Source organism: Agelaius tricolor, unplaced genomic scaffold (genome assembly GCF_023055355.1).
Source record: "Agelaius tricolor isolate 1412-34295 unplaced genomic scaffold, bAgeTri1.0.p SCAF_12, whole genome shotgun sequence".
NCBI classification, from domain to species: Eukaryota; Metazoa; Chordata; class Aves; order Passeriformes; family Icteridae; genus Agelaius; species Agelaius tricolor.
This window is the reverse complement of record NW_027269272.1, coordinates 23,859,584-23,931,672: the sequence shown is the minus strand read 5'-3', so window position 1 is coordinate 23,931,672 and position 72,089 is coordinate 23,859,584. Positions and strand designations below refer to the sequence as shown.

Here is a 72,089-nt window from a genome sequence, read left to right as displayed (position 1 = left end):
TTGTCATTTTTCCTGCATCTTTCCTGATTGCTCCTTGCCCACTGGAGAGCTGGGATGTTCTGCAAACCCAGTGGGAGTCAGGAGTCGTGGCTGAGGGTGGCTGGAAGCCAGGCCAGACCTCTCAGCATTTTTTTTTATTTTGGAATGGGGGAAGGACAAATCAATGGATCACGTGAGTTTCCTGAGCTGTGTAATGTGCAAACAGGAGCTGAGTCCTTCATGGTCCTGGCACAGAAACAGCTTTTCCCTGCTGAAGAGACTTAGAGGACAACATTCTCATTACAATTTTTGTCGTGAGGACAGATTGCTGTCTCGTTTTGCATTCTCATTAAAGCCTCTGTCAAAAAGCAGCCATTTGGAATTCTAATGCTGAATATTTCTTGTAATCCGCGACGTTTGGGCTGTAAGAACCTGACCTTTCCACTGCTCTGTGGTTTGACTGACTGATTGCTTCTCCCTCAAGTTGCCACCCATTTTTTGCCCATTTTTTTACCAAGAGAGGTAATTAAGGGAGATTTGCATGTGTGCTCATCATCCCTTTCAGTGGGGCAGGTCAGACGTGTCCTATTGTTGTGCTGAAGTTGGGGCATTCATCACCTCGGCTGAACTTACAAAGCTTCCCTTCCTTTTTGGGCTCTTCATTGTTCTCAGGTGTGCTAAATGAGGAGAAAATATGCAAGACTACTATTCAGGCATGAAAATTAATGCTGGAGACAGGAATTTTCTGTAGCAGAGGCTTTGCATGGAGCCCGAGTGTTGGCTGGGATTTCAACAGAGCCGTTTCCAACAACACCAACAGCAGATTCCCTCACTCTGCTGAGTAACTCACAGAGAAATTTAATGCATTTTATGAACATCTTCTAACAGAGTTTTCAATTGATTAAAGCTGCTTTCGGTGATTCTCAGCTGTGGGTGGTTCCACAGGCATTGTGGTGGCATTAAGGAAATATCTCCACTGACATATTGTCCTAACCTTTGAATATTGCTCAGGTGAAATCCGCTCCCTCCCTGACATTTAAATTAAACCATTTGCAGCATGCATTCCTGAGGAACAGCCCTGGCTAAAATCCATTCCTGTTTGGCTACACAGCTTTGGAAACCACTGCTAATAAAAACAGAACTCCAGAGAGGAGATTAAAGTTTACAGGCACCTATTTTTGAGCTTGGATCTGAGTGCTCTGAGTTAATGTGAAACACTGCAAACACCGTGTGGACAGAGATTTTATTCATGCAGGGAAAAATCTGTTGTGAAGCTCAGTTCATCTTGCATTTGTCTGATGCATCCTCTGTTCAGTGCTTTTTGTTTGGTAGGAAAACCCTCTCATATTAAAGGGGTTCTGCCTTGTTTGAACAACCTGATTTCCTCTTTCTGGCCAAAAGCATCTTAGCTGTTTCATTTAGGTTGATGAAGTTTTAGCTTTATTTTTGTATTTTATATTTTTTATATTCAATATATATTTTATTTTTAAATTGTATTATATATGTATTTATATATATTAATTTTTTTTATTTTATATATATATATTTATTTTTTTATTTTATATTTTTATTTTTATATCTTAGCTTTATGAAATAATTGTTTTGGTAACATTTTGGTGCTAACATCTGTATGGGAATAGCAGAAATTAATGTTACCAGAACAGGAGCACCTCTCTCTGGAGGAAGGAGAGAGCCCAGCCCAGCCCCAAGGCTGAGTGTGAGACCAGCCTTTCCTGGCAGTTTTTTTTGGGAAATTTTGGGGTGGTGGATTGATAAAATTAAATGTTTGAAGCCATCTCTGGGTGGCTTCACAAACTCACCCGGTCTGGAGCACCATCAAACTCTGCCTCACTGGGATTTTTGGTGGAAATTGTTCATCCAAGCTTCAACCTCTTCCAGCCTCATACCCCTCATCTGCCAGGATCCCTTCACAGAGCTGCTCTTGCTCTTCTTACCAGTTTAAAGCCTTGGCACAGAGGTGTAGATGAAGTTTTATTTTAGGCTGATTGGATCCTGTCGTGCTCTGCCTGCAGTACTTGGAAAGTGAATTTATTCACGTTTAGGGAACCAGTGTTCTCCATCACTCCTGCTCCATCTCCTCCCAGATGTCTCCCGGGGGTTCCTTGAGGTGCTGCTGTCCAGGGTCCTGACTGTGGGTGAATAACCTGGTAATTGCTCTGTGCCTTCCCCCAGTGCAGAGACCTCCTGTGCATGGGCACCACTGCTGGTCCTGACATTTTACTGGCTGTAAAATTCTAGAAAAGCAAATTTTTCATACACAGAGACAGGAAAACCTTGGGTGTTGCCATGCTGGGGGTTTGCACAGCTCTGTTAGTGACAAGGCTCCACTCCAGAGCAGTGATGATGGGACATTCCTCTTCCCATGACAAAGATTTACTGGAGCTGGTGCCAGGCACAGACTTGACCAGAGAAATTAACTGGATAATAGGTGATGTCCATGGAGTGAATTCCTGAATGTGTCTGTGCTCAGGGGGACCCAGGCAGAAGCAGTTCCTAACTCCTGCCATCTCACCTTCCCTCCCCAGAGAGGTGGGGACTCACCCTCACCAACGCAGAACCACACTCCCAGTCACCTGTTTGCCCTGTTGGGCCAAAAAATCTCAGTTTAACTCTTCTTGGGGATAAAAGGGAGGGGCAGAGTTGCTCAGGCATTTAATACTCAGGCATTTAATGCTTTGGAAATTCAAATAGGTTCTTTTTAATGTCACTTGGGCCTTGCTGTGCTCTGCAAAATACAAGTCCTGGCACTTCAGCTCCTGTACAATGGTTTAAAGTTACAGAAACAGCTGAAGTTTTGTAATTTGGTCTTGAATCTGAACATTTCTAATTTAAACCACTTCATCTTTTGCATTTATTTGCCCTATAACTTCTCTTCAAAATTCAGTGATGAAGCTCTGAGACAGATAACAAAAATAATCAATCAGCTTGTCAGGCTGGGAATGAAAATGCTGATTAGGAGGTGAAATGTTGAGGAGAACAAATAAGAAATTATTCAACAAACTCATGGACTTTTGTTACCGAAATCAAACAGTTCTGAGGGACCTTCTTTGGTTGTGAAAGTTTCTTGGAATCCCTCTCTGGCCTGAAAAAATGGGAAAAAACAGAATTAAAAGACTTTTCTGGATAAGACATTCACTCAGGTCAGAGATTTATGTTCCCACCTCCTAAAAGTGAAAATGTGGAAGTACCTCAGAAAGTGCTTCCAATGCAAGTTCTGTTTGTTTAATTCACCTTCTTTGGTTGTTGCAGTGGTGATGGAAACTTCTCTGTGGTGTCCCAGCAAGGATGAAATTCTTCTGGGAAGAGCTGTTTAGATCACTGTGTGATCTAAAAACCCACAAATAACTCAGGCAGGTGAGATCTGTTCTGCTTTTGCTCAGGAAATTCCCACTGAAGTCTGGGCTGGGGCAGCTTCGCCACCTGCCCTTGCACTGAGCCTTCCTGGTGGCTCGAGGAGCAGCAAGAGAGGCTTGGCCCCAGGTCAGGAATTGCCACTTCCATTGAACTCTCCTGGGCACCTGAGGAGCCTCAGATGGAGCTGCAGAGAGAAAACTCTGCTGCAGGCAAGGGGAGAGCACAAAATGACACCTGGGAAAGGTGAATCTCTGGGCACGTGGAGTTTCAGGCACTCACACAGTGGCACTGAGATTAAACTTGTTTGTAAAATCAGGCACAATGTGTGTTATTTAATCCCTGCTGGGGTGCAGCAGCAGCTTCCTGAAAAACAGGGTGAAATTTAGTGTTTCATTGGCTCACTTACAAATTTAAAGCAATTTATTGTTTAAATGGCTGCAGCAAACATCACTTGTCCCCTGGCTGATGTAATTTCCTCAAATTGCTGGCTGTTTGTGGGAGCCTCTGTCTTTACATTTTGCTTCCCAGCTGATATTTCAAACAGCAGATAACCCATTTTTTTCCCCCTGCAACTTGCAAATTTGCTGTGTCTGGATTCCTGGGAGCCCAGCAAAGGCTGTTTCCCATTTGAAATGAATGAGAAAAGTCATTGTGGGAGATTTATTCCTGCTGCCCCATTTTTGCTTATTTATTCTTAACGTTCTGCCCATTTGCCATGAGCTTCTTCACATTTCAGGAGCAGGCAGTGCCCTGTGAGAACAAATTGTGTTTCCTCCTGTCCTCAGAGGAGAGGGGTGGTTTAGTGGGTGGAATGTCCAGGATGAGGAGGAGAACTGGTGCTGAGCATTCCCAGCTGAAGAAATCCATCTCAGGGAAATGGCCCTCAGCTGAAATCAGGGGATGCCATGGAAGTAAGGACTGATTTTTATTCTGTTCTTTGTGTTTCTGTAGAGTCAGAGCCTGCGGGGAGAAGAAGCACGGCCTGGGCATTGCTATGCAAATGCTTTGCTGCTTTTGGGGGGAAAAAGTGGCAAATAGATCTTTATTACATTTTTCAAATGTGATATTTATGCATATTTTCCCTTTTTCTTTAAGAGGAGATGCTGCTGGTTGGAACCAAGAGGGAAACAACCAATTTAAAAGGGAAAAAAAACACAACAGAGTTGTTTGAATTTGCAAATAAATCTGTGCTGTCAAAAACTCCCTGGTTTGGTCCCAAGTTCCAGTCCCCACACTTCTCTGATAATATTTGTGATGTTGCAAGGCTTGGTTTGTTTCAAAGTAAATAAAATCCAGGATTTTTTTATTCCTGTCTATTATTTTATTGGCTGGTATTGCACAGCACTCCGGGGCTGTGTTGACATTCCATGAGGATGCTCAGTCTGTATGGAATGTGGGGTTGGTTGTGTCACAATCCTAAATGTGTCACTGAGGTTGTTTCACTGCTCTTACTTTAAATGAAAAGAATTGTGGAGGAAAAGACCTCCAGGATTATCCAATCCAACTTCCAGCTGAACCCCACCCTGCTCACTGATGCCTCAGGTTTGGCTTTTCTGTGTTTCCCATTCTGTGCTGCTTTAGTGTGCAGTTCTGAGCTTCACATGAGGGGATGCTGAGCTCTGTGCACAGAGCAGGGAGACAAAACAATTCCTGCTCCAGCTGGGCACCAAGGACAAATGATCCAAATCTCAGCCCAGGAGCACAAACCCCGTGGGCTGGAGAGAGAAAAACAAGCAGGGTGGGACTGCAGGGGCTAAAGCTGGGATGGGACAATGAACTGCAAGATGCAAATGGAGCAGAACTGATCCAAGGCAGAGAGCCCGGGAGCGCTGGTGCATTTTGGGGCCATTTTGGTTCATCTTGGGTGCAGCCCTGGCTGGGCTCTGGTGCTGCCCAAGGTGGATCCATGGAGGAGATGCTTGGAATGAATCCCTGCTCTATTCTGGAGCTCTGTTTTAGGGCAGCCTGCACAGGGCATCGCCAGTGAAGCAAACCCCAAAGTGCCCCCTTGGGTGTTTTTTGGGCAGCCCCAGGGTGGCGGCTCCACCCCTGCCCTGGGCAGCCTTTCCCAGTGCTTGGGCACTCACACACACACATTTCTTCTTTGAGGGAAGAAATCTCCCCTGATACCCACCCTGAGCCTCTCCTGGCACAGCTGGAGGACAATAAAGGAATTTCCCCATGGATAATAAAGGAATGACATGGCAGGAATCCTGCAGGTGTGGGAATCCCTCAGCCCAGGGAATATAAATATGAACAAACTGGGGGCACGTGTGGAATCCCAGAAATTCCAGTGCTATAAAAATCTCCTCAGGGTGCTCCAGGCCTTTGAAATTCAGCTTTTATTGCTTTTAACATGATCAGGAGTGTCTCCCAAACGCTCTTTCCCTCTGTTTCTTTGCACATGGCATAATTCCATGGGACACTGGTGACAGTCCCTGGCATGAAATGGATCCTGATGAGAAATTTCCCAATCCCTTTTTTCTTTCTTTTAATTGTGGGAATATGTTGTGTGTGACTGTGCCTATAAAGACATTTCCTTCAGACAATTTCTGTCTTTCTTTCTCCTCTTGCTTTTTAAGGGGTGTTGGTTTTCGTAGCTTCTATAGAGAGGAGATAACTGAGGAGTAATAAAATAATTTTTTAACATATTTTAAAAGATTTTATTTTATTATTAATCTTAATAAATAATAAAACACAAAAAATACAAAACTCAGCGCCATTCTATCAAAAATAATTTCTTAATTACAATACTTTATTTTTCAACTTACTGATTTTTATTTCACAATATTACTATTACTTCTAACACTAATCACTTCTATTCTCTCCAAATCTTACTACAATACATCTTTCACAATTCTAATTCTCTACAACACGTGATCTTTTTATAAACCATATTTTAAAACTTACTAAAACTTATTTCTAATTCAATCTCTCTCAGCAATATCATCTCTATTTTATAACTTTCTTAAATCAACACACCTTATCTCAATATTTATATACAAATATACAAAGCTATATAAACTTTCTATTAAATTTTAAAAATTCTTTACAAATCCATTTCCCAGAGGAGGAATAACCTGTGTGCTAAATACAATTCTGTGCTTTCTCCATAAGCCTAATGTGGATGGCCTGGATTTGAGGGCAGCCCAAGAAAATTCATTTCCTAAATCCAAATAGGCTTCTGGACGAGTTGTGGTATCACCCTGCATCTCTGAGAGAAGTTTAAAATTTGAAGGGCTGAGTTTTTGGTGTAAAAGAAATTCAACTGGCTTTGCTGGTGGGTATTGAAGAAGGGAAAATTCCTTGTATTTCTGCAGGAGTGAGATTTACTGCCTTGGAAAATGATTTCTGTGCAATCCATGGGCCAGATTTTCAATACCAGCCTTGAAGAAAGCTATAGAAAACATAAAAAGCACAAATTCAAATTAATTCTTGAGATTTCCAGAACTGCCTAAGTTGGAAGAGTTCACTACATCAGTTGCTCCACTTTTCCCTCAACATTTAAAAAAGGTTGAAAAGTAGCAAACCCAGATTTTTAAATTAAAGCTGTGAACTGTAATTATTTTGGTTCTCAGAGCATTTGGGAGAGAGCTGAAGTGTGATATTTTTGTGTACACACATGTGTGCACACTGCACTCTGGACAATCCAGCCTCTTTAATTCTTTATTTTGTGGCTTTCAGCTCTGTCATCTGCATAAAATAGTCCCACAGCAATTTACAGAATTATCTTTGTGAGATCCTCAAGGAAATCTGTCCCAGGGAGTTGAGATGCTGAGTCAGAACAGCATCAAAACGCAGAGATCCTGGTTTGGAATGGGGATTGGGAATTCTTGAAGGATTTGTGCTGGTTGGTGCTCTCTGGAAACTCATCCTAAAGGAGAAGCCTCCTGCTGGCCTCTTTTATCTTCTCAATGGAAGTACACTTGAGAAATTCAGTTTTATTTCCTTTCTCCTGGGTTTGGAGCTGCTTCTCCCAGTGAGCTTTAAGGAGCTCTCCATACCTGAAGTGTAGTTTGAATCTTTGTCCTGCTGTAAAAACCCAGCTCCTTATTTCAGGAACAATTCCCATATTAGGCTGACTCCCACAGACTTGGAGTCTGTTCCTTCCCTTTTCTGCTGGAGTGCAGTCTGTAAGCTGGATTTTTATTTCATTTTAGCTTTTCCAAGCAATCCACCCTGGGGTTTGCTCCATCCCTCTGATCAGCTTTGTGCCTCCTCTGGATTTGCTCCAGGTCCTTCCCATGCTGGACCCCTGGGGCAGAATTCCCAAATATTCCCGGTTTTGTGGTGTGTGGGTAAAATCAGGATTGCTGGGGTTTGTGCCTCCAAGGAAGCTGCTGAGGAATGATATTTTGGTGAGTTTTTCTGGCTGTGATCAAGCTGCCTTTGCTGGAGCCAGCCAGGCAGGCATCTCCTGCCCAACAAACAGCAAACCCCTGAGCAAATGGGTCAGGGAAGCTGAAAAGGAAAAAGATCTGGAAAGGAAAGGGAACATAAAGAAAAAACACATTCAGCTTCCAAACTGTGCCATGTCCACCCCTGTGGCCCAGGCAGAGAAGTGAGTGGGAACTTCAAAAATGCAGATTTATTCTCCTCACTTCAGTGGTGTCCTGTAAGGATGTTGGTGTGAAGGGTCTGTAGTTATACACAAATAAACATGCAAAGCAAATTTGTATTACAATGTTTAGCATGAGTATATAAACTAAAAGGTGCATAACAAATATTTAACATATATATATATATATATATATAATTTTAATATCCATGCCTAATGAAGTGTGTCTGTAGTTATACACAAATAAACATGCATAGCAAATTTGTATTACAATGTTTAACATGAGTATATAAACTAAAAGGTGCATAATAAATATTTAACTTATATATACATATAATTTTAATATTCATGCCTAAGACCAGAATCTGAAGTATCAGCATAGACCAGCAGGTGTTTGCATGGATTCCTGTTATTTGATATGAACTCCATAAAAACTAAGAAAATTAAACCAAAACTTCATTAAAATGTAATTTGAGGACAGAGGTCGCACACATTACAATTTATGACCATTTGAGTGTATTTTACTAATTTTACATTATTATCAAGTGATGTGCAGTATGTTCTCAAATTTAATAATTTCAGTTGACTTGGGAAGTTCTGAAATCAATCCCAAAATGCTGCTTGCTTTGCCAGGTGAGCCCAAAATGCCTGAGACAGCTCCTGCCTTGTTCTCTGTCAGTCTAAACTATTTTCATTAGCTCCTGTAACAAAACAAAAATCTTCAAAATGTCTTCATGTTTTACTCTTTAAGAAAGGAGTACTTTGAAATGAAACAAGGGAAGTAAAAAATAGCAACAATTTTGCTTTGAAATGTTGAAACAAGAAAAAAAAAAAAGCCTTTTGATGTTTGCTGAAAACTTCTTTCCCCTCAGATGAGGCAATCTTGTGAATTAGATATAAATAGTTCTGGTGACCTGGATCTGCATTTTTGTACAAATGTGTTCTTACACCTGCATTTTGTCTGTGCTCAGCAGGGTTAAAAATCCCTTCCCACCCAGAGGGAATGGCACAGGAGTTCATGAGATTACAAATGTTGCTGTTAATGAACCAGGTCTTTAAATCCTTGTTTGTATTATCTAAATATATTTAAACACTGAATCTTCCTGCTCACTGCTCATGAATTGGGTTTCCTACTGGGTTTAAATTTGTTTAAGCTTTAAATTTGAAGTTTTTTTGGGTAAGATCTCTGAAAATTCTTGAACATTCCAAAAAATGCTCTTTATTCCCATCACCAGTATGGGAGGTAATTTTGTTTTCACAACACTTTTTACTAATGAAAAAACCCTGCTGGGATTCCAAAAATTTCTAATAATTTTCCAGGATATATTGCACCCAAATTTTTCCTTTGCTGGGGATTTCCTTCCTGAAAGGTTTCAGTTCTGAACTCAATTCCTGTGTCAGTTCCTCTGTCTGTCTGTCTGTCCTTCCTTTTTCCCCCTTTCCCTTCTGCCATTCCTGTGGAGATCAGTCCAGGATATTCAATTTGTGCCTGAGTTTTCCCAGGACAAAAGAACCAACCAGTTCCATGGATAACGAGGGTAGGGATGTACCAGGGGGTAGAAATCTTCCAGGATGGTAAAAATAATTCCCCTTTGATGCTGCACTAAAGTGAAACAGAATTGTTTTTAGTAGAATAATTAAATTTACAAGAAAAACAAAATGCAGAATTGTTTTTAGTAGAATGAATAAATTTACAAGAAAAACAAAATGCAGAATTGTTTTTAGTAGAATAATTAAATTTGTAGGAAGAAACAAAATGCAGAATTGTTTATTTAGTAGAATAAATAAATTTACAAGAAAAACAAAATGCAGAATTGTTTTTAGTAGAATGAATAAATTTACAAGAAAAACAAAATGCAGAATTTTTTTTAGTAGAATAATTAAATTTGTAGGAAGAACAAAATGCAGAATTGTTTATTTAGTAGAATAAATAAATTTACAAGAAAAACAAAATGCAGAATTGTTTTTAGTAGAATGAATAAATTTACAAGAAAAACAAAATGCAGAATTTTTTTTAGTAGAATAATTAAATTTGTAGGAAGAACAAAATGCAGAATTGTTTTTAGTAGAATAAATAAATTTATAGGAAAAAAAAAATCACCACACAGAGAAGATATTTTGATCTCTCCATTAAATACTCAGTGCAGGAGTGGTTGATTTTTCATTTTTTCAATTTGTTTTGAAGAAGAACAAGTATAAATAAGGAACAGATATTTGTTCTGCAGCAGGAATTGCTGCACCCAGGGGTTTTGTGCACCCATTCAGATGTGCTTTGTGATCTGTATTGACACCTCCTCTGTAGTGCCTGGAAATTCCTGTACCTCCAGCTCTAATTAAGGCTACACATGCCAGGATAAAAGACTCATTTGTATTTATGTATATGAAAGCAAACCTCTCCTCTCAAAGCAAGAGATTTGCTGGCTTTCTCTTTTTTGGTTTATTTATTTTTCTCCTATTTTTAAGGCTCTTTTTGGCTTTATGTAACGTATGTATCTGACAAGAATCCCTGGCTGAGGCTAATTTAGTGGGAAAGGCAGACATCTTTATTTTTAGAGACCTGATCTGAGTAAATGTTGAAAAATGTCTGCTGAGCCAAAGTTTCCTCTCGCAGCATTTCTATTCTCGTGCTCCTCCAGAAGGCTTTGCCTTCCCTTGCTCCTTGTGAAGCCAACACACCTTGACACGCTGACAGCTGGCAGGGTTTATTGTTCAGGGGGACCCCAAATGGCAGAAATGCCCTCTTGGATGTATCCCCCAGTCACTCCTGGTCAACCTCACAGAGAGGATTTTTAATCTGTCCTCGACTGCGTTGCGGTTTTGATCCGCTGGAATCAAAATTCCGTAAATTCCTTTGCACATATGCAAAATCCTGTCAGGAGCAGATTCATCGGGACGGCCCCAGCCGTGCAGAAGCACACGTGGAAATGTAGATTTGAAGTGACAAAAGGCAAGGGATGGCAGCTCAGGCAGCTCCAGATTTGCACATTTTGTAGCACATCTGTTTGTGCAGCATCACACCTGTCCTGAGCTGGAGCAGGATAAGGTGGAGTGCCAGGGCTGGGATGATGCCAAGGAGCAGAGTTTTAGGATTTGAGACCTTGCAATTTTGAGGAGCCACCTTTTATGGAATTGAGCTGTATCCAAATGGTAGTTATTTTGAAATAATACTGAAAAATATTTTAAACTAGAGTTGTTCAAAAAATATTTCCCTTAAAATATTTTCCTTTACATCTTTGTTTGTGTTTTCAGGGTCCTCAGCAAAACCTGTCCCATATTTTCTGGATGTAGAAATGGAGAGGACAGAGAGGGAGCACATTGTTCATAATATTTATTCTTTGCTATGTGCAAAAAATTTATTTCAATGTAAATTGTAAGGAGGGGACAAACATTTTGCTGCTTTATCCACTTTGTTTGGTGGTTTTGGCAGTCATAGCCAAAATCACCAAACAAAGTGTATAAAGCAGCAAAATGTCTTCTAGTATTTTATTTTTTTTCCCAATTAATAATAGAAAAGGAATTTAAAATCCATTTGGGCAATATCAACGTGAGCTACTCACAGTACAGTGCAGAAGTAAAGGGGAAGAGAACAAATAGGATTCTTTATCTTATTCCTTTCCCGTGTGGGGATTTTTATATAATTTTGTTCAGAATATTATGAAAAGTTTAGAAAATTGCACCTGGGTTGGATCTACTCCATACTAGAGCTGCTGGAATGGGATGGAACTGAGGGATGGGGAGAAGCCACCAGCAAGAAGAGGGGGACTCTGTGTTGGGTTTAGGCACTGACTAGTTCTAGATTTTAAAATTCCCATCCTACACGCACACCCACACATCTGTAAGATAACCCTCTTCCCTCTTATTTACTTTTATTTCTACAGTTTTAGGTTACATGAATTAAATAACATTTTCACGTATTTAAATGACCTGTCAAATCCCAGCATTCAGTATTTCAAACCTGCTGCCTTAGGTTTTTAATTTCCTTGAAATGTCCTTTTTTTTTCCCCTTTCTTTCCCTGCTAACAGCAAGAATGTGCTAAAATGTTTATCAAGCCTTGCTCTTTTCCCTGAGAAACTCCAAGGATAATTACATTTCATAATTATCCACCGCTGCCTGGAAGAGCCGTGTTCACCCTCTGGACCTGTTGTTCTGTTGCTTTTCTATCTCGTGCAGCAAAATTCGCCTCAGCTCCTCTTAAACAACATTAATCCCATCAAAAGTGGCTCAGATAATGTCTTCAGCTCTGACACAGCATTCTCAGAATTCCCTGCCTCTGCTGAGGTGTAATGTCCTCTTAGGTGTAATTAAATTATGTCAAGAGGATTTTCTTGGTGGGAATAGAAAGGGAACATTTAGGTACAAGATTGCTTCATTTCAGCCAGAGCTTCAGGTGCTGTTGGGAGATGGTTTATCTCCACCTCGCTGCTGGCAGAGCTCATCCCTCTCCAGACTGAATCCCAGAATGGTTTGGGCTGGAAGGGATCTCAAGGATCCTCCAGTGCCATGGGCAGGGACACCTTCCACAAGCCCAGGTTGCTCCAAGCCCCATCCAGCCTGGCCTGGGACACTTGGAATAATGAATCTGCAGCTTCTGGGCAACCCTTCTGCTTCCCTTCTCCTCCTGAGACACTTTGCTAAATCAGGAGGAATTACTTTTGCTCTAATACTCTAAATGCTCCAATTCTGGCTGATTCCTTGTGGCTGGAGAAGCTGGGGAGCTTTGTTCAGCTTGAAGCTGTGTGAGCAGCTGAAAGGAGGTGAGGAGAGCCCCAGAATGGGTTCCTTCAACAGGAACACAGAATGGAATCACTGAATCCCTGAGGCTGGTGTGGAACAGGACAGGGAGAAAGAGTCTGGAGCCTTCTCCTGGGGGTTGGAGCCAAGGAGGGAGAAGGAACGCTCCCAAGGGACCTGCTCTGGGAACTTTTGATTCACAATCCCTGAAGATGACCTCTTCCAGTCCACAAAACATAACTTTAACTCATATTTGGCCCCAGTGTTCCAAACTTTGCTGCTGCCTTCCTCCTGGGAGTGACCCCCCATTCCCTGGGAGAGCATCACCATTGGGGTGAGTAGAAGCGCCGGCATCCGGCCGTCTGTTAACTTTATTGGCACAGTAAATCCTGCTGCTCTGAGCTGTTATTTATGGAGCCCTGAGCACAGTAACTGCTGGATCTATTGCCTCTGGTTGCTTCATTATCTATTTAAGATGCAAAGCAAACCATTATGTTTGTTGCATTATCTTCGTCAGACTTTATTGCTCTCGTCGCTGGCGAGAGCTGTAACTCTGTTCTGCCACGTCTGTGTGAGCAATAATTCTCCACAGGATTTTTCCAGCCATCTACTTGTTTTTTTGGAAGTGCCATGGAAGCCTGATAGCAGCAATACTTGTACTCACTAAATCATTAATTTGATCTAAAATGTTATGGGAGGAACGGCTTCGTTTTTAACGGAGCCGTTGTCTGTTTTCTCCTGCAGTCAGCTCTTGTTTAAAAGCCTCTCAGGAAGGAAATGCACATTTCTGAGGAGTTGGAGCTGTTTGAGCTTTGTTCTGGTTGCCTCTAGATGCATCCAGGCAAGGAAAGAGGTGATGAGATCCAGAGGTGACACAGAGTTCTGGGTGGAACTGGAGGCTGAGTTCCTTCCTGCCCATATTATGCATGAGAATTGAGTCTGTACTGATGTGTTCACCTTCCCAGAGTCAATAATTTCTGCTAAAAGAGCAAAATTCTGAATTTGCAGCGAAGGCAAACAAGTTCCTGGTGAATGATAGGCTCTGCCTGTCTCCTTTTGGAAAACAGGATTTTATTCACCTCATTTATTGGAGATCTACGGGAACTTCTGTGGGTGGCATTTCAAAACAATGTGCTCAAACCTCAAGGTGGCTTTCATTCCTGTTCATTGCCTCCCACAGAACTTCAGAAATGGGTGAAAAAAATGTCTGAAGTGCTCTTGTGTTGAGGGAAATACAAAGATTGACAAGGTGCATTTGTACCTGGAGAGCCCCAACATTCTCCCATCATTCCTCTGGACTTGCTCTCTGTTGTGATTTTCGGAATTGGGACTCATTTTTTACCTGCCAGTGCAATGTTTTCACCACCTCAGACACTCCATAATTCTTTCTTTTCAGAACAGTTTATTAGAATGATGGAAAACAGTCAAACACTTCCCATCTTCTGACTCTGCATAGGGAAAAACTATTAATATTTGATGCTAATCTTTCTGCAGGAGACCAAACACAATTCTCTGCAAAGTGGAATAAAATACAGCACAGCTGAGCCTGCAGAGGAAGTGCCCGGAATTTGGTGTGCAATTGTCATTATTTTTAATAATTTGCTAAATTGCATGATCACTATTCCAAATAACAAACCTGAATGCTCCATACATTATTTTTTGATGCAAAATATGACGTCTGCTGGCCTTTTTTTCATAAGATTTTTCATGATTCCCATGGCAAAATCATCAAAACTCCTCAGCCCAGCCTTTGGAGATTCAGAGATAAAAAGAAAGTGTCAGCTTTCCCCTAAACAAGGCAGATTTTATTGCCCCTCTAACCAGGCCGTGAGAGTGGGTTGTAGCATGAAACTGGGCTCTAAAATCTCCATCAGTGCATTTTGTTTTCTATTATTGGCCTCACTGGTGGTAAGTTCATGGAGGATTGGTTTTTATGTGAGACAGAAATAAAAACTGGGGGGGAAAAAGCCACTGGAGCAGTGTTCTTGCATGTAAAGGTAGAATTTTAAGAGCCCTCTTGGTACAGATAGACACAGGATTATTGCTAAGTTAAAGGGAAAAAAAGCAGAAGAGCATCTAATCTGGATGCTATAGGATCTCTGATTATAATAAAAATATCTGATAAGAGACTGTTAAATCCTGAATTTATTTTCATGTGATTTGTAATCATTTCAGCTGAAATTTCCAGTGTAAAACCCGAGGCTGGTTCATGGTTGCATAGAGAATGAATTTAAAAAAAGGGTTAATAAAATGCTCAATATTTTTCAGATTTTTTGCACAAGACAAAAACTATTGGCTGCTACAATAGTGGGATTTATATCTATAAATCTATATAATACATAGAGAGCTCTCTAATAATTACTGATCTCAGAATACTGCATAAAAAGAAAATCCCCATTTTTAGGATTAAATGTAGCATTTATTACTAAAAACAGTTTGGGATTTATTTAACACCAATGAGTCAGCAGAATCACAGAACCATGGGATGGTTTGGGCTGCAAAGGGACCTTGAAGCTCCCCTGGTTCCAGCCCTGCCATGGCCAGGGGCACTCTCCATAGCCCAGGGTGCTCAGAGCTCCAGCCAGCCTGGCCTTCAACACTTTTTTAGCCAAAATCTCTGGATTTTTCCCCATACAGAGCTCCTGGGTGTGTTTCAGTGTCCTGAATCCAGAGTGGCTGAGTGCTGCCTCCAACATCTCACCCTCCCAGCTTCCCACCTTGTGGCTATTCCCCTCTCGGCTGTAATCATGCAGCATCGCTAAGCTGTTAAATAAGAAACCACAGAGCACTAAAAATATTGAAAATTCTGCTTTTTCAGCCTCCCTGGCTGCTCCTTATGGGCCTTCAAACACACCTGGGTTGCCTCTTGCATCTCTTTGTGCTCTGGCAGCCAGATCCTTCTGCTTCCCCTCTCGGCTCCGAGATCAAACCCGAGCTGATTCCAGCTCCTGACAGGCTCCAGGCACCAGAGCAGCAGCAGAACGTCTCTCTTTTTGTGGCTTTGTTTCCCCAAGTTGTCAATTAGCAGGAGGGAAAGTGTCACTCTCACCAGCACCTTCAGTTCCGTGCCCAGATTTTTTGGGTTTGTTGGGTTTTTTTTGGGTTTTTTTTTTTTGGGAGCGTCATTTGTCAAAGTGTCGCTGGTGGAAGCTTGCTGGGGGTTTTTTATGTCTCTGGAAATATCCTTAAAAGATGTTCTTTCATTATCTGGTGTTCGTTTAGACCAAGTGCTTTTGAAGTGATGTTGTTAGGCTTTGGAAATTTCTGAAGTTGACAACAATAAAGAAGGCTGGGAACTTGAAATTCTTTGGTTTCAACAACAATGTTCTTTCCCCCCCCCCCCTTGTTGTTAAAATCTGTGACTTAGCATTTAAAAAAGAAGAAAAGACAGGAGAAGTTTTCCCAGTTTTTATGTTTTTCACATACTACAAGCAAACTTTTTCCTCCTTCGTTTGCAGCTCTTGGTGCTGCTCCCCTGCTCGTGGCCTCATCCCTCCCATCCTGCTGAGGAGCTGCAGGGATTTAGGGATGTGGGGAGCCCTTGGCATTCAGGGATAGAGTAGAGTTGGGATTTTGGGAGGACCTGGGCTGTCCTTCCTTATCTCTCTTCTCATGCTGGAGCATATCCAGGGAAGGGAATGGAGCTGGGAAGGGTTTGGGGCACCAGGAGAGGCTGAGGGAGCTGGGATGGGGCTCAGCCTGGAGGAAAGGGGGATCAGGGAGGGCCTTGTGGCTCTGCACAGCTCCTGCCAGGAGGGGACAGCCGGGGGGATTTGGGATCTTATCCCAGGGAACAGGGACAGGAGGAGAGGGAATGGCCTCAGGCTGGGCCAGGGCAGGTTTAGATTGGATATTGAGGAAAATTCCTTCATGGGAAGGGTTGTAAAGCATTGGGAGGGCAGTGGTGGAGATGCCATCCCTGGAATTGTTCAATCTCATCCCTGGAGCTGTCCAGTCCCAATCCCTGCAATTGTTCAGTCCCCATCCCTGGAGCTGTCCAGTCCCAATCCCTGGAATTGTTCAGTCCCCATCCCTGGAGCTGTCCAGTCCCAATCCCTGGAATTGTTCAGTCCCCATCCCTGGAGCTGTCCAGTCCCAATCCCTGGAGCTGTCCAGTCCCCATCCCTGAAATTGTTCAGAAGATCTGTGGATGTGGCACTCAGGGTCAGGGTTCAGTGGGAGCAGTGGTGGTGGTGCTGGGTTGTGGTTGGGCCTGATGATTTTAAAAGTCTTTTCCAACATTACCAAGTCTAGAATTCCAAATTTCCTGGCCCTGCTCTTCCAGTAGGGTGGCAATAAACCTGTAATTGTCCCTGCAGGTGAAACCCCTGGGGCACCTTGTGCTCTGAGCTCGTTTTGTTCCATGGGCCCTGCTCAAATGAAATATTTATTAGATACAAATATTATAAAGGTAAAGTAAATAAGAACAGAAGAGTGATCCTTGCAGGAGAGGCACTGAGGGACTCACGTTGCTTTTTCTCTCCCTGTAAAACATTTCTTGCTGCTGTTTGGTTGGAAAATTCTGTGGATTTGCTGCAGCACAATCAGGTTTGCAGTTGCAGCAGATCCTCAGTGCTACCTCAGTGAGCACCTCAAGATGCTCCCATACTCATTTTGTAATAAGAACATCTGTAAGATGTTCTCATACTTGCTTTGTAATAAGTCCACAGCTGCTCTTTTTACTTTTCCAGGGTACTGAATACAACTGAGGGCTTTCAGGGTTTTTTTTTTAATATTACAAAAAAATGAAAAATGTGTTAAAAAATTATAAAAAATCAGGCTGCAGGAAAATAAACATTTGTTTTGTCCTCATTCTTGAAGATAATTACCCAGATATTCAGAATGTAGCATTTCTAACCTTGCTACTGCATGTGTGCTACATACTTTATTTTATTTTATTTTATTTTATTTTATTTTATTTTATTTTATTTTATTTTATATTTTATTTTATTTTTAGATGTGGTCTTACATGCTACTTGATTTAGGGATTGCCATTATTATTTAAAGTTTTCTCAAAAAAATTAAGGAAGCAGACTGCTTATATCCATCCTACACAAGTGAACATCTGTGACTACAGGGCATGGAGATGAAACATAAATATAAATAAATATAAATTAAAAAAAACCCCAAAGTCAGATTAAAAAGCAAGTCTGAATAAAAACAATCTCTGAAAGTGGTGACTTTTTACAGTGTCTCCATAGCATGAAGATTCTATCCTTGAAAGAAGCATGAATATTAAAATGTATTACATTTTATATAATATGCATGATATTTTTTCTTTCATTTGCAAAGAAATGAGAGAATAGAAAGAGGAAAGAAAAATCAAAAGTGAGATTTTTTTTGTCTAGTACCCAAATATTTTCCTTTGACATAATCAGTTCTGCAGGATATGGAAATTTATGTCTGCACATGTAAATATTTATCATAACAAGCACATCCTCTATAGGTTGATGCTGTAGATGAGTGTGAAGGCCACTCACACTCAGCTGAAAATATTTCCAGCAGCTGAAAATATTTCCTCTCTCAGGGGCTCTTTCTATACCAGAACAACAACAAAAAAAAAAAAGTTCTGATTTATTCCTCAGTATGGAATTTGAATGTTGGAAATATATAACCTGAAATTGGACATTTTCACTGCATTGTCATTATTTTAAAAGCTTATTTTAGTTTTGCTCCCCCTTTATTTAAGGAAAAAAAAAATATTTCATTTTGACCCATATATGCATTTGTATTCTATAAATCTGCTTTATGGCACAGTGGGAAGTGAATTCCCTGTCTGACATCCAGAAGCAATAAATACAAAAATCTCAAAGGAGTTATCTCACAGGATGTGGAGAATTCCAGCTTTTGTTATTCCCTTGTGAGGAAATAGTGAATAAAAGGGAAATCTGAATTACCTCTGCAGAGCGTTAATGGAAGACTCAATCAGAAGTGCATTAAAATGCATTGTAAGAGGCAAAAAGCCTGACCCAAAATTATTCTCATAAGATATTAATGAGTGGTTCTGTTTTCTAGGTCCTGGGTATTTAAATCATGGAATTTCTGAACTTGGAAGGGACTCAGAAAGGCTTTGGTGCATGGGACACTGATGGCAGCACTCACTTCTAGAATGGCAGGAAAGCAGAAAAAAAGGTGAGGAAATAGCCAAAATTCCAGTCTGGGGAAAGTCAGCACAAGAAGGGCTGGAGTGATGTCCAGGAATGGGAATGTTGGACTGAATTAAGTTTTTGGGGTACAGAGGAGACACAGGAAACGCTGAGAAACAGTCAGGATAATCTCTTGCTTGGAAAAGAAATGGAAATTCTCTCCTGATAGGTTTATCTGTGTAATTCCAGAGGTTTCGGGGATGACCTGCCTGACATGAATTTTGGGAAAATCCAGCTCCAAGGAATGCGGAGGAAATGCAGAGGTGCTGCTCCTGCTCAGTGTAGGATTTGCTTTTTGCTGGTTTTGCTAAAACCAGTTTTATTTCTCTGCGTCCCTAGGTAAGAAGAATGTTCACTTTCCATCTGGGATATGACAGTGAAAGAAGTGGGGTGGGATGTGGGATAAAAGTATATTTCCAAAGAAAAGGGAAAAAAAAGGGAAAAAACACTTTGGGATGTGCCTCAAGCCTGAGAGTGGCACAGGATTTATAAACCACTTGGGTCTGGGTATTTTGAAATGATTTGGGGACAAAGGGATTGGTGAGATTTTGTTTATCTGAGCACCCTGAGTGCAGAAATTCACTTCTCTCTTTGGAATTCATTTAGGAACAAATGTCACTGAGGAAGATTTTTACCTGCATCACTTTGAAGCAACAAATAATTCAATGCAAGCACTTGAAACAAGGTAATTACATGATTTAGAGCATCCTAAGTCATACTAAAAAAGGAAAATTCAGACCATGACAAGATTTTTAACGTTAGTTTTTAAATTTACCCCAATTTTGAGTTTTTCTTTAATTTTTATTGTTTGTGCAACCACACATTCTCCCAGTGCTGAATTTGATTTAAAACTGTACAAACATCTTCATTATTGTATTCCAGATCTCCGTGGTGCTTACTTTAAAAAACAAAAGAACAAAGTGAAGCCATCCCTGTGAACAACAAAAAAAAAGGAAAAAAAAGTTATTTCAGCAAAGAGAGAATTTTATTTTGATTTCTGAGGTTATGCAAGAGCTCCAGGAGAAGTGGGACAAGGATAACAAGGAGGGGGATCGATATCCAGAGTTCAAAGGTAGGCAACTGATCAAAGGTTAAATACAAGAAAAGAAATTATTCCATTCAAGTTAAATATAGGACATCGTAACCCAAATAGGTGCTTGGCTTCAATTAAAACCCTTGGAAAAGGCTTTTGTGCTGAGGGGAAGTTCTCAAAGTCAGGCAAACTTTGTTTTTCTTGCTTGGAAAGATGTGTGGGAAGGGATTAGGCTCTCCAAAGGATGGGATATCTCCATTTTCCCTCTGAAATGGTTCTGGTTATAAAGGGCAGAACTGATGGAGTCCATTCAGGATTGCAGCATGCAGAGGTGGCAAGGAAATATTTCCTGTGCTAATGTGTTTTGGTTTGAAAAGCCAGGTGTCTGCTAAGGAAGGCAGGAGCCTCTCTTGAAATGGAAAATGTAAACCCCCTCCCTCTGAATTATTATAAATTTGAAATTAAGGGGCTCTGAGGAAAAGCTATGGGAATAGGAATAACAGTTCTGTACTAGGAAAATGAAAAATACAAATGCAGTAGTACAAAAAAAAACCCAACAAACCATTGCCAGAGACACTCTGCAGCTCCAGGGCTGCTGGAGATGGGCCTGGGCTCCCTCTGGCAATGCAGGGCAGCAGAAGCTGCTCCTCTGGCAATGCAGGGCACAGGAAGCTGCTCCTCTGGCAATGCAGGGCACAGGAAGCTGCTCCTCTGGCAATGCAGGGGTCAGAGGCTGCTGTGCTGTCCCAAAGCTCAGATTGTACCCAGGTAGGAATGCTTGGCTCCTCCCCTGGGCGGAGCATCTCCCCATGGGATGATGGGATTGGATCAGCCATGCAGGGACACTCACTGGCCATGGACAGGAGATAATTAATAATGAATGGCCCATGAAGAGCAGAGATCTCCTGGAGGGAGGATTGGCTGTGGGAGAGATAAAGAAAACTGCCCAAAGAACAGCAGAGAACTGCCCCAGCTCTGACAGATGGGGATAGAGCACACACCCAGCTAAACCTGAGCTATAATGTAGAGATGGAATAGCAGAGCCTGGAAAAGCATTTTCTCCAGCCTGGTCACAGCTCAGAGCACTGAACAGAGCCAAAGGTGGCAGGAAAAAATGAGAAAGGGAGTGCTGAGGGGAAGAGGAGTGCAGTGGGAGAGAGATTTCATGGAAGGAGGTGGAATATTGTGGAGGAAGCAGGATCTGCCTGCATAGAAAACAACAAAATGCCCTTCCCAGCATCCCTGCACTGGAGCATGGCTGGGAATATTGGGGAGCACAGAGTTATTGGAGAGGTTGTGTATGCAGAGCAGGATATTCTGTTTTCTTTCATTATTGAACATGAGAGAAATGTGGGAGGATTTGTGTGGATCAAAACAGAGAGGAAAGGAGATTTTGTGGCTGTTGTCTTCAAGGGATGCCCAGAGTTGTGCTGTTCTGAGGAGGAGTGTCAATACAGAGAACACTTATGAAATATTTATCTGACAGTGTAAACACTGATAAAAATTGCTTTTAATTTCTCATTAATCTGTTAAAAATAATAAGCAATATAATTAAATCTATTAGTGAAAGCAGTAACAAGAGGTTGGACTTGAAGCAGAGCCCAATTCTTTGCAGGTTTCCCTTTGCTAACTTGATTCAAACACATCGCAGTTTGTAACTCACCAGTACATTCAAATTCAGCAGAAAATAACACAAACCTGCCAGGTTCTGTCATTTTTAGGCAGCAGCTCTTTTGCATTCCACCCAAATCCAAAACCCCTCAGTCCTAGACTTTTATCCAGTTATCAAATCAAAATTCCAAGGCCAGGTTGGATGGGGCTTGGAGCACCCTGGGATGGTGGAAGTGAAACAAAATGAACTCTAAGTTCCCTCCCAGCCCAAACCATTCCATGGTTGCTTGAAAACCAGCTGTGGGGATATTTTTATCCATGCATACAGGGCATTGGAAGCTGTTACATCAGCTCCTGGGCTCACCTGATTTCATGCCAGCTGCTGGGGCTGTGTCCTGATGAGGTGGTTTGCATTTTTGAGTATTTTCTCTTTTACACAGAAGATTCTTCCAGTTGTTCCCGTGCAGGCAAAGGAACCCACAGATCTGGAGGGATCCTCTTGATCAGGTTCTTTGCTCTCCTCCAAGCCTGTGGTACTTTCAAGGCTCAGTTAATAATGTTTTTAAGAGGTAGTTTTGGACATTTTGCTTAAATGTCTTTTTATTTGCCTTTCCTGTACTGGATACTCGATGCAAATTTTATCCATTTTTAAAAAGGGCTGGGATATTTCAGTATCAGCTGCTTTCTGGGCTGACCCTGAGTGTGGGGTTTGTATCAAGGGGAGGAAATGGGGCTCTACATCCACCTGAAAGGTCTCCTGCGATGATTAAAAGGCACCCACTGCTCAGGGGGCATTTCTGAATCTCTTATTCCATAATTATTATAATGTGCATAATGCCTCATATGCATTAAACATTCAACTGAAATGGCTCTGAATGTGAGAGCAACCATATAATAATGGGAAAAAACCCTTATTTTACATAATAGAGTTTAAGATACTAATAATGTATCTAATATACATAGGGTATGTTTCAGTGTGCACACTTAACCATGCAGTTATGAATTATATATGTAAATACAGCCCATACCAAATGTGTATTTAAACACTTAAACTTTCCACATGGGCTAATTTGAAGTTCACTGCATTGGATTAATTTTTAACATTTTACTTGCAAATAATCATAACTCAAAAACTCATATTGCAATATATTTGTATTGGTTATTGAAAACCCGACCAAGCTTGACTGAATCCTTGCAATCACAGGAGATTGGTGTTGCCAGGAAATGTAAAGAGGAACTTCTAACTCTGCATCATTTAGCAAAGATTTCCTGGTTTAGTGAAAAAAAAAACTCCAGAAGTTCTTCAGCCGAGAGAACAAAAAGTGAATTTTTTGTGGGAAGGGGGAAAGAGGAAAGGAAATGGGAAATGGGAAAGGAAAAAGGAAAGGAAAATCCCCAAAGGTGCTGAACCTTCTCTTTTCCTAGCCCACCATGCTCCAGCTGTGCTGCCAGATGTTGCCATCCAGCTGCTCCTTCCAGCTCCAAGGAAAAATCCAATTACCTGTGCATTTCTGGCAGCTTCATTAGAACAGGCACAGCCAGGTGTGACGTGGTTTTATCTTTTCCATGACTGGAATTGTAATTCCAGGGCTGTCCGTGGCTCTTCAGTGCAGCAATATCTGCTCCTCTTCTACCCCATCCAGTCTCTCCCAAAATTTGGGTCCAGGAGGAGCCTTTTCAGTGCAGGGGTCATTTGGGAACCCTTTGGAACGAGAGCTGATTTTCCATCATTTCCTGCCTGCACCAATTAGTGGTGGCTTCCCTCTAAGCTGCCAAAAGTGGGAATTTCTCTTCAGCTGCTCTCAAACCTCAAGAATTCCAACAAAATTCCAAGAGTTCCGGAAAATGAAGCTCAGAAAAAAAGATTTGGAGTGCAGAACTTCGTCTCAGGGAAGACTTTTTGCCTTGAGTGAGGATTTTCCGGTGGGATGTACAGCAGGATTGTGTCACTCTGGCTGTTGTTATTTTACAAGAGCTGGAAAGTCCAAGTATGAGGAGAGGGAGAGTGGAAAAAAAATCCCATCCAAGCACAAGCAGGATGTGGAATTCTGTTGGAAACTCCCCCTTGCTCAGGATGATGGATTTTCATGGGATTTCCTTTTTCCAGTTGGGGCTGGATCCAGGGTCTCTGGGGGGTGGGACAGACTCCAAAGGGGCAACCCCAGGGGTGGCCAAGAGAGTTTGAAGCTGGGATTTCTCAGCCTGGGTGAGTTCCTGAGGAATTCCTACCCTGGGGACTCAATGAAACCTTCCCTGGGGCTGAAACAAAAGGATTCATTTGATCTGCTGGGACTCTCAGTGCTGGAAAACTGACAAGAATGAGGTTCTCCAAATAAATAGGACAAAAAAAGAAAAAATCTTTTTTTATTTGGAAGGGTCTCAAAGCTAAAAGAAAATCCAGTAACAAGGTTTCCCCAAGAAATAAAGGAAAATTGGGTTTTTGGAAGAGTCTCAAAGCTGAAAAAAAAAAAAGAAAAAGCTAATAACAAGGTTCCCCAAATAAATAAGGAAAAACTGGGGTTTTGGAAGCCTTTGGCTGTTCCTGATGTCTCCAGTGTCACATGAGAGGGTGCAAAGTGGTGGGACAAAGAGAGAGGGAGGGGCTGAAGGGTCTGTACCCCTCACCCCTCGCTGCAGCAAAGGGACACATCTGCATCAGCTCTGTGAGAAACAGGGAAGTTTCATGTGTCCAAATATAAAGGATAAAATTACTCCTAAATGAGCATTTGCTTTGCCAACATCATTATCATTTCACAGTGAAATTTCAATAAATTCGCCCCCTATAATTGCATTAATCCACCTATGAGATGTTGGTTATTGAGTTTTGTACCCCAGAATTCTAAAGCAAAGAACAATCCTTGAAATGCATGTCAAGCACAGTCACTGGAGATTGCCACTACCTCCTGCAGCATTTATTCCCATCAAATTTAATTGTAAATGTGTTTTCCCAGTCTCTTTAGTTCATATGCTGCACTCTTGGGATAAAAAGAGGCTTTAATGTGAATTATTATTAAGGTAAACACACAATAACAACAATTTCCTTCAGTGAAATAAACAGAGACCAACATTCATTAATTAACCTTCAAATTTCGGGTTTTATTTTACAGCTTCAAGTTGAACACAGGGAACACAAATCTGGCTGAAGTCATACGAGCCCCCCAACTTCAAATTATTTTTCCAAGTATCTGAATACTTTATGGACCAACATCTTGAAACATTATTTCATGCTAAATCAGTCATCTCAAAATGTTTTATTCTACTTTATCTGGCCTAAAATTCTCCATAATAATGGCCTGCCTGGGTGTAATTAAAATTAGGATGGAGGTTAAATATAGGTAAAATTACAGCTTCAAATCCACTTTGGTAACATCAGCTGCATCTTTTTTTACAAAATTAATCAGATATGAAGTCTGACAGGAATTCTACTCTAAAAAAACAGAGTTTTTCCCTTCAGTCCTCACTCTGAAAGATGAACTTTATCCTCAGGTGGCTCTGCTGGCTCGTGACTGCTTTGAACACAGAACACCTGGCTGTGAACTGTTCTGCTGCGTTGGGAAGGGCAAAAGCATTCCAGGGTGACAAAAAAGCACTTTGGAAATTGAAAAGTGGTTTGAAAAATATGGGAAAATGCAGAGGTGTGGCCGATTTTATTGTCCTTCCAAGCTCCACTGCAGGGTGTAGTTCTGGCCCAGTTTCAGCTGGAGTTTGGTGATTTTCAGGAGCTGGGAATAAAAGACACAAAATCCACATTTAGTAACCGGGCCCTGAAGATCCACAGTGTTTTCTGTGTTCCTGGGAGAAACTGGATTCTCATTTTATACTGCAAGAATTTATTTCCCTTTTTTTATTTACATTTGTTTATATATCACTACACACACAGTTTAACCAGCACAGATTTGGGAGTCTGACCATGGCTCTCTGATCCCTCCCTTCACCCACGGGCTCTTTTAGAGCTGAGGTTTCTTTTGTTTTAAAAATAATTTTTTAAAATACATTGAATATATTATTTTTTAAATAATTTTTTGAATACATGGCAATTCAACAGTGGATATGAATTTTTTTTCCATCAAAAAGTCAACAGCAGAATCTCAGAGAAGGTTTTTCTCCTGTCACATCTCCCAGGTTGCAAGGAAGCAGTTAGGGAACAAAATCCACTGCCAGAAGTGGCATTGAATTGTATTAAAGAATCATTACCTGATGGCATCTTGTGCCTCTTTCTGAAATATGGTTTATTTTAAATATGGTAAATATGTGTGTATTTTAAACATGGTAAATACGTGCATTTTAAAATATAGTAAATATTTTAAATGTGCTAATATAAAAATTCTAAATATGCTAAGTATATAGGTATTTTAAATATGCTAAATATAAAAATATTTTAAATATGCTAAATATATAACTATTTAAAATATGGTAAGTAAAATATTTTAAATATGCTAAATATATAAATATTTTAAATAGGCCAACATAAAATTTTTAAATATGCTAAATATATATGTTTAAAATATAGTAAGTAAAAATATTATAAATACGATAAATATATAAATATTTTAAATACGGTAAATATATAACTATTTTAAATACAGTAAATATATAAATATTTAAAATATGGTAAGTAAAATATTTTAAATATGGTAAATATATAAATATTTTAAATAGGCTAATATAAAAAATTTAATATGCTAAATATACATGTTCAAAATATGGTAAGTAAAATATTTTAAACATGATAAATATATATTTTAAATAGCCTATTATAAAAATTTTAATATGATATATATATTTTTTTAAATATGGTAAGTAAAATATTTTAAATGTGATAAATATATATTTTAAATAGGCTAATATAAAAATTTTAATATGATAAATATATATTTTTAAATATGGTAAGTAGAAATATTTTAAATTTGATAAATTTATAAATATTTTTAAAAGGCTAATAAAAATTTAATATGCTAAATATAGATATATTTTTAAATATGGTATGTAAAAATATTTTAAATTTGGTAAATTTATAAATATTTTTAAAAGGCTAATAAACATTTAATATGCTAAATATAGATATATTTTTAAATATGGCAAGTAAAAATAATTCAAATATTTTAAATCTCCAGCGGTTTAAGAGCACAAATGCAGGTTTTTGACCCTTCAAGCAGCATCTCACCTTGTTCTTGCTGTATTCATACTGGTGGCTTGATGGGATTGCTGCCCCGTTCTGTGCCACTGACACCTGAGTGACGTTCCTGGGCACCCCTAGGACCCTGATCTCAGTGAACGCGAGGTTGTTTGGGTCTGTGTAATTCTGGTGAGTAACTGTGATCTCCAGAACGTTCTGGAAGGAAGAGGGAAAGGCAAATATCAGAGGTTGGCATTAGGCTGGTGCAAGTCCAGAGCAGCTGTCCCCGGGTCCCTGGAGCAGCTGGGACAGTGGAAGGTGTCCCTGCCATGGAATGAGATGACTTTTGTGTCCCTCCCAACCCAAACCATTCTGTCATTCTGTGAAGTCCATTTCAGCTTTTCAGTGGAAGTCCACTTCCACTTTTTCTGTCCTCACTCCTGTTTTTTTTTTTAATTTTTATTTCCTAATACCTGTGTGTTGTTATTTATTCTTCAGATGCTGAAAGCTTTTCTCCGCTTTGTTAGCCTGGCCAAATCCTGGGCTCTGCTGTGCTTTAATTGCCACTCAGCTGATTGATTTGAGGAGTGAGGAACATGAAATTCTCAACCCCTGGCTGGGCAGCAAGAGCTGCAGGACAAAGCCCTCCTTCCATGCCCTGTGTCACCTTCCAGGGCTCTGAGAGCTGCTCCAGCCTCTTCTCCTCCTTCCCTGCCCTGTGTCACCTTCCAGGGCTCTGAGAGCTGCTCCAGCCTCTTCTCCCCCTGCTTTTTGCCCTCCCAGGACAGCTCCTGCCTCCCCATCCCCTCCCTCAGCACTCACAGCCCCCACCCCCCATTCAGTTAATGTGATTTTAAGTCGATTTTGGATTTCTTTAGGACGTGCCCAAAGGTGCTGTGACATAATTCCATGTATTTGGTGCTCAGAGGGTGAGTGTTTCTCATTGTTGGTTAATTCAAGACCTCTTTAATTAGGCTTTTCCTTAGGAGGTTTTTGTAAGAGCAGGGAAAGGTGCTTTTATTTTATGATCTCCTTACAACTGCAAATATTGAGTGTTAGCAAAACAAACTCCTTTCCTTAGCAATTAACACCCTTTTATTTGACAAAGACAGAATTAGATGAGAAGAAAGAACAGAGTGGATAAAATTAGAAGACATTGTGGCACACTGGAAAATAATGAAATAAGAAAGTGTGTTTTCTCCTACAATAGAAAGAGCTTTTCTTTTAAGCCAAACGTCCCTGTAATTAGAGCCTAATTTATTTCCAGATATTCCACTGGTTATGGAAATGAAATCTGACAATTGTGCTCAACAATACTCTTCAGATTCACTCCTAAATTCATTCTTAACACAATTTAATCACATTTCTTGTAGCCTAATAATCTGTGAGCACAATTTAGTGTAAGGTTGGGATGCACAGACATTAGGAATACCCAAATTGAAATACCCACAGTTAAAAACATAAAAAAAAAATCACCTGAAGTGACTATTAAATAAATATGAGCTAATGTGCTTACCTGCTTAGCAGTAAATGATGTCAGCAGGTAAACACCATCTTCATATGCATCTGTTAAAAAGAAAGAATGAAAGAAATTGAATGAAATGTCTTTTGCTGGCCACCTTATTTAATGCATTATCAAAAATTTCTGTCCACAGTCAGCTTACAAATACAAGGGATGTATTTCTATGTAAATAAAGAGAAGTTGTGCATTTCCTGGAGATGAATGCTATTAGACATAAAATACTTTCAGCGTATATAAAGCTGAAATGAGGATAAAAGGAGAACATTTTAGGGGTGAGATATAAAAGCAGGCAAAGAAACAGCACTAGGGAGATCGGGGGAGTTTAGATGAGGAGAAAAACATTTGTTTGAAACACTGAAGAAATGAAGAGTCATTTCCACATCCCCCTCCATTGCCAGGTGACAATTCCAGGTGACACCTGACGGGTGCTGCCTCTCTGAGGCCCCTGCTGGTGCTTCCCCAGCTGTGATTCAGCTGCCACTGCCCTCAGAGCAGCGCTGGTCCCTGGCCCCTGGGGCTCCTGTCCTTCCTTCCCACACTCCTGGCAGCGTTATCCTGGGAGATGCCCCACCCAAATTCCATGTGTCATCAGCTTTCCCTAAATCTGGCCATCTGTTCTGGATTCCAGTGCTGGCAGAGGGTGTGAAGCACCTCCAGATCCACCTCCAGCCTCCTGCAGGCTCCCCCCAGGTCCCCATGCAAGGCACATTTCCTGCATTCCTGGTGGGAATTCATTGTTATTACAAGGGTAGTGTTCTCTAGGTGGGGAGGAGAAATGCCAGTGTCTTTCACCTGCAGATAATTTAAATTTAGCCATGTTGAGGAAATCAGTGAGAGCTCTCACATGATCTGTGGTTGTGGTTCCCACAGGTTTGAGGAGGAGTCTTTGCTGCCTGCCTTTCCTCAGGCCCAGGGCACGAGTTCATTTATGCAACACATTAATTCTGTAAATCACAGCATGGTGTGCCTTCAGTCATGTTTCTATAATGTTGGTCTGCAGGTTTCATTTCAGTTTTGCCTCTGAAGGTGAGTTCAGATCTGTCCCCCAGAAATGGCCTTGGCCAAGTCCACCCCTTCCCTCTGCTCCTCCTTGGACACCCCAGAGTTTGTTCCCTCTCTCCTCAGTTCACATCCTTGGGTTTGGTGTTGTCTGCTTAATTTTGGGCTTTGAATATCCCCAGGGCTGGAGCCTCACTTGGCAGAGCCCAACCATTCCCACAGCAATAAAAAGGGTTTGAGGGAGGGCAGAAGGGCTGGCCGTACCGATGCGAACCCCATCGTCCCAGTAGAGGTGTCCTGCTGCAAGCTGAGCATCATCCAGGGCCACCGTCAGTCCCATCGGGTTCTTCCGGCTGTGCAAAACACAATTTTCTCTCAATTCCCTCAGCTGCTCACATTCCATATTCCCCAAATGGTGATTCCTTTCCAGAAAAGTCATGAATTGCCCAACCGACCTCCCACAGCCATCTTCCCATCCCATACTCCTAAAAACCATTAGGGAAAAAAAACCCCAAAAAACCACCAAAAAGACAAATTAAATTGAAAATTTTCACTTCTTCCTACCTGGAAGCAGTTGTTCTAGCAGGTGTTTGCCAAGGCAGGATGTATCCACCTCGGATGTGCAGGTTGATGTGCTCCAAAGGAGCTGATAGATTTTGGAACTGTTTCCTAAAGCCAGTGTCTGAGTTCTGAGTACAAAAAAAAATGAATTTTTACAGGGTTTTCCTTCAGAACAAAATGCAATATTTCTCTAGACAGGTTAATTAGGAGTTGTTACCACAGGAGTAACTGTTAATAAGAGAAACCCTGAAATTTTGGGTCTGTAAAAGGCTGGCCTGACCGTGGGTGATGGCAGCTGAACCAAGGGGGCCAAGCAGGTGAAACACAAACCTGTGATTAATGAAGGGAGTTTTGATCCTGCTCTTCCTATTTCCAAATCTTTTATTATTTTCCAGGAAAAATTATGCAGCTAAATCTGGTTTTTTCTTTCTTCATTAGAGCATTCCACTACAAAAACCTTTTGTGTATCATTTGAGGGTTACAAAAAGTGAGAAGAATTCTAAATTAAAGGTATTAACTTCGCCTTTTCATTTATCATAACTCTAGTCATGTTATTATACATTATTATAAAGGAATTGAGGATTTTTTTTAATTTCTTTTTATGTTTCTAAGAACTTATATTAAACGCAAATTAGGCAGGAGAATGTTCCCACCTCTCTGCCATGCTCAGCACTGTGAAAAGACAGAAAATCCAAGGCCAAGTCCACCCCTTCCCTCTGCTCCTCCTTGGACACCCCAGAGTTTGTTCCCTCTCTCCCCAGTTCACATCCTTGGGTTTGGTGTTGTCTGCTTAAATTTGGGCTTTGAATATCCCCAGGGCTGGAGCCTCACTTGGCAGAGCCCAACCATTCCCACAGCAATATAAAGGGTTTTAGGGTTTTAAAGGGTTTTAAAGGGTTTTAAAATACAATTTCTTTCGGATGACTTACTGTGTGGTAATCATACCAGCGGGCATCGGGGAAGTAGGCGATCACACTCCGATCATTCTGCGGTTAAACACACAAATTTTAGGCAGCTCAGATCAAAAAGTGAAGCTCAGTTAAACTGCCTTTCAGTAATCAATAAGCTTGAGAGCTCACCTTTTTCATCACGGGGCTGATGAGCAGGGCAGGACCCCAGAGGAACTGCTCATCAATGTCCCACGTGGTCCTGTCTCCCACAAACCTGCCAGGAGGAGACAGCCAGAGCTGAGCTTTCCCAAAAATGTTCCTCCTTGAACACCCTTCTGTCAGTAATTGCACCTACCCTTTCTAGTACCTGTTTCCTCATTATTGCTGTTAATTATCAGAGATCAATTAACGGCTGCACAAAGATCCTGATGTGACGCTCGGGGAAATGAAATTTAGTGCTTAGCTTTAGGGGGTTTGGTCCATTTCTTTGCCTTTGCTTTTTAGTACATTGGGATGACAAAACTCTGAAAGTCTTGCACTTATTATTTACACTAATAAAGTCTTGGACAGACTGGGACAGATTTTTAATTTGAGCCACTGTTTTCAGAGCTTCTTTGTAAAAAGCAAATTGCTACATGCCAAAAGCTCATTTTTTTTTCCCAGCCAAAACTTGGTATTTCTTAATTATAGGGGGGAATGCTGTAACAAAGAGACAACTCTGTTGTTAGGGGGTCACAACTAGAGGATTTTTAATGGGAATTCTTGGTGGGGAGAGCAGGGGAATTGCACATACTCGTGGAGAACGGGGCGGACCACGGTGCTGCCGTGGGCATGGGCATCGTGCAGCAAGGTGTAGAGGTAAGGCAACAGGGTGTATCTTATGTTCAGCACATCCCTGGACATCTCTTCAAATTTTTTATCCCAGGAAGCAGGATCTTGCCTCTGAAAGAGAGTGTTGTTAGAGAAGCTGGGTTGGACTGTGTGAGAAAGTTAAAAAAGGGCAAATCAACACAGCAAAACAAACTGAGGAAATTCCCTCTCTGAAGCAAAGCATCTTCATTTGTTTATTCTTCACCTCAGGAGCAAGTGAAAACTGTGGCTGTCACTGTCAGCCCCAGGAGGGGAACTAGGAAGAGGAAGGCTGATAAAAACCCAGGGGAAACAGTAAAACTGTTTAATGCAAAGTGTCCCCAAGGTGTGACACGTCCCAGGGCACGTCACCCATCAGCCTCTGCTCGCAGCACGAGCCCGAGGCACCAGGGACCGGTGTCAGGAGAGCCTCAAGTCTTTATTAAATGTAGGAACAACACCTTGGCAAATTGGGTAGCACTGGAAGCACCACGATAACCCTGAATCTGCATTTTGAAGCTTTCAGGGCCCGTGGAAGGTGTGTGCTGTGAGATAAAGCAGTGGCTTTGAAAAGGAGACTTTAATCCATTCGATATTTGCCATCTAAATAGCTCCACTCTGCTGGACCTGAAGCTTTCCCTGGAACACAAGTGCTGTTTCCCTTTTTTTCATTTTCCCAGTTATCTTGTTTTACAGCTTTCTCCACTCCACTCCTTAGCCTTCATTTAGGCAATTATTTCCCTTTCCTTTCAGCAGAAATACAATATCTGATGGTGGCAAACAGGCAGAGCACACAAATTCCTGAGTCTCACTCCAGCATCTTATTACACTGCCCCATTTTCTCATTTGTTGTATAATTATGGGCAATTAGGGCTGAGAGCACTGAGGTCAGCTGCCATAAAATCTCCATTTTAGCCCTGCTGTAGCTCATTGAAATCCAAATGGCACAGAGGGGAAAATATGCAGAGTTCAGAGTCAGTGAAAGCAAAGTTAGAAGGGGCTTCCCTCAAGTGTCCAAATCCCAGAGCAGCCCCTCTGTGGGTACAAAACCTCCCAGGTGATGGGGAGGCTCACAGCAGAGCCAGCATGAAAACGATGACAATTTTCATTTGATAAAGAGCCAAAAGTGTTTTGGTTTTCTCCATTTTACATGGAATGTATTTTTTTTCTTTTTTTTTGAGCCAGGGCAGTTGTGCATTGTTCTGTCTGCTTTTTGCCTGTGTGTTGCAAAGGCCCAGCTGCTCTGAACTATTAAAAAATTGCAACTCACCCGTGTTCCTTTCTCGTTGTGATTCCTGGAAAATGGGTAAAAGGCACCCAGCTGCATCCAGCGGGCACACAACTCATACTGGGAGTCTTTGAAGAAGCCACAGATATCAGCTCCTGTCTGAAATTTTCAGAATAACCCAAATGGAAAACTGTATTATCATGTACAGCATCACGGTAATTAAATAGAAGTTAATAACTCATTAGCTTACATAAGATATTCCAAAGAGACTGAACTCCATCATGCCTGAAAAGAGAAATAAATTGGAGTTACTCGCTGGGTTTTTTTTACTTTATGGTTACATGGACAGTGTTTATTACACTACTGATTCAGAAGAGAAAAAACCAAATCCAAGCCCCACAATTTCTCTAATGTGTTGTGTTTTCCTGCTACAGAAGGAGATGGGATGTGGGTGGACAGGAGCAAAGAAAAAAAAAAATGAGTGGCAGGACACAGGGCATGGAGGGGCCTGATCCCAAGGGAATTCAAGGAGTTCCCAGCTCCTGGTACAGAAGGAAATAAGAAGAAAAAGTGAAAAAGGAATTGACCACAAATTCTGGTTGCTGAACAATATTTTTCAGCTAAAAACCCCAGGAATACAACAAGCAAGGAGGTGAAGGAGAAGCAAAGCCAGGTTGGACAATGCTTGGAGGAGCCTGGCCTGTGTACAGTGTCCCTGCCAGGGCAGAACTGGATTTAGGGCTTCAAGGTCCCTCCCAACCCAAACCATTCAGTGACTGGGTGTTCCCAGGCACGCAGCCCCTTTCCCTGGCACGTACCAATAATGGATTTGTGCAGCTGGTCCCAGGCTGCCGTGTTGTCCCCCAGCCAGTGTCCCACCCATCTCCCGCTGCTGGGGTACGTGGAGCGGCTGATGACGATCCCACGCTCCTTGGTGGCAGCTTGCAGAGCCCTGCGTTGGGAACAGCCACAGAAACAGCTTAAGGGAGAAACACTGCACCAGAAGTTACTGCAGGAGAGCCTCTGAAAAGAAACTTTTGGGTTTGTGTTATCCTAGTGAAGGGCTGAATCATAAACATCCAGTCCCTTCGGGGTTTTTGGGGCAGCTCTGCATGATCCAGACACAATCCCAGCAAAGCGGCCAACCTGCAGCTGCAAAGAGAACTGGCAAACGTGAGGGATTAAAAAGGAGTTTTCCAGCTCAGGCTAACTCCTCTGTGGGAAAAGTTTTCTGAGCCCATTTTCTAGGTGCTCCACAATGTGTGTGAGGGCACGTCATTCCTTTCTTAAAGTACCCAAAAAGTTGAAGCAACAGTTGGAAATAATTTAGCAAGAATCAAACCAAAAGGCTCACAAGAGTGCAAACAGAGGTAGCAGGAATATTGTACGTCTCAGGATAAGTTTAGTTGATTAAAAGGAGCTGAAATTAAAAAAAGTGTCAGGGGCTTTTAGTCCCTCCTGAAAGACCAAGGTGACAGTACATCAATATGAATATTAGTCAGAAAATCACCCTGATTAAGTCCCACTGCTCTCCAGTGTGAGAGCCCCATAATTGCCTAAACTGCTGCTTCAATAAGGCACTATTTGCTTATTTTTCTATAGGATTTGCAGCTTTAGTGACACCATAATTACAGTAAAGATACACAAGTCACTTAAATTACTGCAGCAATTAAGCCAGACTAATTTGCCACAATTATTTCCTCCAAGACAAACAGTAACTTTCCTAGGATCCTTCATTCCTTTATAACATATTGTCCAACACTTTAATTCTCTGCTTGCTTTCCCTGTGTCAATAATGCTTTGGAGGTGGCAGCCAAAATTGCAAAAGTGAAGACAGCAAATGTCACGTGCAGAACTGCTCAGGGATGAGCAGGACCTGAGTGTTCAGTGCCTGGAGCCTCAGCTCTGTAGTTCTATGCATGAAAAACAATTATTCAGGTCACAAAGGCTGCATTTACCTCCACAAGGTTCCTGTATTCACTAATAGGGACTCTGGCTATGCAAAATCCTCATTACAAAAGAACAGCATCGAGGCCATATCCCAAAGTTCCTGTGTCTAATGGATGGAGGACTGAAATGACACCAGGTTACATAAAATACTGATGCTCACTTCTCAGGTACAGTCTTTTGTGAGTTTTGTGTGCAAATAATCTTTCTGTTTGGGTGGTTTAGTATCAAAATAAATTATTGCATTTCTTCAGTTTCACAAGTACCCCTTCAGTTACTGCCAAAAAATAAATCTGGGACTGAAATATATGTATATGTATATATTTTGTAGATAACATTCGCTATAAATTTCCAGTGTGAGAGTATCTGTGCGAGCTGTGAGATTTATTGTAGTGATTTCTGTTGCAGTGCCTCACAAAGCAGAGGAAAACAGTTCACATTTAAAGCACAGAAACGATGGTGATATTCCTTTTCCCATCAAATTCTTGTCTGCTCCACTGTGTGGGCACAACAAGGTCCTGGCAGGGGTGGCTCTGGTGAGAAACTTCTGGAGCTTCCTCATTTGTGACAGAGCCAAGAGGGACCTGCCCCAGGCTGAGCCCATCACTGAGTGACTTTGGGATAACAGGAATAAGAAAGGGAAAATGTAACTCCCAACAGCAACTGGAGCTGTTCAAACTGCAGGCCCCAAGCATGAGCAATGTGAGAGGAGGAGGGCGGGCAAGCAGGCAAGGAGGATGAAACTTCAAAATTTGCAGCTGTTAATTGGATAGTCAACTCCTATATGCAAATGGACTAAAAATGTGAGATCTCATCACCAAACCCTCTTTTGCTTCCATATCTTGGAGCTATTGGGGCAGAGCCATGGCTGTGGCCTTTGAAGGCACTTCAATAAATATCCACTTTTATTCCTCCTAACTCCTTCTAGCCTCTGTTGCAGCCCCTTGAGGCATCAGAGCATATCCTGGAGGCAGCATGGAACATGCAAAGCACTTACTCCAGGCTGGGTCTGGCTTGGGACCATCCGTACAGGCTGTGGACATCATAGTGTCTGGCTGGGGTCCCGTCTGGGAGGTAGTGTAGACCTTCCATGCATGGAGTTTTGTGGATTAATCCTGTTGACCTATATCCCAGATCTTGTGAAAAGGGAAGAAATATATTTATTATTATAAATAATCACGTATTAATCATTTGAGTTACTTTTTCTTAATTTTCATAATCTGTTAGGCATTCAGTCTCTTTATACTGTCATTTATTAATAATTATAAAAATAGCATTTTCAAAATGGAACATTTCCAGTATTCCTATGCAGGTATCTGAGCCTGTGAATGTTTTAATAGTTCAGTTACAGATGCTCTTACTACAGAGGCTCAAAGAATAAACAGAGTATATCAGAAAATATTTCAAATCTTTTTGAATGCTGTCACACTAATCACTTAAACAGAAAAATGGATGTGGTGGGGGTATGATCTGTCTATGTGAATATTAATTTCCTGGAAATTCACGAGAAACCACTCATGAAACCTGAATACAACAGCAAGCAGCAAGAGTATGCTAATAAACCATTAATAAATAATCCTAATTAGTACTACTTTACACCAGTACTTCAGGAAAGCCGAGCTAAGAAAGCGAAGCATTTCAAGCATTTGACTGCTCGCATAAATGGTAATGAGAGGAGACACATGGATATTTTCTAAATATTTAATTAATTGCATTATTCATCTGAGAAAAGTGCAAAAACCAAGAGCTCAATTCTCTGGCATGCCTCAAGCAAAGCACTTAAACACAAAATAGGGACCAAAATCCATATGCAGCAAGGAGCTGGAAAGAACTTTTTTTTACAAAGTGCTGCACAGCTCCTGCTGAAATACCTGGGCTTGCAGTGTGCCCATAATCTCAGGAATAAAGGGCCACGCCAGTGAGGATCTGTGGGTTTATAAATCCATCTTTATTTCAGCTTTTCTTCCCCATATACCAGATAAGAATTTATTTGGGAACCAGAAAAACCTAAAACTCTTGTAAGGAGGAATCAGACTTACGAGGCATGTAGGGGGGATAATTCAGGAGCTCGTTCTTACAGCCACCCATGGCGCCATTCATAAAAGCTGCTGGTTCATTCATGTCCTAAAAACAGAGTAAAACCCCTTAGTTTGCTACAGAACACCATAAATTCTGAATTATACACAAGCAGCGTTGCAGGGTTCCTCAGGAGCCTCAGCTGGGCATCCCATGTTCCATAAAGAGGCTTGCATAAAAAGGCAGGAAAAGGACTTTCCATGAGGGCATGGAGTGATAGAAAAAGGGAGATTAGATGGGGTTTTGGAAAGGAATTGTTCCCTGTGAGGGTGGGCAGGCCCTGGCACAGGTGCCCAGAGCAGCTGTGGCTGCCCCTGGATCCCCAGCTGTGCCCAAGGCCAGGCTGGACACTGGGGCTGGGAGCACCTGGGACAGTGGGAGGTGTCCCTGCCATGGCAGGGAATGGGAATAGAAGATTTATAAGATCTCCTCCAGAATCAATTCTGTGATTCAGCAATTCTTTGTTTTGAGGGAACAACCTCCAAGATCATCAAGTCCAACATTTCCTTAATAGGAATTTAACACGGGATACTTCTGCCAGAGCAGTGCAGATACTGGGAATCAGAAATTTGGGCCCCCTCCACCAGTGTCAGGCAGAGAAAAGCAATCCAGAAATCAGATATGTTTCCACACTTACAGTCCACAGCCCATCAAACTTGAGGCTTTTTAAGGGGTCGGGATTGTTGTAGACCTCCAGGATTTCCCTCTTGTACCACTCCCCCGTGGAATTGCGGAAGAAGTCTGGGAAAGCACAATGGGATACGTATTTCTGTAAAAACAAAAGGAAAACAAGACAGATGAGGGGACTGAAGGTATTCCATAGTTACAACTCTGGAATTTAAAAAAAAAAAAAAAAAAAAAGACAACAAAAAATAATTGCTTGTTCACTAATTTTTTTGGAAGGCTTAACCAGTTTCTTCAACTTATTCCTGCCATGAGATTTATCAATGATTTTGCTGCTATTTTAATTGATTAATATCTATATTTGAGTCCAGAACCAAACCATGTCAGTATTTACCTCTACTTGGTCTTCATGAGGCAGTGACTCATTGATTTGGACATTGGGAAGAAACGACCAGACCTAATGGGACAAAGAATATTTTAAGTAATCAAGCCACACTAAATACAAACTGAGCATCAACAACACACAGTTAAATACTCATCCCTGGACAGTACCTTGGAATATAAAATTTCTTTGGTATCAGGCCACTGCACGAAGATATTATTGGCCACACCTCTGGTGAAGGCGGGATAATTGGTTTCATTCCCAGAAATGGCTGGATCCTACAAATACAAACACTTTTACCCTTAGGCTCAAAACTCACGTTGAATATATTCTCCATTTTTTGAGGCTGTATTGGAATTTAAAAACAATATTCCATACTGACCAGGATAATGATAAATCTCATTCCTTCTGCTTTGATTTTGTTGATCAGAGCCGGTAATCCAGCAAAACGTGGGGAAAGGGTGAAGTCCAGGTTCCTTTCCATGTAGTCAATATCTACAAATTGGACATCCTGAAGTTAAAAAAAAAAAAAAAAGAATTAATTTTAAATTATTTTCTCCTCTTTTTTGCCAAATATTGAAAATTGGCCAAAATAAGTAAAGCATTGAACTTCCGATGTGTAAAATTGGAAGCAGTGGTAACTTCAGGCTGCAGTTGTTAAATGAATATTACACAATCTATAAGCAAAATAAACCTTTCACTGCTGCATCTAAATTGAGGGGAGAAATTGATACAAAATAGAAAAAAAAAATTATTTGTCTGTACATATGTACACAGAAACTGCACCTATATTTCCATAGCCATAAGGAAACAATGGGAATACCTGTTCTCTATTGAAACATTGATATTATTATATTTAAAATGAATCCACATTCAATTTATAGCATAATTTTGTTAGGACTAAGTGCTATTCCTACTACCCCAACAACAACCTGGGCCAAATCACAGCTTGACTTGACACAGAGCATTATGGCAATGAAATTATGCTCTTCCTTTTTCTCCCTGCTGGTTTTTCTTAATCACTGCTCCTTCCTGTCATTCTTTGGTGCGAATAAGAAAATTAAACAGCTTTTAACACAGCCCAGAGTCCGTGGCACAAAACCTGCTCTTCTCTACCGCATCAGGGGTGCTTTTGGTGGGTTACTGCTTTAGTGTTTAAATGGATTTAGTCGATGCTACGAAGCCAAAAGCTCAAATTATTTGTTATTTGCTCCCAAAGTTATTTGCTGCCAACGTACGTGGGGAATCTGAGCCGCCTTCATCTGCTCCACGAGCTGGGAAACCTCCGCGTCGTTGGCGTATCCGTAGCGGCACAGCTGGAATCCCAGGGACCAGTAGGGTGGCATGACTGGGCGCCCAATCAGCTGGAAAGAGGAAAGGAGGCTCCTGGTGAGGAGGGGGAAGAGAAACCAACCCGACCCACCAGAGCCCAGCAGCAGCCAGGCTCCTACCTGGGTGTATTCCTGGACCACGAGCTCGGGGGTCGGGCCCAGCACCATGTAGAAGTCGAGGATTCCTCCGATGGTGCGGTAGGTCAGGGCAGGGGTGGGCTGGAAGGTCACATCTGGAAGTGGAGGGAAGGAAGGGAGAAAAGGAGGTCTGGGTTTGCCACCGGTGCAAAACACTGACTGTAAAAATGGAGCACGTGGAGGAGGATGGAGAGAGACAATTCACAAAGGTCTGGAGGGACCAGAGAAGGGGGGATGGCTTCCAACTGGCAGAGAGGAGGCTTAGGTGGGATATTGGGAAGAAGTTGTTCTGTGTGAGGGGATGAGGCCCTGAGGTTGCCCAGAGAGGCTGTGGCTGCCCCTGGATCCCTGGAAGTGCCCAGGGCCAGCTTGGACAGGGCTTGGAGTAGCCTGGGACAGTAGGAGGTGTCTGTGCAGGGGGGTGGAACAGGATGAGCTTTAATGTCCCTTCCAACCCAGACTATTCCACAATTTTATGAGATAAAATGAAGGTTTTCTTACCCATTGCATTGCTGTTAAGCAAGAGAACCCCGTGGGCATTGCCATCTTCTTCAAGACCCATATAAAATGGATGAACACCATAGGAATTCAACAGGTACTGCAAATAAAATAAAATATATTTTACTGGAAAAACATTGCAAACATTTGCTTATTAACATTTAGTAATAAATTTAATAAAAGATGAGACAATTGCCAAACATAGCAAATAAACTTTAAATGTAGGCACCTGAACCCTCCCTAACCACAAAACAGACCTGCAGAAGGTCACTTGGAGCTTCATAATTTGTCAGGCTTGTCTGGGCTGCTCAGGCAGGAAGGAAAGCACAGGCATCGCTGCACTTAAATTTCACTAATGAGAAGGTGCTTCCTCAGGACAAACCTTTCTCTTCTTTGCAAACAGAACCAGGTGTCTGCGTGCTCAGGAGGTGCTGATGACATTATATTTAATTTTCTCAAAATGTGTTCAGCCTGAACTGGAAATTAGAGATATAATTAGCTGCTGCTATTTCATTGGCCATTCCCTGATAATTGGAAATTTGCTATCTTGTAGGAAATAAGACAAATAAACAGAGATAAGATTTCTGCTTTACCTGTGCAAGTACTAAATTAATCCCCAAGCAACAGGAATTGTTCTGACTCATGTCTAATTTTCAAAACAATGAGGAGAGGAGAATAAAAAAAGGATGAACGTGCTGCTACTCCTAAGCCATCTGTCACCTTCCAACATCTGACTGAGGGTCTGAGCTCCTCACATTGTTCTTGCAGGTCACAAATAAGGGATTTACAGAAGACATTTGCCATGGAGACACCATCTAAAATTGTAAACTGATAAATATGCTCAGAGCCAGTGCCCAACACCAGCAGACATCCACTGGATTTTAAAGTCGTGCCGAACAGTTCTGCACTCGTTGGTTCAGAAATCACATTTTCCTCTTCTTTGCCCACTTACAGTTGGAGGCTGGTCCCTGGTGAACATTCCCCAGGTGTTCCAGCTCATGTTGTGTCGGAAGGTGGGGTGCTCCACCTCTCCAAGCCCGTAGATGTACTGGGATGCCAAGCGGGTGGAAATCTGGATGAACATGTCACTGAAGGTGAAGGTGGGCAGGGCTGAATTCCAGCTGAAGAGGGAAGAGGAAAGGGAAAATGAGAATAGAGCGTCCTCAGGGCTGTGTTTCTGGCAGACAATTCCTTTTGAGCCACCCTTTTTCTCTGGAGATCTCACTCTTCAGTAAAAGTGGGCTAAAACTCCTGTGGTTATCAAAAAAACTTAAAGGACATGGAATGGGGGTGTGCAAGAATTGCTGAAGAGTTTAGGGACACCAAATCCTCTGTGTCTCTCAGAGAGGAATAGCACACAGGCATCGTGCACGGCAACGTGGGTCATATTTTGGAAATATAGAGAGAAAATTGCATTTCAGCAATCCTATTTTCCTCCCAGACCGAGCACTGGAGCCACATGGAATATAGTAAACAAAATGCTTTTTACAGTTCACTGGGCTTTCTGTGCAGATTACACTGGAATTGCATTCACAGGTCACATTTATTATAAATCAGCATCTTTCCAATTAGAAATCAAACTGCAGCCCAGTGGGCTCTGCCAGAGAATTTCATCGTTCCAGGAGCTTCAATTGCAGGTTGAATTATTATTCTAGTTGGCAAAGGAAACTCAATTCACAATTAAGTTTTGAGTACTTTAAAAAAATTAAATAAAATTGTTTTTTTGAATAAAAAAAACACACTCAACTGTTCTCTGTTTTCTAACTCTGACTTAATCAAGGAAAAATGAAGCTCCTGCCAGACTCATCTGTTGTGTTACCAAAACAAATCTCGAGTTAGCTGGGACACCACTTCCTTCTATATATCCCCTAACCCAGGGCACTGGGAATATTTCTGTGTCTGCTCTGGGGTGCCCTGACCCCCAGGGGAGCACTGACTTTGACCCTCATTCATGGAGAGAGGTTCCCAGGCTTCAGGATGGAGTGGAAACCACTAAAGTGTGGAACAGATTATAGAGAGTAATGTAGGTGTGTCACTTGGTGAGAAATTTAGGATTTGGGATTTCTAGTATGTAGTGGATGGAAGCAAGATGGAGGGCACAGGGTGTTGTCCTGAGTTTTCTTCTTCATGCCTCTTCCTTCTTCTTCATGGTGGTATTTTGTAATTGGGCAGAAAAGTCTGCATTGGGGGATCTTTGGGATCAGTTATTGGGTTAAAAGGGAAAATAATCCAGGTGTCAGTTCTTAATTGGACAGTTTAGTCTTAAAAGACCTTGTACCAAGAGATTGTTGGCCATCTTGTGCCTTCTAACAAAAAGCTGCTAAGCTCACAGCAGCGAGACTGTTTTACTGATAAGAAATAATAAACACTTGAGTCCAAACATGAACTATCGTCTCAAGTGCCTTCACTCCAGACCCAGAGAAACTGACAACTGGAACCTCCACACTAACCATTCCCCAAAACTGACCCAAATGGCCAATCCTTAATGAGCTGTGGTCAGGCCAATCCTTAATGAGTGCTGTGGTCACCTAAGGAATATTTTAGGAACTGTAGAAAATCCTTTTCCTCCCAGAAACTCGGGGAGCGCACAAGGAGCAGCCTTCAGAGCCACACTTCAATGTGTTCTTCGCTCCAGCACGTGCACAGAGAGAAGGTTTGGCATGAAAAAGGCCACCAAAACCGTGTGGCACAAAATCCCAAAGGGTGGCAGTGGCTTACATGACCGTCCCCGTGCTCTTGCGGCGCACTTGGATCCCGAAGGGTTTGATCTGGAGTGAGACGTCGTAGAGCCGCTCCTGGCTCGAGCTCGTGGGGGAGCTGGGCAGGTTCAGGGGCACAGGGACCTCGTACCGTGGGTTTTGATAATCATAGATCTGTGAAGAAAAATCAGTTTATTTAAACAAGCCAGTTGTTTCAAAATCTGTATCAGATTCAGGTTTTGAACACCTCCTCTGGTGAGCATTTCCTTTCAAATGCATGGTCTTGAGCCATTTCTTTCACAGGAATTTGTTGGGGGCAAAAGTATCCCAACCAACCAACCAAAGATTTGTTTTGGATCATGAATGGCTCGTCTAATGATCCACATGAATTTAAAGTACATACTTATATTTACAATATTGGCATATCTACTTCATTGTATATGCTTTGTACATAGGTGTATATACTTTGCAAGGATGATAAATAATTTTCTAGTTCTTCTTTCACTCAACTTTTAGGATTCTTTTTCAGGTTTTCTGTATTTTGAAAGTTGATAGAAGGTAGTTTTTGATGTCTGACCACTTAGCTCAATATTGTTAAACATATGGCAATAAATTACAGTCAAACAACAGTGCATGGACAATTTTAGAATAGAAGTGCAATGGTGGATGTAAAAATAAGCTATAGAATCATGAGAGCACTTACAGATAAATTACCTGCATATTAACAAAATACTTTCAGTTTCAAAGTTCCTGTTTGACATTACATACATACACTGGCATTATACCTTTGATTCATGTAATTTCTTTGTAAAACTGAGTGCTAGGATTTCAGGACAAAAAAAATGCAAGCTAAGAGCAATAATAATTTCTTAGAAGGAGAGACATATTCACACAAGGCTGCTTCTGTCTGTGAAATATAAATTTGGCCATAAAAAGCCCTTTGACTTTCCATAAATAAAACATTTGAGGAATTCTGGGCTGGCTTTACCTTAAACTGCAGCATGTTGTTGAGATGATATTTCACCTCCAGGCGCAGGGTGCTGATTGGGGCAGTGTAAGCCTCGTTAGCCCTGACCTTGGAGTCATCCAGGCTGAGGGTGGCCACAATTCCAGTGGGGGAATACTGAACATTCTCTATGAAGTAAGGATTGCTGGAGCTGTAGTAGCAGGAAGGAATATTCGGATTTGATGTCTCCTGGTGCAAACAGAAAGGAGTTTCAGGTTAGCAAATCAGCTGGATTTTTTATTAGCTGTTAGCATGGAATCCTGTTTTTAATCAGATCTGTGTCAAATGTGGAATTGGGGGGAAAATTAACGGAAACCTGAATAAAGAAATAATACAGAATAATCTCTATGCTGACTCAGGTGTAATGAAGCCATCCAGTGAAGGCTGTGGAAATAGTTCAGTCAGGAAACTGAATCCATGTGCAATTAAGAAGGATTTAATTTCCCCATCTCTGTGATCTTCAGATCAATCCCTCAACGTGGTTTAATCTTGGCTTGTGGGAATTCCTAAACTTCGTCCCTTTTAATCCCATTTCTCTCTGGCTGCCTCGAAGGAGATGTGCCCAAAACCCACTTCATACTCAGGCAGCATCAGAGCAGATCTTTCACTGGCTTTATTCACACAAATTATCCTTAATATATCCAGTGAAAATTACATCCTACTCATCTGAGATCTCCTGACATTTGGAAATGTCCAAAATCACAAAAAATCCTTTTAGCAGTGCAACAAAACCAGAGCAGCTCATCAACTGCTTCAGCAGGTGCTGGTGCAGGAGCAGCCAGCACTGAATTTTGGATTTCATTCCTATAGGAAAGGCCCAAAATGGGCATTTTAGATTTAGAAGAACAGGCAGTAACTTAGTTGGAGGCACCCTCTGAAGTTCAGCCCTGCCAGGCCATATTGCTCCCACATGTTTATTGATAATTGATAATATTAATACATAAAACCATGTGTAAAAGAACTTCATGTTAAAGTAGCTCCTTGATGCAGATATAAACAAGTTCACAAACGAATCAAGATTTTTGTGGGATTCAGGGATTCCCTGTCAAACTGAGATCCAGAGGAATTAATTTGACTTAAAATGTCCCTTAGTGACACGAAGAGGCTGAGCCTTGCAGGCCATGGTGCCACTGAGGCAGAAGGGGCAGCTGAAGATGCTCTTCTGATTTTTAATTAACTCTAATATTATTTCTGTTCATCTCTCAGAAAATCATTTTTCCTCAACTCCTGATACAATGTGGTAGAATTGAAATGGTTGTCAGCTACTGAGGTAAATAAAATCCATCAGTACAGTCCAGCTGAGGCCCATTTTATTTAAACCTGACAAATCTCCCAGACCACTTTTATTCTGTAACAACCACAAAGGAAACCCTTTTATTCTGGATTTTTTTTTATCCAATTAGTTTAGAGAAATAATGACTTACTTCCCAGGAACAGCCGCGTTGTTGACATTTTTCTTTTGTTGCGTTAGGGCTGGGATGACAATCAAATCTTTCATTGACATTCATATTTTGAGTCCATTTGATTGTGTAAGATTTTCCCAGTTCAAGCTGAAGCCCTTTTATAACAGCAACCTTAGAAATATGAAACAATAAACAGTTATTAAATGTTACATCCCATCCAGCTTTCCTTCAGTCAGAAGAGGTGCTGGTCCTTAAGTATAATATACTTAAAAACTGAAAATTCACAAAATCCCATCCTGTAAGATTTGATACAGTCTCACTTTTACAAAGACACACAACTGATATTTTTACAGATTAAATCTGAAGAATTAAACCTCTAAAAATATGGAGTTCATGCCACAGCTTCCTTGGAAGCAAACAGAAATAAATAAATGAAACAAGCTGTCTGCTGCACTGCAAGCATGACTTAGATGCACTTTTATGCAGCAGAGTTGAATGCAATTGTACTTTTATTCTGTAATAAAATTCACATTGTATTTCATTGAAACAACATTGGCACTGGGTACTGTCCTTTGCAATATATAAAATAAAGTTGGTGCAATTTTAAATATGTTTACTTTCCATTTCCCTGTTATTGCTTTACCTTTGTGACAGGATCATAGGTGATATCAGGGGTATAATCCTGCACAGCATTGTTCTGAGACACAGAAACTGATGCTATTTCCTGGGACAATCCCAATATCTTGATTTCCTCGAATTTCAGGTTGTTTGGATCAGCATAATTGCTGTGTGTAGCAGTCATTTGTAGAACATTCTGAAAAATAATACAGTGGTCATATTTTTCTTTTAAAAAATCTGCCAAAAGTCCTCCTGATTTAACTTTTTTTTTCTATGAATATTTTCACATTGTAGCATAAAAAAAACAATATATTTTTCCACATATATTAATTATTGCTCTGCTTGTTGGTATCACAATAAGGCTTTTCTACCATGTATAAAACAATATTCAGAGTTGTGCTTCAGCTTTTCTTCCTTGCTTGGGAAATAAAGAAAGGCTGGGGTGGGTCTGTGACAGGGCAGATAAACTCCAGACTCATTGGGTTCCAACATCCAAAGGTTCTCACTTCTCTTCATATAAAAATACCACCCATATATAAAAATACCAGTTCCTATTCCATGCCAGTAATTATTTTTATATGGAGAGTCCAAGCAGAGGAAGTGCACCATGGCTGTGACACGTGTGTGGAACTTTCCAATTGCCCTCCCTGGGAACGTTGAGGTTAATTGTTAATTGCTAATTCAATGTCATCACAGTCAAGCCATGATTTGGCTGCTGGAGTCTCAAACTCCAACAGCAACTGAGGTGTCTTATCTACAAACGATTCTTTGATTAGTTATGATTTAAAAAATTACTAGTTCATGTGCTTCACTCATGTTCCTCTGCATTCTCTCACTCAGTTTATGCTCTTTCATCATGGCAAAGGAATGAATACCTTTACCCAAGATTAATGTTATTGTTATCATTGTACAGATAATATGTTATGTAATTATGACATTATTACATAACATGTTGTTGGCAATCCTTGTTTTGTGATAGTTACTGTCAATGTTAGATAGAAACACTACCAGGACTCCACCCTGATGTCCATGAACCCTGCAAAGGCACTTTCAGCTTAAAATAACACAATAAAACGTAATAATAACACAATAAAACTTAATCCCGATGTAGTTTCTGAGGGTTCAGACAAGGTGTGGGTCTCCCTCACTCTTTGGAGACATTCAGCTGTATTTTCACAGTATAAAAATATATTTTTTTTTACAGTGCCACTATTTTGAGAATCACAAACACACCATGCTTGTCCTTTTTGACTCTGCTTTCAATGTCTCTTGTGCTTTAGACTTCTCTTGTTCAGTGAATATTGCTGCTGAGTTTATTACATGGAAGGAAATAGGAGTCATTTAGATATTTCTATTAAATAGGAGAAAAAAACACCACAGATTTCATCCCAATTAAATGGGAGTATTTTGAATATGATTCCTCCTGGCTTTGGCAAATGTTTTGTTTTCCAGCAAATCTTACAGGAGAATAAAGAGAGAAAAGAATGCTCTTAAAAGATTCTGGATAAAAATCAGAAATTAAAATCAAATACTTACGTTGGAAACTTTAAACTCATAGTAAATGTAGGCTTTCTTGTCAATTGTACCTAAAAGGTAAAGAAAGAGGTTACAGTTGGAGTGCAGAAAAGAATAAAATTAAAGTAGGGCTGTGCCACTGCTGGAGACCAAAAAACTGTTAATTATCAGGACAGCATTCAAAGCTGCACTAAGAAACTCAAATATTTACTAATGTTTCTTTGAGGAACTGAAATGTCCCTTTTTCCTTTGGCCAGCCTCCCAGGAGGCCTAATTTTTTCCACGAAAATTCAGTGAAAGCAGCTCTTCTAAAATGTAGTGGGTTTTTTATTGTACCGTTATTTCTTCTTAGTTTGTCTTAAATATAAAAGTTTTGATCAAAACTAATCCTTTAATGTAACCTAAATAAAGGTTCTTCATATAAAGATCATGGTGATGATGATGATAATGATAAATGCCATGGAACCATAAGAGAGGAAATAACACATAACCAGGAAAAAGAAATACAAAAGTGTGGTCAAAGTCACTTTTCTTTTCCCCCCACATACAAAAAGACAAATCCTGCCATCACGAGCAAATTGCAAATGGTTCCCCCTGTAAAACTGCAAAAACTGTAAGTTTTGGGCAGGCCATAAAATGATGAAATGTTTTATTGCTCTGTTTGGCAGCAGCGGGGAGGGCAGTAATGGCTTTGTTATTTTAGGCCAGAGGAGCACGTGGAGCTGTCACCCCCGTGCACAGCAGCCACCCAAGGCCTGCTGGATTTATGGCAGCAATAATCAGCTGAAGCACTGCTCTATTTCTTAAAAGCAGCCCCAGCTTTCACTAAATTCCCAAAAGCAGAGGCTTGGGAGTTTTCCTGGGAGATACGATTGGTACAGGCCACAAGGAAAAGATGTCCAAGTGGAGTGTATGAAGTTTTCCAGTACTGATGTTCAGATACCTCCCTGGATGGGCAGTGGTTTGCCTAAATCCCATGGGAAAATCCCATCCTGTCACCTCCTGACAATCTAAAGATTTCTCCTGAAAACCAGAGGTTTATTCTTAGATAGAGCCTCATGTCTTTTTTCTTAACTTCTGCAGAATTAAGTCGTGACTTCAATCTTACATTAATAACAGTCACAGTTTTCTGCTTCAAAGTGATGAAAACCATTTGATTTATGAGCAAGTAGCAGCAGTGTGTTGCAATATCTTCTTTTCCAGCAGGAACATTGAAATTTGAGCACATTAGATCTTTGTTAACCGTATTTATTTCACTGTTGGTGGCTGCTCACCTGTGGATTCTCCATCATCCCAGAACAAATCCCCAGAAGCTTCATTGTTGATATCCAGGGCAATTATGAGTCCCATTGGATTCTTGCGGCTGTGGAAAGAGAGATTTATGTGTGTAATAAACATCTGAACATTCTTGGTGCTTCCTCCATGTTCATGCAAGAGTGAAACATCCAACAGGGTCACAAATCCTTGGAGAATTGCCTTGATTAAGTTTAATCCTTGGTTTCCTTTCATTTTCATGGAAATGGATTAAAATACTCGGTGAATTTTAAAATTCCTATGCAAATAATTCCTCACTGAAGGTGTGGAAGTGAGGTTTGGATCACAGATATTCCCACATTTCAAGGTGAAAATCCTAAATTTGTAGCCTAGAAGTCCTCAGCCCCGTTATGGGGAAGAAAAATAAATGTTAAAAGTGTTCTGTTTGGGATCCTACCTTGTCACTGTGGTGGTGTTTGGTTTCTGAGTAGGGAAAATGTATCCTCCTCTCAGGTGCAGCCCCATTTTGTCTCCTGGGGTTGGTATATTGTACCACACTTTCTTCAGTTGCACTGGTTCACCCTGATGGACAGAGATTGAAAAGAGAGCAGGATTTTGTATTATCTACTGCTGGGAGTGTTTTCTTAAGTCCTGAGTTTCATCAAACTGTTCCTTATAAAAAAAGCTTAAGTTATGTAAATATCTATGGGCTAATGGGCACATAGAATATACTATATATTATAATATATATTATTATATTATAAAATATAATATAATTGCATATATGTAAATTAATTGCATATAATTGATTTAATGTCATAATCTGAGCCCTTTCTTGAGGTGTTAGTTCTTGTGCTTATCCCACCACCCTTCATCCCTTGCCTCCCAAGTAACCCCAAAGTCTTTCCTTCAGGTCTCTGTCCCCAAAGCAGGGCTACCAATTCTATGTCATCACAATCCCATTTAGAAAATGATGTAATATCCCATAATATCCCTGCATTTCCTTACCGTGTCATACTCGTACCACTCTGCCTCAGGAAAGTACACACGAGTGAAATTCACACCCTAGAAGTGAATAAAGAAACAACATGCAAATTTCAACTTAATCAGATAAACTCAATTTTCCAATAAAGCTGAAGTCCAGTGTGAGAAGAAAATCACGATATTCCTACACTTTGCTGTTTCCTGGTGTTGAGGATGGTCCAGACAGGGGGAAGGACAATCCAAGCAGATTTCTGCAAAACTGCTGGGGTGTAACTGAGCTGCTGCTCTGCAGCTCATTGAAAGCCACCCAAAGCCACAATGCTTCAAACCCAGTGAACCAGATCCTATCCACAGATATCTCTATCTTCTTTATTTCCATTTATTTTGGGGCTGGCACCTTCCAGATTCTTGCTTTCCCTTTGTCTTTAACAAATGTTTTATGTTTCTCCATGGCAAATGTGTTGCTGGCAGGAAAAATCATTATTTACAAGATTCTGCCACAGAATAAGCCACGACCTTTTTGTTTTCTTCTTGTACCACAGGGAAGCTGAAATGCAGCAAGAGGAGCTGACTCCAAAGGAAATTCAGAGAGGAATTCTGAAGGAATCCCAGAGGTGATGTGAAGATGAGGTAAAGCAGAATATCAGACCAGATATCCCTGACTCCATAGAAGACTGGAAAACAGGAGCAGGATTTAACGGAGAGATTTTTCTGTTTCAGCAGGGGTAAAAATGTGCTGTGGGCTCTCTCACTGGAAGCAATAAATGAAGGAGAGGGAGCTGGTGCCTCCACATGGCCTGTGACCACCAGACAGATCCCAAACCAGCCAAACCTACCGGCTCAAGAACAGGGGAAATCAGCAGCCCAGGGCCCCACAGGAACTGCCTGTCGATGTCCCAGGTTATTTCATCAGAGTAGAACCTGAATAAATGTGAAAGATAAAGCAGAAATTGAGATTTTTTTTGTGATTTATATCAGCAGCAACCTCAAGGTTTCAGGGTACTGATTGTTCACAGTCATGACTAAAGGATGCTATACAAAAATCACCTCCTGATTAGGCCAAAATGGGGTTTCACCGATTGGGAAGCCACCTACAGATTCCCCAATGTGCATTTTCACAGGATAGAGGTTTAGGAAGTCCCCCAGCAGTATGAAATGAGTCAGATTTCCCTCTTGCTTACACACTCCCAGACTCACTCGTGGAGCAGGGGCCTGGTGACCGTGTCCCCCCGGGTGTGAGCTTTGTAGAGCAGCGTGTACAGGTAGGGCAGCAAAGTGTAGCGAATGTTCAGGTAGTGCTTGGAGCTGTTCACCAGCAAGGAGTTGGATCCAAACACAGCTGGATCTTGATGCTGCAAACAAATATCCACTGTTTTTATTGCCAGGTTTTCAGAAACACTTTGCCAAACGTGTGAAAAGCTGTTTCAGCTGGGGTTTTGTGGGGCAGCTCTGCACTGGGCTCTCCTTTCTGGTGCTGTGACCTGGTGTCCTGTCCTTCCTTATCCATCAGGGTTATTCCAGGACTCATCCTGGCACTCATGTTCATGCCAAGGAGCTCCCAGGGCTCAGCCTGGTGGCTCACACAGGCCTCAGTGTTCCTTGGTGGTTTGAGCAGCCAATATTCATAAAACTGTTACCAAACAACTGCATTCTCAATTAACCCTTATGGAACACAGCCTCTCCCATCTGTAATTTCATAAAGACAGCTTCAGGTTTTGTTTTCAAGCTACTCAGTGAGAATGAGGATTAGAAGTGGCATTAAAGGAAATGATGTTATGCAACACAAAGCAGTTTTGAACAGAAAGCACAACTTACTATGACGTATTCACTATTGTGGTTCCTGGAAAATGGGTAAAATGCTCCCACTTGCATCCATCGTCTGCAAAGCTCTTCTGTGGTGTCTTCAAAGAAACCACAAATATCTGCTCCAACCTTAAAAAAAAATTTTTAAAAATCAGAATGTGCTGGATATACAGTGCACTTCAAAACGTGCAACATATTTGTAACTTTCCTCTCCCGAATCCAGCTGTGCTGTCCAAAAAATTAAACTGACCCCTCACTAACAATGCCCATCATTCTGCTTCTTCCAAATTTTACCTTCCTGTTTGGTGATCATATGCACGGGGAAAAAAGCTTCAAAGCCAAATTTAAATCACAAAAAGGATTTTGGTTATTTCCCTTCTAAGTCTCTAATGTCTCTAATTTGATGTCTCTAATTTGAAATTATAAGAAAACCAGGAATTGTTTCACATCCCCCACCGATGTTAAAAACTGCTAAAATAAGAGGTAGATTGGGATATATAAGATAATAAGTTTGTTACCCAGTTTTATGTCACTACAGCCACAAAAATCAAACAGCCTAAATCAAAAATCGATGATTGAAAAAGAAATGTCCAAAAGAGATTCCTGAAAAGGGTTGATTTTGAGGAGCCAGTGTAAGTGGTTATTTCAGAGTGCTTGGTTAGGTAATCTGTTCTCTGATTTGAAAGGATGGCAGGAACTGATGTCCTACATAAGGAATTCCAAAGAGGTTGAACTCCAGCATTCCAGGGATTGCCCATCTCAGCTGGTCCCACGTGGCTGCATTGTCCCCCAGCCAGTGTCCCCCGAACTTTCCTGATCCTGCAAAAGTGGACCTCGAGATGAGGAAGCTTCTCTTTCCTGGGAACAATGTCTCGATGGCTCTGGAAAGGAATGAGGCTGGGGTCACACAGAGGAAAACACAGCTCAAATGTTGAAAATTCTGAACTAAGCAGATTCACACCGATTTGCACTGATTATTCATCCCAAGGATGGGAGCCCCTTTGCAGGTGTGTTTTAGCAAGGTTCAAGAGATTAATTTGAAATAATATCTTTACACAGCTCTGGCAGCCAATTTGTGGTTTTTCCTACCAACTCCAGGCTGTGGATTTTCCCTTGGCTAAATTAGCTCAAAGGCAACACAGCATTTTCCAGGAATCTCATTCCTTTAGCAGCCACGTTTCGTGGTGCTTTGGAAAACACAGGTCATGGACTGTTCTGAAACCTTTCTGCAGGATTTTAGCTTGCATTCCTTACTTCCTGGTGGATAGGGTCATGGAATATCCATAAAGATTGTGGACATCATATTGCTTGCCCCATCTCTGCACTGCATCCAGGCAAAGTGTCTTGGAGTACATGAGTCTGTCGAGGATCCCTGGAAGGAAGGAATACAAACAGCACTGGTAAGGTACATTTTTATTATTAATATTTCCAATCTCTAATGCACATTTATGATATCCAAGCCCCTTTTTTCTCTTTATTCTTTCACCCAGGCAGTTTAATTACTCCAAAACCAAAATGCTGCTCTTGGCTGTTGGTTTGTTCTGTGATATTTCCACTCCTGAGCTTTGCACCCATCCAGGGCACTGGGATCTGTGCTCTAAATTCCTGAATCACCATCGGACAGCACACTGGCAAAGGTTACTTAAATCTACTATTAATGCTAACTATGAACTCCACTTTAGTTCTGCAAATATCTGAAAAACTATTGACAGTGCAAGAGGATCGTAGCATTATTAGACATAATTTAGGCAATGACAATATCCAGTATTTATTTGATGAGATAAAAGAGGCAGTTCTATAAGCCACACCTGAAGTATACAAATACAAGCACATAAATATTGTTTTCTGTCAATAGGAATGTCCAAACCGCACCCATAGGAACTACACTAAAACCATGTTGTATCCTTGAAGGAAATTAACATTTTATTTGATATTTTATTATTCTGATTAAAGTAAGTGTACTTACTGGGAGTGTAAGGAGGGTAGTTTAACTCATTGTCTGCACAACCTTTTTTTGAGCCTTGAACAAAGCTGCACACTTCATTCATGTCCTGGAAAGGAAAGATGCAGGATGAAATAAAGTTGCCTTAAGTACATTTCCCTAAAAAAGTCTTCCACTCTATTCTGTCATCCTTTAAGGAACCACTAGTAGCTATTCTTCAATGTCTCCTTCCTGACTGAAAAAATACTTTTCAATCCAATAAAAATTCAGTGTGATAAACACCTGCTATCACCCATATTTTAAAAAATAAAAATAAAAATCTTGAATTACTCACAATCCATATTCCATCATAGGGCACCATGTCATAGAACAATTTGCACTCGTTCACCCACCAGTCTGTGCCCTCAGCGCTGGTGTAGTCTGGGAACACAGTTTCCCCTGGCCACACCTGGAATATTCAAAAGGAAAATAATTAATGGAACTTTGAATGAGATTAAAAAAACTGTCAAAGGATCATAGAACTGCTCAGGTTGGATGGGAGATTGAAGAACACAAAGAGTATGAATTTCTTAACTTTGAATTTTTCAATTGCTTTTCTTGTGAGTCAACAATACACAGCTGAGAAGATTCTCAATAGAAGTTAAGCTTATAAATTAAAAGGATAATGTGGGATCTGGCTCTTCAATTGCTACTGGAAATAAATAGGAGCTGGCTGATGAAATGTCCCTTGAGCCTTCAAACTACCCTTTGACGTAAAAAAAACGTTAGTGTTAATGTAAAAAAAAAAGGGTTAATGTGAGCAAGTGTAACTTTAATTGCTATTTTAGTTCTATTTTTCTTTAAAAAATTAAAATTAAAAAAATATAATTTTGATGTAGAATCAATGAAAAATGCCTTTTAAATGTAAACAATTGGGAAAAAAAAAAAAAGCTAAGAAAGGTTGAGAATTATCACAGTCTACAAGAGACCTTACAAACTTTGCTCTCCCTGAGAGCCAAGTCCCCTGGGCTAAAGCAAATCACAACAGTGACAACAGATGAAATCCAAGCGTGTACAACCACAGTTACCTCCCCAACCAGCGCTGTTCCATCTGACTCATTGACCCAGACGTTCCTCTCCGATCCCCTGACGTAGCTTCCATAGGGACTTCCATCAGCCATTTTTTGGGTGCTAATAGCAGGATCCTAAAGAAATTAGAAAACCACAAAGAGAAGAAGAAATCAGGATATTCCATCCATTATTGCAGGCTGTAAATGAAGTAATTGCATAGAATAAGTAAAGAATAGTAATAAAAAATAACTGTAATGAAAGGGTTCACAAGGGAAAAAAGGAGTAATGAAGTGCTTACCAATATGATGATGTATTTTTGTCCACGGTCATGCAAATAAGATGCAAACTGAGGGAGGTCTTTGAATTTCTCTTTGTCATAAGTAAAATCTTTCCTCTTCTCCATGTAATCAATATCAATGACTTGGATATCCTGAAAGAGAAGGGAGTTCAGCTTTTCCATGAAAAGTGATAGGTAAGGATTTTTATTATTTTTCTTCCTAAATATTAGCTGAATATTAGGCTATTTTCATTCTATTGAAGACATGAGGTTCATGTCCCCTAAATTCTAATTTTAAAAGTTAATTGTACTTTGCCTTTGACTGTCAATTAAGAATAATATATGGTTCCATAACTGTCCATAGGAAAATAAAAAATGTTTCACGAGAAGAAAAATGGATGGAGTTGGAAAGAATAAAAGAAAAATTATTACAAGAAAGTGTTTGAATAAATCTAACTGCAGTTAGATGGGACACCCCTAGATGAGAAAATTCAATGCTCCACCCCTCATCCAACATTCTGATGATGGGTCTAACATCAAAATGCCCAAAAACCTTTGGCACCACAGGTTTCCCAACCCAAGCTCATGGAAAACGAGCCAGCTGTGGGATCTCAGAGTGCTCCCCAGCCCCATACTCACGTAGGGCAGTCCAACAGCCCTGTTCCTCTCCACCACTTCCTTCACCTCGTCCAGGGACAGGTACCCATAGCGGCAGAGCTGGAATCCCAGGTTCCAGTAGGCAGGCAGTGCTGGCAGTCCCACAAGCTGGGAGGGGAAAACACAAACCCCACGTGCTGCTGGACACCCTGTGTCACCCCATTCCCTTTCCCTGCTCCCAGTGATGCTTTAGGATTTTATCTTTTCTATTTCCATCTCTCTGTAGCCCTGCAGTTCTTTAGTGTGTAACTCTGAGCTCCACACCCAGTGCCAGCTGCTGCTTTCCCATTTTGGGCAGACACAACAATTCCTCTCCAGGCCTGGCAATCAAGGACACCTCAGCGCCTCAGGGCCCAGAGATGGAAACCAAAGTGAGTTGGGGCAGCAAACTGGGGCTCAATGACTTCATGACCTGAAGCTGGAATTGGAGGATGAACCCCAAAATGCAAATGGCCCAAAGTTATAAAAGTGTGAAACCCGTGAGCCGTGGGGCATTTTGGGTTGGTCTGCCCTGGATGTACCTGAAGGGCTTCAATAAACAGAACTGCTTTTATTCCTTTAACTCTGTCTGCCCTCTGGTTTTAGGGAGCCCCAAAAGGCATCACCACATTTCTCAAATCTACTCCAACAGCCCACTCCTAAATACAATATTTTTCTCCTATTATTTATTTATTTTAATAAATACTGCTATTTTGGGACAATGCCCATTCTTTCAGGTGTCACTGGAACCACGGAAGACCTCAAGAAGTGCAAAAGACACTCGGTGATATCTTGTGATCATAAGTTCCAGACATCCTGTAAACACACTCTCTATCCCATAGTAATGCCATATGAACGGGAATTTTTCCTCATGAAAAGAGCAAGGAAACAAAAATTATTCTAAAGACCATCTCCAGCCCTAAAGGCCACGGTGTAAATTAGATTTATGAATTTTGGAGCTCTTGGGCCTCGAGCATGGTCTCCTCTCCAGCACCCAGAGAAAAATAATATGATAAAATAAATCCCAAGCACCTTTGAAAACATCTGCCCAATGCATAATCCCTGTAGGTAAAGGTACCTGCAGGTACTCCTGGACTACTTGCTCTGGAGTGTTCCCCACGAAGATGTAGAAATCCAGGATGCCTCCAATGGTTCTGTAGGTCACTGCTGGAGCAGGTTGCACCACAAACTCTGCCAGGCAAGAGGGCAAAAAACAGTTCTGAAGGACAGGAAATTCTAAACTAACTTTTCTAATTGATGATTAGAGAATTTACTGAAGTAAAAACCACAAAATGCCTAAAGAACCCTAAACCATTAATTGAACTTGGAAAGAAGGGGAATCAGACAACTCTTTATGTGTCCCTATTTCCATTCCTTTTCGTCCTACAGAGAAGAGCATCAGAAGAAATCCAATGGTTCAGCCTTTTATCTCTGAATTTTGAGTACAACTTTCTTCCAGCCCAAAGATGTGCAGAGCTCAGTAAACATAAATACACTTATCTGAAGGGTTTAAAGGACATTCACTTCCAAGTGTTGTTCACTCCAAATTTACTCTCTTATTCCAGTGCAGACCTGTACAGCTTTTGGATAAATTCCTGACCCTCAGATTTCCATCAAAATCCTCAAGTTAACTGCAGGGAGCTACTCACTGCTTGTATTTGAAATATTATTAGACACGGGGTATGACTGCCCTCAGATATTGGGGGTGTTTTTAAGAAGGGACACTTACATCAGCTCAGTTTTATTGCAATAATTTCAAAAAAGAAACTCAGCTGCACTTCTCAGAGCCCCAGAGAAAGGTTTCTCACCCATGGCATTGCTGTTCATCAGGAAAACACCAAAGGAGGCTCCAGTGTTGTCTTCCAAACACAGGAAGAAAGTATGGGTTCCATACAAGTTATCCACTGTCTAAAATAAAGGGAACAGGCAAGCTGATTAACATCTAATAACAGGATCTGCTCGGTAATATTCCAAAATATATCACAGGTAGAACTCAAAACGTCTCAAAATGGAGCAAACAGCAGAAATTTAAATCCTGAAACTTCCCTGATTTATATGTTCTGGTTTTCCTGGTGTTATTCTCCTTTATTTTCCATTAAAACAAGAATTTCCCTAATAAATAGGTAACAGATCTGATGGATCTCCAGGAAAGCTGGCAGAAATTGCAGCTCTATTTCTGGGGAATAAGTGTGCTCATCAAGAACTTGAGAGGTGCTTCCCTTTCACCACAGATTAGGTTTTACATCTAATCTATATTTCTATTCATCCTGCAAGGCAATAATTTTGATGCCTAATCTATGGAAACAGGAGAGTGCCTTGCTGCTTTTTCATTTCCTTTCTAATTCTTTTTTTATTTCTGCTGTTATTATTAGCAACATAACCCCTGAGAGATGCTAACAATTGTTGCAATAGTTGTGTTTTTTCTCCTGAAAAAGCAAATTCAGTTCAAATGAACAAGAAACAGAGCCTGAGCAATTGGAAATCAGCCTCACTTGGTGCTGTCCAGTGTCATTTTAGCTTAATGAGTCTACACTGAGTGAAGCCATTCAGTTAAGAACTATCTTCAACCCAGAGCAAAGAGTGAGGAGGAATCTCAAGGCAACGGGTACAAATTCCAGATTATTAATTAACTACATGCAGCCATCTCACCCTCAGGTTTCAGTCCATTTATCTCCTGTGGCAGGACAACAAAAGTTCTCTCTCAAAGGAGGGAGTTGCTTTATGAAGCTGAGGTAATGGTGAAAATAATCTCACAATTACCACAAAACGGTTGTCACAGAAATTGCTTCATAAAGGGACGGCCAGAAAACTATAGCAACAAATAACAGCTGACAGACATATTCTATCTTGGAAAGAAGCAGCTGTTAGGGAGAATTTTTCCATAATTTGAGCTCCAAGGATGTTCAGCCTCTCCATCTGAACTGAACCCTGCCCTCAGCAAAGCCTGTTGTTATTTACTAGTATGTTATTTATTCTAATTATCTGTAGAAGTTGAGGACTCATCTGTTAAGGTTTATCCACTGGTTTTCCACTGCACACCAACATAAAAACCAGGGAACACCCATCACTACCATGGAGCTGTTAGCAACAACACACAGTGCCTGGAAAATCTTCATGGAAAACTCCACAGGCAGAAGGGCTTCAGTGGGCTGAATTTAGTGCTATTGAGTTATACTCAAATGTAAATTATGTTAGAACAAGAAACAGAAGGAGAACAAGCTTGTGACCCAGGTCTGTAAAAGTGTAAATGTCTCCTCTTTTGACCTGAACTCCTTCCTGTTTTCAAATAACACTAAATAAATAAAATGAAATGTTTGTGCCAAATGTTTAGGCAGATAAGATGTCTCCCTCAAAAATAATATCTTGAGCTGAATTAAATGGATGAACTGAATTAAAACAATATCTTGAACTGAATTAAATGGATGAAATTTGACCTTGTCTCAAATTCAATTCTTCAAGACAGCACTGCCATGCAATCCCTCTCTTTTATGGCAACAGCCTCTAGTAAATCCACAAGAAATGCAGGAATTTTCACGAAAGAAGGATACTGATAAAGTAACAAGGAAGTTTTATTTCTCGTGCCAATTCTATTGTTTCAGGAACTTCTGTCAAACCCAAGACTAGCTGAATCCTTTTTGTCCTTTCCTTCAGCTGTTTTCTTTTAAATCATAATAATCCATTGTCACAGACATCTTTTATGAAAAATCCTTTCCTTAGGATTTTTCCTCCTGAGAAGTTGAGAGGCCTCAGGAACAAAATGCAAACCATGGTTATCTGCGGCTGTGGAATGCAACAGGTGCATCTGTGATTGGTCTCATGTGGTTGTTTTTAATTAATGGCCAATCACAGCCCAGCTGGCTTGGACAGGGCCGAGCCACAAACCTTTGTTATCATTCTTTCCTATTCTATTCTGAGCTAGCCTTCTGATGAAACCTTTTCTTCTATTCTTTTAGTAGAGTTTTAATGTAATATATATCATAAAATAATAAATCAGCCTTCTGAAACACGGAGTCAGATCCTCATCTCTTCCCTCATCCAAGAACCCCTGTGAACACCGTCACAAATCCACAATAATTTATTCTCACCCAAACACGGAATCAACTCTTGATCCCCAACAATTAATTTCAGCCTGGTGGATGCACGAATGTGCTCACAGCCAGGTTTGGGTGACAGAACTGCCAGGACAGAGGGGAAAGGGGCCCAGACTCACTGCAGCTGGGGGAGTGTCCCTGCTGAAGAGGGGCCAGGTTCTCCAGTTGACGTCGTGCCTGTACTGCTTGTGCACGTGCTCCCCAACGCCGTAGATGTTTCTGCTGGGCAGCCTGATGGAGAGCTGCAGGAACTGGTCAGCATACTGCAGGGGCCCAATGGTGGTGTCAAACCTGGTGGAAAAGTGCAAAAAGAAATGAGGAAAAAAGGAGGAGTTTTACCAAGGGTTGTTGCAAGGATTGTTTCTGGTCATTTCAGCTGGAGCTGGGAGGCACAGTCAGGTCTCCACTCAGATTTTTCAAGTTTTCTTCCAGCTGTTGTTGGAATCAGAAGTATTTTGGGGCCACAAAAGATGGTGGAAGGTCACAGACTTTATCAGAATAATCAAGATTTTGGTAATGAATTGTCATGACATAGTCTCCTTCTGTAAAAAGGCCTCTCTATTTAAGAGCTGGGGAAAATCAGTGCAAACCTTGTGCAAAGAAATTTATCAAGGACTTAACTCTGCCCTTATCCCATGGTAGCAACAGCTTTCTTTGAGAGCCTCAAACTCAGAGTCCAACATCACTGTCATTTTTTCTTCAGACACCCAAATGCAAATACTTTGATGAAATTAAACAAAGGCCTAGGGAAATTTACACAATATTCCAGAGAATTATGGTCCCCCAGGTGTCTCATCCCCCTCCCTGTACCTGTTTAATCAGTCAGGCACTGCTGACTGCCAAGCCCATCTTCTGTGCCCTCTGTAATTGCAAATCAATCATTACAGAGGATTCCAAGCAAGAAAACAATACTAATAAGAGCAAAAAGCAACCTTTAATTAATGAAACTTGAAGCCTTGCTAATCCAAGTGGCCCAGCCCTGTGACAGGTAATCATTCCTGGCTGATTTAATGAGCACCTTCATCTGGCACTTCCCTGCTCTGAGGGCACTTGGACACCTGTGGGTTGGTGGCTTTGGCTTCATTCATTTATTTTTAGAACATGAATGGGATGAGACAATCCAATGTTCAAGTTCATTCAATATTTTACACACAGCCTTGCTCAACCAGCTGTCCTTGGATATCACAGGTGTAAAGGGCAGCCTGATTTTGGTGGTGACACAAAGGGCAGCCTGATTTTGGAGGTGACACAAAGGGCAGCCTGATTTTGGTGATTCAGGGCCTCAGCATGAGTGTAGTAAAGAAGATAAAAGGTAAAGGAAGGGAAAAAAAAGGTGAAAAGGTAAAGCAGATAAAAGGCAATCAGGAGTTTTCCCACATGGTTTGAAGAACTGGCAAAGAGTCCCTCAGGCAATAAAAATTCCCCATATTGAGATTTCCCAAGCACTGGGGGAACGTGATCAGAGAGCCACACCTGAAACCCTTCAGACAGAGCTTCCCACCTCAGACTTTACTCCCAAAGTCATCCCAAGAGTCCTTGAGGGACATCCAGCAGTCAAGAAGAGGGAAGAAGTTGAGCCTGTGTCCACGAGGACACCTCTCAGGTGGCACCTGGTGTGGCTCTCAGGGAGCCCCAGTGACAGCTGTGTCACCAAGGAAGGCCCACCAGGACTTACAGCACTTTGCCATTGCTGGCTCTGGTCACCACGAGGCCGAAGGGGTTGTGCTTCAGCTCCACGTTGTAGCTGGGGTTGGAGGCCTTGGATCCCTGGAAGGGCTTCACGTGCTCGTGAGGGACCTCGAACCTTTTAGCATTGGGGTCAGTGATCTGCACACATTGACACAACACAAGCGTTGGGCCTTGATAAAATCAATCCCCAATACAGATATTTTCCAGCATTATCCACAGTTTTGACTCAGGGTATTTCCACCCTTATCCCAGTCTCCTCCTCTGCTTTCATTGTTGTCCACTTCCAAGTTTAATTACTCATTTTCAGCCATTTTCTTTGGAATATTTGACTCTGTGTTTCCCTGGCTCACCAGGAACCCACCACAGGACAAAGTCTCCCACAGAGGGTTCTCAACCCCACAAGCCACTGGTACCCCACATCCATGGCACAGACTCTTGAGCTCTCCATGGAAAACACAAACCATTGGAAAAGCTAATATTGTCTGTCAAAGGGATTGAGAGATGTGATTGGGCCATCAACAAAAAGTAATTAAATACATTTATCCCCCCCAAATCTTCCTGTGATGAGGACAAGTGGTGGATAATAGGAAAGCTGAGCTTTCCAGAGGTCTGGGTGAGGACAAATGGTGGATAATAGGAAAGCTGAGCTTTCCAGAGGTCTAGGTGAGGACAAGTGGTGGATAATAGGAAAGCTGAGCTTTCCAGAGGTCTAGGTGAGGACAAATGGTGGATAATAGGAAAGCTGAGCTTTCCAGAGGTCTGGGTGATTTTTCATGCAGAATTCCCACCGCGCCAAGTCCCCGTTAGCCTGAGGCATTGCAACATCAGGGAGAACAATGAAAGAACTTCACAGGGAATCATGAGAGTGCTCCAGAGGCATCAATCCTACACTCCCTGCACAGGCAGCCCCACATCTTGCAGAGCAAACAGGCCTTGGAGCAGCAGAGGACACAGCTGACCTTGAATCGGAAGCGGTTGTTGGTCTGATACTCCGCTGTGAGCAGCACGGTCTGGATGTCGTTCCCGAAGAGGGAAGGGGATGGCAGCCTGTCCAACGTGGCCTCAAACCCTTGGGAGACAAACACGGGGCTGTGTTGGAACCCAGGAAATTCCTCTGGCTGCCCTGGAGGACTCGGGACCCTACCTGGGGGGCTCAGAGACCTTGGCACAGAGCCCCAAACCCCTGTGCCTTTGATTTAGCCCTTGGAAAAAACAACCACCAACTTTATATGAAGAATTACAAGTCAAGAATGTTTAAGTAGAATAATAGTTAGTTTGTCACAAGGTGAAAAATAGTTTTTTGAGGTTTTAGAATGGGGGCTCAGGGTCCCAAGATGGAGGAATTTGGGTGTGCTTTGTCCTTTTCCCTTCTTCTTGGCCTCCATCCTCTGGGTGATGTTGGCACTTTTAGACTGGTTTAGAGTAGAATTCACTGTCTAACGTAGGTGATAGGTACTGGGAAGTTATTGTAAATATTGTAAATGTAGTTTTTAGTATAAAAAGATACCACCAGTGTGCCTCAACCCCACTTGCCAGACAGACCTCGTCGGGCCGGAGAATGAACGTTACAAATACGAAATAATAAACAACCTTGAGAACAAGAACAGAACAATTCTGACTCCTTCTTCAACCGCTGGGCTGGGAAAAGAGGCTGGCACGGACCTCAGAGTCACCGTGAGCAGCAGAGGTTCCGAGAGGGTGGGAGCTGGGGCCCAGGCCAGAGCTCACCTGCCTCGGTGGATCTCTCTGAGCCCCGCACTTGGTAGCCGTGGTTGGGGGAGAAAAAGCACCAGGGCACGTTGGCGTCGCTCTGGGGGCTCCAGCAGCAGCCACGGAGGGAGCAGGTGCTCTGAGCAAGGACAGCAGGGACACAGATCAGTGGGGGCACACAAATACACCCATACCAAACCAGTTCAGGGCACATTTCACCCCAAACACCAGGAACCTTAATGATTTCTGCACTCAGGTCAAGCCCTCCTTTGAAAAACTCCACAGAGTGAACTCAGTGGTAGCACAGAAAGCACTAAAGAGGGTTTTTTATGGATTCAGAATAAACTTGCTTATTGAGATGCAGTCTTAAGACCACAAGATCCACAGGTAAAATAAATATTTTAAAAGAATTATTGAATTATTTAAATATTTTAAATTTTTATTGAATTATTTAAATATTTTAAATGTTTTAAAATAATAGTTCAATATTATTATTATTGAATTATTATTGAATAATGATTCAATAATTATTTTTTATTGAGTTATTACTGAATAATGAATAACATTCAATAATTATTAATTATTAATATTAAATAAGTATTGAATTATTATATTATTCAATATAATATTGAATTATTGATTATGTTCAATAATCTACATCTCTCCACTGGGACAGATACAGCAGAGTCTGACCAAAAGTCACGCACTGGAGAGGAGGTGAAATTTATCATGGGATTAACATCTAATAAATATCTATATATGCATAATTGAACATTATGTATAATATCTACATTTTAATGTAATTTCCCAGTATCAGAAATAGTCAGACTGCTCCTGCATAACCTCAAATTGAGATAAATACATTTTTTCAAGCCTCTGTCTCAGTGTAGTGGCACCATGCTTTACACACACATTCACCAGAAAGCTGAAATTCCTTTGCTTTGCTGTTAGAAATGAACTTGTCCATGCGCTCTGTGTGTGAGGTTTATGTTTGGAGATAAGATTGGGGCAATGAATCACGAAGTTTCCACCCATTGTCTCCCCTTAAACCCCCATTCATTACTTAGGGCAAAGGACGGTGGCAAAACAACTCTCACTGAGGGCAAAGGGTGATTCCATCAGTGATCTCAGGCACCCAGCTCCAAAAGGGACACCTTCCAAACCTCACTTTCACCTCTCCACTCCCAGAAACTCTTTCTGCCTCCATCTGATCCTGCAAAAATGCTTTTGGTGCTTGTAATAAATATTTAAAATATTCTGCAGCTTGACATAGGTGGACATGACCCCAAACCTGCATTGCTGCTGTCCTTTCTTTGGGATTGGAGAGCCCAGACTAGTCAGTGCAGGTGAAATTATTTTCAGAGGCTCTGGGCAGATAAAAGATAAGGCAGCTCCAGCCCAGCAATCAGGCAGGTGCTGAAGGAAGCACTGAGGGAGCTCATAAAGCCACTGCCTTGGGCAATCTTGGGGCATTTATTTGATAGCGGTTTTACAGAGCACAGAAATCACTCAAAACCACCCAAAAACAAACCCCAGATTCGCCAAACAGGTGAATGCTTTTCCTCTCTGTCACAGAATCATCCCATCAGAAAACATGTGCTGTCATTTCCATCAGGTTCCAAGCCAAAATTAAGGGCTGGAGGAGAGCTGTAGGGACTAATTTCCCCTTTTGACACCCAAAGCCCTTTGCAAGGCTGTGAAAAACCCAGGCTCACTTCCCACCTCCCCAGATGCCACCTGGGCACTCCCCATTTCCCATGTATAAACCATTGCAGGCTAAAGGAGAGGAAGAACACAGCCCCCCAAGACTGCAGAGATCTCAGCTTTATCCCCTCACTTCATTTCCTTCATATATGGGGGAATATCCTAAATATAAGAACAGATTCACTACTTCCACCCTCTTCTCCCTTCCCATAAAAAGCAGAATAAACTGATTTTCCTAAAACCTGGCACTTCAAGCATCCACATTCCCAGCTTCCCAAGCACCTTTTTCTTTTCCCCAGCTATTCCTCCTGATTACTCCTCAACTATTTTCAGCAGTTCCTTCACAGTCCAGTGATATTTTTCCAGCTGGATCTTATCCTGGCAGATTCCTATTTTTGTGGCATTATATTGAGCTTTCTGCACAAGGAAGTAAACACAGGAGCTGAGGGTTGGCTGTGCCTGGCACAGGGGAAGGAGCAGAGTTCACCAGAGACACTGGGGAGCCTGTTGTAAAAGCAATCATCTGCTATAAATAAAGATGTGATCCCGGGCTGGGGGCTGTAAAAGCAGCACAATAGATACCAGCACCCAAAGCTTAATTAGGAATTACCCTGGATACAAGGAAGCTGTGTGCACTGGGGAACAGCATGAGCTGAGCACAAGGGCTCCAAGAAGGGCCTGGCCACGTGCTGAACTTAAATGTGCATCCACAGGCCTCCACCAGCAGGGCATTTTGGGAGGAAAAGCACAGAAACCAAGCCCAAAGCAACAATTCCCCCTTCCCTGAGCCTTCAGAGGTGTCAGCCTGGCCTACACCAGCTCTGCTCAGTGGAATTCTTGTTTTACTGCTGTGTTCTGCTTGTCTGAGCAGACCTCCAGGCAATTTTCCACAGCAGTGAACAGATCCTGAAAATCTTCCTTCTTCCAGCATCTCTATCTTCACCAACCATATGATCAAATAAAAAATATCTATTTATTTTCTTTTGTTACTGTCTTCCTTTCTTTCTCTTTTATGCATTTCTTCCTTCCTTCCCCTTCCTTTTTCTTCCTTCTCTCATTTGTCTTTTCTTCCGTTCTTCCCTCATGTGTATTTTCTTTATTTCTTCCTGCCTTCCTCTTCTCTTTTCTTCTTCCTTCCTTCCTTTCATTTTCTTTCTCCTATTTACTTCTCATTTCTGCAATCCCTCTCATTTTCTGGCTCCACCCTGGCCATCTTCAGTGACCAGGGCACTCAAGGCAGACTCCAACCCTTGCAGATCAGCTTAGCCAAACCATTTTCCCAGCTGCTGTTCACTGTGAAAACCACAAACACAAACCACTGCAAAGAGTGATGCAGGACCTGCAGTTTCACAGATTCCTGCATTATTGCAGCCTGGCACAACCCAATCACTTCCAGGGCAACGTGAGCACAGGAGTGAATGGAATCAGTGGGATGGGATTCTGGCTTTCCCCATGGAGCAAAGGTGATCTTGATCTCTAACCCTGTCAAATCTGCTGCCTGCTCTTTACTAATATTCAGAAATCATTTCTTTTACCTCCTATTCCAGATCAGGCACCCTCAGCATTGCAACCTGCATCTACCTTTCTGCTGGGAGCTGTGATTTGATTGTTTTTCATTCTCCCCCAGCCCCAGCCTTGCAGCTGCAAGCAGAGCACTGAGGAGTGCAGCCCTGCACGTGGGGTGACCCCTTCAGGGGCAGTAATTGCAGATTTCAATGATCTGCATGGCTTCTCCTGCAGGGCTCTGCCTCTTCCTGGGGCAGGGAAGGAACCTGAAGAGGCGAGGAACAGGCTGTGATTTGAACCTTTCCTAACCCATCCCTGCAGGACTTTATTGAACTACAAATCACAACAAAACCCATGGCAGGGGAGGCTTTAGCAACAGCCAGCTCTGGAATTAGGTGGGAGTTTCCTCCAGGTTCCAACAGCTGGGTAACAATTTCTATACCTCTGTGAATGACAGAAGTAACCCACATCACACTGGGGTTTTTTCTCTCCTAAGCTTCCCCTCCCCAGATCAAAGATAGATACCAAGCATTCGCCAGAAAACAAGAAAATTCATAATAAATATGAAAATGATAACTATAATATATAAATATATTTATATATTATATAAATATATGTATAATTTAAATTATAAATATTAATCATAATTAATACTTATATTAATAACTATTTCTTATCTTTAAATTATATGTTTATATTTGTATATTTATATTATATATTTATATATAATATTTATATCTACATATTTATATCATATATTTATAATATATATTGTTTATATATTTATATTATATATTAAATATATTATTATATAAATAATATAAAAATATTAAATAATATTTTTTATTATAAAAATTATAATAACGATAGTCTTTCAGGAGTAACTATTACAAAAGCCTTCTCAATGTGAAAGCACTGAAAAATAAAGGGCATCATAAAATCATGGAAGGGTTTGGGTTGGAAGGGACCTCAAATCTCCTCTCATTCCAATTCCTTCCATGGGCAGGGAACTTTCCACCATCCCAGGCTGCTCCCAGGCTCATCCAGCCTGAGATGATGCTTTCCATGGGAATTTTAACTCCGAGATTCTTAAGCCAAAAGGTCTTTTCCATACTCTGCTCTCTCAGACACCCCAATCAAACAGAGATCCAAAGTGGGTCTGAAAGGAAACTCTGAGCACACCTTGTAAAATGGCACATTCTCAGCAAAGGCCATCATTTCTGAATTATTGTAAATGCCACTTTTTGACCATCACACCTAATGAAACCGTTCAGAAAAAGTTGTTAACAACCAAGGGTGACTCTTTTAAGTGCTTGGTGTCTGACCAATATTTTTGCCACCTCTGCCCAAACCAGAGAAATCAGACCTGCTGCCAGTGGGCTGAAATCCTGCAAACACTGGGAAAATCACACATTTAAACAGGTTAAGGAAACACCTGAGCTAGTAGAGACAAATGACATTTCTATAAAGAAGCAGGAGGTTTTATAGGACAAAATCTCTTTTCTAGTATTTTCCAGAACGTTACCAGTGTTGCAAATTGGTCTGGGATGCAGTCAATTCTCTCTGCTACTGGTGTGTCCTGACATTGTGGGTAAAATTCTGTCAGGGAAATAAAGGAATGGGTTAATGATAGCAGGAAATAAAGGAATGGGTTAATAATAGCAGGAAATAAAGGAATGGGTTAATAGCAGCATCTCTAAACCACAGGAATAACTTGAGTCCCTCTGAACTCAGCACCTCTGCTTTTGCTGCCTGCTTCCCTAACAGCAGCAGAGATCCAAATCTCTATCAACCATGGCTTCTGTGATTCATTTTTACCTTTGGAAAATGGCACACAGTTATTTCAGATATGAAAACTTCACTGTGAATTTTTTGAGCATACAGGTAATTTTGATAATTTTATTTCATTAGTCCACTTTTCAGTGACTCCTGTCAATGTGCTCTGCTTCGTTGAAAATATGTGCAAAACTAAAAATGGGAAGAACTTTTCTCTTCTTCAGCTGGGCTGTCCTGGTGCTCCTTCCTCTGAGCCAGAGTTTTTAACTGGAATTGGAGCATCAGGGAAAAGCACCTCCATTAAAATGCTCCTTTAGATTTCAGGACTGTGGGACTGAATTTAAGGTGGGCAGCTTTAGCTGATTAAAGGGAGCACTGAAGGTTCCTTTATGTATTTGGGAACTGTTTGTGTCTGGAAGGAGGACTGTGAAGTGCCCTGGGCTGAGATGGACACACACCCCCAGATTTGCCTCTTTGCATCAGCTGCACTTGTGCTTTTTGCCCAAAAAACTCTTACTCATGACAGAAACAAGTAAAAAAAATATGCAGATATTAGTCTGGATGGGCAGTTTTACTAAAACACAGAGTTGTTAGCCTTGTATAAGCAATAATTTTTATTTTTCTGCCATTTTCACCTCCAAGCTTTTTACTCCCGTCCCTGTGTGTGAATGGAATTACACAAAATGGGACTGGAAGTAAAGCAGGTGCTCTGCATCACATCCCTGGAACACAAAGGTTTCCTGATTTATCAGTGCCTCAGCAAGAAACACTGGGGGATTTTAGGGAGACTTTTTTGGGAGTTATTTTTTTTTTTAATACTCCAAAAATTGAAATTATCTGAGCTCTATGCTCCTAAAGAAAGTCCAATCAGCGGAGGGAGAGATAAGAGATTTTTTCATGACAATAAACCCTGACTCACACCATTTATTGCACCCACAAGTGATAACTTTGACTGGATCACCCACAGCAAGGACTGGCCACGATTCACCTTTGGGTAATGATAAGAGCATTTGGGCACCGATAAGAGCAGGAGCCCTGGGGCAGACGCCAGCGGGGTTTGTGCTCCTCCAGCAGCCAGGGGAAGCTCTCACCTGGAGATTTGACTCCGGGCTCTCCTGTGGCCAGCAGCCCAATGAGGACACAAGCAATGACAGTCACCACCGTGAAGAGGGCAATCAGGGTGAGCTCCAGCCCACTGAACTTCCTGCCCATCTGGAAACCCAGAGAAACCCCATCAGACCAAGAGAAACACCAGGAACGGCTCTGAATTACATCTCCAGCTCATAAACGTTGCTAGTAACAGTTATAATTTGTGACAGCGCTCACAGGGGTTCTTGGAGGAGGGAAGAGACGAGAATGTTGACTCTATGTTTCACAAGGCTTGGTTTATTATTTTATGATATATATATATTATATTATAACTGTACTAAAAGAAATAGAAGGAAAAGCTTCATCTCAGGAGGGTAGCTAAGCTAAGAATAGAATAGAAAATAATGATAACAAAGGCAGCTGGCTCAGACAGAGAGAGAGAGCCAGCTCTGCTGTGACTGGTCACTAAATCCAAACATCTACACGAGACCAATCCCAGATCCACCTGATGCATTCCACAGCAGCAGATAACCATTGCTTGCATGTTTTGTTCCTGAGGCCTCTCAGCTTCTCAGGAAGAAAAAAAATCCTTAGAAAGGATTTTCATAAAAAGATGTCTGCGACAATAATTGAATAATTTTTAATTAAAGTTATAATTTCAAATGAAAAATTTAATTTGAAATTATAATTTTAAGTCCGGTTGTAAGCCACATCACCTAATCCCGAGGTTTAAATAAAACTCTACTTAAATACTATGTGCAATAAGTCTCCAGTTCAGGATAATTCACCCAGTGCAGATTATGGAATTATTACACTCAGAAATGTATTCTGGTCCCTGCAAATCACTGAACAGAGAACAATTTACTCCTGAAATTAATCATGAAGTTGGCCACATGTTACTAAAATTCCTGAAACAGACAATAAATTAAATCTTCTTTCCTTTTTTTCCTTTTCTAAACTTTCTTTTCTCCTATGGATCAAACACAAGGCTGTTCATTTAAAAAGGAGGAACTTGATTTGTTAGAAATATACCTGAGAAAAGCTGGAGTAAACCCTGAGGGCGTGTCCAGGACACGTGGGGAAAGCAAGACAGAGATAAATTGCTTTTTTTGTGCAGTGGCAGAACAGAGTGTGTACAAGCTCATGGCACAGTGGTTGCTGCTGGAATCACAACTGGAATATGGCAAATAACTCAATGGAGTCAGTGCCTCAGGAATTTGGGAAAACCTCATGTTTTCCACAGCTTTTTTTTAAAATATTTTTGGTGAGAAAGGAGTGCTGAGCCAAGGGGGCTGTGCTGGCTCAGAAAACAACCCAGAGCCATCAACACTGAACTGTGCACCAGCAACCAGACTGATTAAAACTAATTAAAACTAATTAAAACGAATCTCAGCAGCCAGATCAATACACACTGGCAGCTACCACTGCATTTAGCTTGTGGTTAAGGGCATTTAACCTCATAAAACAAAGTTAAATTCAGAGAAATTGGTTCTTTTTAGCTAAGAACGTGTGGGAGCAGGTGTGCATTGCATCAGAACACTTTCATGTGTTTTAGTCATAACTCACAGAAGGGAAAAATACTTCAGAATGAACTATTTTTTGTGTGAAATAACAGTTGAAATCATTGTGTGCACCTGTTGCCATTTTTAACCCATCACAAACTAAAATCCCCTTTTGCTCTGTTGCCCCAGCTGATATCATCCTAAAACTTAAAAACCCTCACGCTCATTTTTCTGAAAATCAGGATTTTATTCAAGTTCTTGTCATTAAAGCCTCCTATCTCATTGAATTCCAGTTCTTTCTTCTCCTGGTCTCCCTCCAAACCCTAAAACATTGGAAATAAATCCTTATAATTTATAAATCTAAGTTATGTTATGCGATGAGTGCTCATCAGTGAGGCAAAGCTCTCCAGAACCTTGGAATAAATGATATGTAATACAACATACATTGAAACAACAAAATGAAAGCCTTACCTTAACGCTTCTGTGGTTCCTTCATTTGCTGCTCCTGGCTGTGAAGCTCAGCATCAAACCTGGGGCTTTATGAGCTGCTGTTATCAGTTCTCAGCTGTGTTTGCAGAGCCCTGGGCCAATGGCAGGCACAGCCAGAATTGCAGGCAGATTACGGACACTCCTTGGACTAAACACTCTTTGGACCTCAGTGTGAAGCATCAGGCTCTGCAAAGGAGTGAAAAGCAGCCATGAAGTGCCAGACAGCTCATCCAGCTGCATGACTGGGGTTTTTTTTTAATCTGTTCTTCTCCCATATCTCTGTTACTTTAACCTTCACAGAACTGTCGTGTTCCTCTTGTAATGTTTCTTAATCACCACGAGAAGTCATTAAACATTCTCAAATGAGGGAAAGAGCTGTTGAACATGTTGCAGGGGAGAATCTAATCTATGACCATTAAAATTTTTATTGGAATTAACTATAAAAGATTAATCTTAAATCAATATAAACAGATTTCAGGGGATATTACTAATAAATGTCAAAAGCAGATGAAAAAGATGAAAGATTAACACAGAAATATTAAAATTTTATAGCCCAGAGGCTTCAATCATAACCTTAATATGAATGCTTCACACCTAACTGGTTTTTGTCTTTTTTTTTGCAAATGATAGGTGGGATTCTAACATTAGATCTGCATTTTCCAAAGGAAAGCTTTCAATTCATATTATTATGAATATTTACAGGAGAATTTTCAATAATAAAGAAATGGCTGAGAAGTCCTTCCTTCCTTCCTTCCTTCCTTCCTTCCTTCCTTCCTTCCTTCCTTCCTTCCTTCCTTCCTTCCTTCCTTCCTTCCTTCCTTCCTTCCTTCCTTCCTTCCTTCCTTCCTTCCTTCCTCTATCCCTCCCTGTTGCTCCATCCATCCATGTATGTCCATCAATCCATCTGTCCATCCATCCCTGCATCCATCCAAACATCCATCCATCCATCCCTGCATCCATCCCTGCATCCATCCATCATCCATCCATGCATCCATCCATCCATCATCCATCCATCCATCCATCCATCCATCCATCATCCATCCATCCATCCATCCATCCATCCATCCATCCATCCCTCATCCATCCAAACATCCATCCCTGCATCCATCCATCAATCCATCCATCATCCATCCATCCATCAATCCATCCATCCATCCATCTCCCCTCAGATCAATGCCACCACTCCCAGGGACTCAGGTGAACAACAGGCAGAGTTTCCAAACCAACCTCACTCCTCTTTTCCGTGGGAAAAACTCCCAAGAGAAAGCTGGAAACATTGCTAAAAACTGCCAGATATGCTGCTTTGTGAGTGTCCATGAAAACACCAAAAAGGTTTCGAGTGGATTATGAGGATGACAACGGCTGGGGAAGCCTGAGGGGTTTGTTGGATGGATATTTGTTCTCCAAAGTTTATTTATTTCATTAGACTGTTCCAGGAAAGCCCAGCACAGCATATTCCAGGGGTTCCATTTAACAATCTCCCTGCCATCAATAAAACCATTTGCTTAAGTGCCTCCCTGAGCTGGCAGTGCCACGAAGCTCAGTTATCCATCACCCAGGGAACGCTTCCCTCTGCTCCAGAGCACACACCCAGGAACACCCAGATCTCCAGGGAGGGGGTCCCAGAAGCTTTTCTGTGCTGCTGTGAGGTCCTCAGGATGAGGTGAGAGATCAGAATTTAACTCCATGTTCTCAGAAAGCTGATATATTATATTATTATATTATATTGTTATGTTATGTTATATCATATT

At 41.3% G+C, this 72,089-nt stretch overlaps 1 protein-coding gene across 1 annotated transcript; it reads right to left on the bottom strand.

Annotated features, from left to right (window-relative positions):
- Positions 1–24,715: 24,715 nt before the first annotated feature.
- Positions 24,716–68,470, bottom strand: SI (sucrase-isomaltase). The gene is made up of 47 exons (XM_071438152.1): positions 68,350–68,470; positions 67,008–67,081; positions 62,291–62,411; positions 61,522–61,631; positions 60,549–60,700; positions 58,993–59,164; positions 56,591–56,690; positions 55,861–55,973; positions 54,786–54,911; positions 54,168–54,299; positions 53,887–54,003; positions 53,154–53,267; positions 52,844–52,928; positions 52,132–52,249; positions 51,587–51,758; positions 50,890–51,006; positions 50,272–50,426; positions 49,911–49,995; positions 49,099–49,155; positions 48,548–48,672; positions 48,111–48,199; positions 46,858–46,907; positions 45,347–45,517; positions 44,725–44,874; positions 43,283–43,489; positions 42,314–42,468; positions 40,548–40,716; positions 39,599–39,695; positions 39,080–39,192; positions 38,867–38,992; positions 38,011–38,139; positions 37,799–37,906; positions 37,641–37,703; positions 37,260–37,391; positions 36,586–36,670; positions 35,544–35,682; positions 33,418–33,551; positions 32,850–32,884; positions 32,642–32,758; positions 31,316–31,464; positions 30,712–30,796; positions 30,562–30,618; positions 29,636–29,760; positions 29,336–29,424; positions 28,067–28,116; positions 26,599–26,766; positions 24,716–25,156 (listed from the first exon to the last, which is right to left on the bottom strand). Exons 1-47 carry the CDS (start codon positions 68,468–68,470, stop codon positions 25,082–25,084), a joined length of 5,433 nt encoding a protein of 1,810 aa, XP_071294253.1. The 3' UTR covers positions 24,716–25,081.
- Between the last annotated feature and the right edge of the window lie 3,619 nt (positions 68,471–72,089).

What these genes read in the sequence shown, in the direction of transcription:
- SI (XM_071438152.1), bottom strand. Translation starts at nt 68,470, where the DNA reads ATGGGCAGGAAGTTCAGTGGGCTGGAGCTCACCCTGATTGCCCTCTTC. An exon ending in CAGACCAATTTGCAACACTG is followed by an intron (nt 62,412 to 67,007) that starts GTAACGTTCTGG and finishes GTCCTTGCTCAG; the next exon opens with AGCACCTGCTCCCTCCGTGG. An exon ending in GCTGGTATGATTACCACACA is followed by an intron (nt 29,761 to 30,561) that starts GTAAGTCATCCG and finishes TTTTGTACTCAG; the next exon opens with AACTCAGACACTGGCTTTAG.